The 72089-nt window shown below is 36.4% G+C and overlaps 1 pseudogene; it reads left to right on the forward strand.

Moving 5' to 3' along the window:
- The first annotated feature begins 17799 nt into the window (after positions 1-17799).
- On the forward strand, positions 17800-36539 carry LOC118969101 (guanine nucleotide-binding protein G(I)/G(S)/G(O) subunit gamma-5 pseudogene; annotated as a pseudogene).
- Positions 36540-72089: the final 35550 nt, after the last annotated feature.

Consider the following 72089-nt stretch of genomic DNA (forward strand, 5'->3'; position numbering starts at 1 on the left):
AAGACTTGATAACCTTGAAGGATTCATCACCTCAGTAGACCATTCATGGGCCAGATTTCTCCCTGGACAATCTGCTTTTTTTGTTTTCAAGGAAGTTTGATAAAATGCTCAGGTCATCCATGCTGTTAAGGAGATAAAACTGTACAACATTACCAGGAATACTGATATCTTATTAGCCTCAAGAAACTCAGTAAGCAGTGCTATATGACTGAAAGATTTTTATCCATTATATTCTTGGGATTACTGGACTGGATACCTTCCAGGATTAAATTCTAGCTTTTTTGCTTTAATACAACCTTTTACATTAATCTTTCTCTTTTCATTTTAGATATACCTCTTTTAAGATACCTGAAACTAACATAACTGACCTTTGCCACCACCTCTAAACAGATGGTTTAACTAATTTTGCAGAAACAATGACAATAAGTGCCCTTAGGGACCCATTTCTTAGAACCTGCTTTGTCCTGCTCTGGTTTATGATCACTGACTTCTTCAACAATGAATGATATTCAGCTGGCTTAAGCAAAAGGGGGAAATGACAATGTTGAACTCTGCCTGAGCTTTGTCCTCCTAGAAAACAGGGACAGGTAAGAAAGTCTCCCTGATCCTTTTCTGTTCAATAAAGCAACTTACTGCAAAGAATCATCTTTCATCCACCTAAGTCATATGATCATATGCCTGGGTAAGAGCCAATGATGGCTCCCACCTTGTTTACCTATGACAAATCTAGACACGGACCAAATTCCTATTCTTTGTCTCAACCTTGATTAACTATCTGTATTCACTGACCAATGTCAACAATAACTATAACTGCTAACTTTATTTGGGTAAACTAGTTAAATTTTCTCCTCCCTTCAGAGCACACTGAACTGAGTTTTGACTCATGCTTAGCTTAAGGCTTTATAGGAATGTGGACTTATTCCTTCTTAACAGCCCCTCTGGAGCATCAAGAATCATCTTGATCTCAAGGAAAGACATTTTTCAATCAACGGTTTGATCACACCACCCACTCATCCCCCTCCTCCTCACTTGGTTCTTTCTAGCCTTGTCATACATTCCTATAAAAAGAAAATTCCTTTCTTCTTGACATTGGAGACTCTTGCAGATATTATGATCAGAGCATCCTCCCTATTGTAAAAATATCTGTCATCCTGTTACAGCTATCCTTTTGAATAAAACTCTTTACCTAAGCTTAGATTTTTTTTATTTGCACTACCAATCTGCAAAATTTGGAAAATATTATCTTTTCTTGAAAAAGTATTCAATGAAGAAAGTTTCATTATCTGTAAATTAGAAGTGAAAATAAATAATATAAATGTCACTTCCTTATTTATGCTCTGCACTATTAAACTGTAAGTTAACAATCAGGTTTAATTAAACACAAAATGATGTGGAAATAACAAAGCATATTATGACAAATTTTCTCTATTTATATATCTTTTTGAGCTATACTTTGCAAACTAACTTGAAAACACCACATATTCTACTGTGATCCTAATACACATAAGCATATCATCTTACATATTTCACCAAAATTGGTTTGTTAAAAGAAGTGAATCCACTGATCACATGATTGTATGAGGTAGGTTTTCAAATTACTATAAAAAATTTAAATTCTTCTTCTCAATTTCTATATCTTTTTATGTATCAGTAACACAAACTTTTCAGGTCAGCTCTTAAAGCCATAGATTTAATAATACTCATGATTCATAGACCTCAATGTTTCATCTTAAGGCAATTTCTGGTGCTAGCGATAATTTTGTCACCTATTTCAACAATGGCTGAATTCTGGACTGATTTCCTAGAGAAACAGTCCATTTAAAGGATCCTAAATCATGGTTAAATGGAGTTTATTCCAGAGATGCAAGGATGATTCAACATCTGCAAATCAGTCAATGTGATATACCATATTAGCAAAATGAAGGGCAAAAGTAATGATCATCTCAATAAAAGCAGAAAGATCATCTGAGAAAATTAATATCCATTTATGATAAAAATTTTCAGTAAAGGAGACAGTACCTCATCATAATAAAAGCCATATATGACAAGTCCACGACTAACATCATATTCAGTGATGAAAAGCTAAAAGCTTTTCCTCTAAGATCATGAACAAGAGAAGGATTCTGACTCCTGCCACTTTTAATTAACATAGTATTGGAAGTCCTGGCCATAGCAACCAGACAAGAAAGATAAAAAGTATCCAAATTGGAAAGGAAGAAGTAAAACCATAATTATTTGCCAATTGCATTTTATATATAGGAAACTTTTAGAATTAACTAAATTCAGTAAATTTGCAGGATACAAAATCAATGTACAAAAAAATCTGTTCTGCTCCTATACACTGATAAGAAAATACCAGAAAAAAGGAATTAAGAAAGCAATGCATTTATAATTGCATCAAAAAGAATAAAACCCCTTAGGATAAATTTAACCAAGGAGGCAAAAGACCTGTGTATTGAAAAACAAAGACATTACTGTAAGAAATAGAAGAAGAGATAATTGAGTAGAAAGATATTTTGTGTTTATAGATTGGAAGACTGTTGTTAAAATCTCCATGCTAGCCAAAAAGCAATATACAGATTCAATGCAATTCCTATCAAAATTACAGTTGTGTTTTACACAGAAAAAAAACAGTCAATCCTTAAATTTATATGGAAGCACAAAAGACCCCAAATAGCCAAAGCAATCTTGAGAAAGAAAAGCAAAGGGAGGCATTATGATCCCTGATTTCAAACTATACTACAAAGCTATAGTAATTCAAACAGCATGATATTGGTATTAAAAACAGACACATGGATCAATGGAACAGAATAGAGATCCCAGAAATAAACTCACATTTATATGATCATTAATTTATCACACAGGAACCAAGAATACACAATGGGGAGAGAATGTCTTCAATAAATGGTGTTGGGAAAACTGGACAGCCACGTGGTAATGAATGAAGCTGGATCACTATTTTACATGATCAATAAAATTAATTCAAAATAGATTAATGACTTTAAAGTAAGACTTGAAATCATAAAACTCCTAGAAGAAAACATGCAGTGTAAGCTCCTTGACATCAGTCTTGGTGATGACTTTTTAAATCTGACACCAGAAGCAAAACGAACAAAAGCAAAAATAAACAAGTGGGACTACATTAACTAAAAAGCCTTTGCACATGAAAGGAGACTGTCAACCAAAAGGCAACATAATGAATAAAAAGAATGCATTTTCAAATCATGTATCTCATAAGGGGCTAATATCTGAAATATATAAAGAACTCAGAACTCAACAACAAAAATAGAATCCAATTAAAAATGGGCAGAAGACATGGATAGGCCATTCTTTTTCAAGAACACAAACAGATGACCAACAGGAATGTGTAAACATGCTTAACATCATTAATCATGGGGGAAATGCAAATCAAAATCACAATGAGATATTACCTCATACCTTTAAAATATTTGCAGGCACCTACCACACAGTAATTATTGTTCTTCTTTTAATACATAATAATATAACATATCATCTTAAAGTATTATTCAATAAAAGATTTTTGACAATAACTTCTCTTTTCTCTTTGTGTGTAATATTTGTCATCAATATTGCTGTTGGCTATATAGTTTTCTAAGCTATTTTTGCTATAAAGAGTGAAAACTTAAATGCTTCCCCTACTTTGGGTTGTTTTTATACTTATAGTAAGAAAATCAATCACTTCTACTGGATGGAAATTATGCACATTTAAAAAAAGTTCACCCTTAGTTTACTGGATCAAAAATAAAAGAATCAAGGGATTTAAAATAAATACCACAGGTCAAATGACAATTTACAACTTAATCTTTCCAGCTACCCATCCCTACAGTTAGAGAGTTTCACCACCAACATCACTACCATCCCACCAGACAACTGGTATCTAAGTTCCCCTCTGTTAGGAGGCATAGAAAGTATCTCAAAGTTTAGGATGGTGGGTCAGTCACGGATAATGAGACATCTGGGAGTGCACAAAAGTAAGGCAAAAAGTCTTTAGATTATAGGACAGCTTGAGTGCAGTTAGGTATTTAAATAAAAATAGCTGTAGTTTATCCATTGGTGGAACTTTCCATGGGAAATAAAAAAAATAGTTACATAGTTAGCCCAGGATCTATGCAGTCTTCTTGTAAAGTGAAGGTATCTTCTGCCTGCTCCTCAGACAAGATCAGGAGCTTTTAAGCCTGCCCTTTCCTATTCTCTTTTCTCTTTCCCTTCTCTGCCCTCTTCTTTTTTCTCATATCCCTTCTCCATTTGTTCCTTTCCTTCTCTTATCTTTGCTTCCCTTCTTGTATGGTCTTAAACTTTTTGTTGATGACTCTGACATGGGTGATTTCCTTTACTCATGTGGTCCAAGAAAGTGAATTATTTCTCAGGATATAACCTGGATACTTCACAACGACACAGAGGAAAATGTCAACTAATCATTCAAAAGATAGTCTTGCCAGACATTTATGTGCCTGTTTGAAAAAGCTTTATAATGGCAAATGAACGGGGGAATAGTGGTAAATTAATCTCCAGTCCAGTATAATTCAAATTTTTTAGATATTCATAAATGTATTGCCGATTTGCACTTTTCCCGCTGCATGTGTGAAATAATGACACATGCAGATTTGTGTGTCACAGCATATACAGATTTGTATTCCATATTCACCACTGGGGACCACTTCACTCTTTGTTTATGATGTTATTTGGATCTGAACTATTTATGTCACTCTTTTCATCACTTTTTATGCTTCAGCGAACCACATTTTAGTCATGGGTCTATTTTTGAGGATATAATGCAACACAAGCCTAAAAAAAATTACAAATTTAATAATGTTAACAGTAGCATGAAAATATATTAGGTGAGACAAACTGTACCCAATTAACTAGATATTTGCAGACAGACAAATCAATGTAGTCCTTAAAAGGATATGTGTAACTTTTGATGACATAATTATTATTAATTGTATGAGTAATGGGATTTCTATGCAAATAAAAATTCATCTTACATTTCAGATTTAAGGTTATGAACAACGTAGCCTCATGGATTTTAGATTTTTCCTTTTCAAATTGCCTTGAACATGACCACAAACCATTCTTCAATCCTGCTCTGGTGTGAAAGCATCATGTGCCCTTTCACATTTCTTGTCTCTAAATCATTACATATATATATATATGTGTGTGTGTGTGTGTATGTATGTATGTGTATATATGGACATATATTTGTCTTTTGCCTCTGGATACTGTATGTGTACACAGTATCCTAATTATTATATGTGTAATAATAGTTAGGAAATAAATATAATTATTAGGAAATAAATTAGAAGGACCCCTGTGTTTTGGCCTCTTATCATTATTTAAAGGAATTAGTAAAGAGCAAAGGAGCATAAAAACTTATCCTGACCTTAGTGTGCTTATCTCTAAGAAACCAGATGAAACACAGCATAGGCTTTCATTTGTCCAAGGCTTACATCCTCTCCACAGAATATGCAATGACAGCATCCTTACTCAAGAGGGATCCTGTGTCATCTCAACAGCACACAGAATCTAAAGGAAGAAAACTGATACCCCAGAAGAAGAAAATTATTGCTGATTACAACAATAAAGATAGTGCATACCCATTTCGAAAAGCGCCTACTGGGAAGATCCAGACTTCATCTCTCTGATACACATTCCATGCTATAGTGACTAAACATATGTGTTTACCTATAAAAAATACTTTGATGAATTTTCTAAATCTAAATATTTGACAAATTTTGTTGCAAAAATAGCTATTTACTACTTTAACACCAATAAACTGACTAGTTCAAACTAACTTCAATCTTCTTCTCACTAATACTTGCCTTTTCTTTCTGCAAATATATTATAAAGGTCACATTGGAAAATGTTTGTGAAATTAATTTGAAACCTGAAAGCATACATAAATGAAGTTTTGACATAAATAGACCTCCATTCAAACAAATGAATACAAAATCATAGTTGAAAATAAAAGTGACTACCCTAATTAATCCACAATTTCTTTCTTAGAATAAGATTAAATAATGTTGAAGGAAATATATATACAGGTACTTTCAGTAGCATTAGTATATAATCATATATAGATCTTCACATAACCAAATGTATGAATAAAGTGATAACTATACCTAGATTGATTCAGCCAGCCTGTGTTGAGCTCATCCCTTGAGCAAGACCTATTCTAGAGAAGCAATGCTTAATTCTGACTCTGCCCTCACAGAGAACTGGGGCACTGATATTTGTAGTACTGAAAAACTCTGCACCAAAGTTTAAAGAAGGCGGAGGAAAGGAGAGCATTTACTGCATTCTCCGCCTTTCAGTTTACATTTTATCATTAATCTTAAGTCATATTGAGATGTCTTTATGTAGTGGAGTTTATGGGAGAATCAATTCTATACCTTGAAAGTGCGCGGAAGAAAAAAGTAAGCTTCAGAAGGAGCTCCAACCCATTGCCGGTGTATTTCTACAAGGTATGATCATCAACAAGTTGTCAAAGATATCATTTCAAGACATCCTAGGATCAGTTGTAAACTTTTTCACTGTGTTTGGTTTTATCCATTTTGGGCCTGCTATAAAAAATGAACCTTCTGGCACCATAGCCAAGAATTTTCAATTCTATTATGATGTTAAAATGATGTTATCTGCAATGCAAGTGAGCCATTATAACAACTGTATTTCCCATATCTGGGAAGAGGGCCATGTGTAAAATTTCTTGGCTGTTATTTTGAAGAACTAGAGGATCAAGGCAGTCAGGCCAAAGAGGGGAAGATCTGAAAAGGTGGATAATTTTTGTGAATTCCAGAAAACAGCACTGAAGGAAAAAAAGGTTGGCATAAACTCTCCCTAAGATCTCTCCAAGAATGGAAGGCAGCATGATAAGGAAGAGTACAAATTTTAAGGTCATTATTGCCTGTATTTTAATCTAAAATTCATTGTATATTGACTGGGTGAGCAATCACAAATTAATTAATTAGCCTCCATAAATCTAAATTTACTCTCAAAATAAGTATCTACCTTTCAGATTGTGATGGGGATTATAGTAATGGAAATTAAGTGCTTGGCACAGAACCTGGCATATAGTAGGCACCAAAATGTATTAGTTCTTTTCCTTCTATCCCATTTATTAATCTAAAATTCTATGGACTATAAGAGCCAGTTTACTCATGTTATAATCTAAAGATGATTGTCTCTGGTCCTTTTTTAGCTAAATGAACTTGGATTAGTAACTATGTTTCTTCATGCATAATATTACAGTCCGATTACATGCTTTGTGTCCTCTCTGCTTGTTGTTATAATAAAAAGAAATGTGAAAACACAGTCACAAAAAGAGCTATACTCACGGACAGGAGAGAACACTTCTATGGGTTTACACAGTTTGAGATGATTTGTTTCCAGTATCATTCATCTTTATTACAATACTGTTCAGTATTTCTCGATTTCACAAGTGAGAAAATTCAAAAAGGGTAAGTTCTTCAGCCAAGGTCATCTAACTGTTAGGTCACAAAACAGAAAAGTCAGAAAAGGTATGCTTACCTACCCCCTCTACACATGGCTTCTGAAGTACTATGGTTGTTAATAAGAGGAAAGGACTACTTGATCTTCAGACAAGAAATATGAAGGGAAGTGTGAAGGATAGGCAAATAGATGCTATGAACAACTGTCTGCTCATTTAGCAGAAAATAAAACACACAAAGCTGATGAGAAGGAGCAATAAATAATAAGTAAACAAAATAGGAAAGGGATAATTATTAAATGCAACATGACTATTTAATGTATGTCTAATAGTTCCTATTTTTATAAAACTGACAGTGAGAAAAGGAAGTCCATATTAATTCATCATATATTCCAATACACTTCAGCTACAGTTTAAAGAAATCATGCCAGTTGCTGTGACTGCAGACAGAGAGCAAAGAAATCCTCTTCCAGCCCCATCGGTTTATAGAAGTCTATCAATCACTCTGTAAGTCTTCCGGATCATTATTCAAGTTGCTATCCCCAATTTTGCTGGATATATCAGATCAACTCCAGCTCCATGGGTAATTTTTCTCCCTAATGGGTTCAGAATTTGTTCTTTTTTTATTATCTTTGAGCCAATGTGCTGCTCAAAATCTTTGAAAATAGGAGTAAAAATGTCAGTCATTAGCTCTGTGTGTGTTTAGTGGAGTGTATTAAAAAACTATTACCTTATTATTACTGCACAGGTAATTTAAAAATGTAGACAATTATTTAATGCTGGTTTTATTAACTGTGAAAATAATGGTTTCTTAAGTTTCTATTAATGTAATTATTTTATGCATTTCTTTGTTTATTTTGAGGATCTTCAAGTACAAGGAAAAACACATCCACATGGTTCCAAGTTGGTGTAGAAATTTAGTGGATATCTAGTCATTTGATCACACTAGAAAATTTAGCTAAACATTTCCCAAAATTCAATCCACAAAATTGATTATACACACACACACAGATTAAAAAAACAAGGATAGCCCTTGGACATATTTGCAAATGAAGTTTATACTTTCCTTCCACAATCTGGCATGGCAGAAGTCTGTAAGATATTGGGTTTTGCATAGGTAATACATATGCAAAGATGACCAATGCCCTGCCTTCCCTTAAAAAAAACAAAAACTGATATTGATGAAGAAATATGTTAAAGCTAATATTAGCAGCATATAAGAGAATGGCACAATGGGAAAAGGCAAAATGGGAATATTATCCAGATTGCAATATTCAGAAAGGCTTCCTGAAAGATGTGAAAACTAAGTATGATATTAAAGATTAGTAAACATTACAAGGTGAAGAGGAAGGGAAGAATATTGCAGGTAGAGGGATCATGGCTAAAAATGAAAATGGCTTATGAGAAACCTATAAGCTTAATACTTCCGACTGCAATTTAAACTTCCCAGGAACAGAACATTTCATCTCTCTTGCTCACAGATGCATTCCCAGTGTCTAGAACAGTGTCTGTTATGTTTTAACTATTGGATGAATGAATGATTGAATAATTCAATTATAAAATGCAAGTCAGGGAACAGAGAAACATGAATTTAGAATAGAGGCTGAACACAAGGTATCCTGAGAGTTCTATAGTGACTCTCTTTGTACTACTTTTTCTCATCTTGTCCTTCCCAGCTCTGACATATCTGGTGAGAACATAGTGTTCCTTCTCAAGAAGGAACTATTTATAGTCTTATTTACACTTGCCCACTAGACCTTGTCCTTGTAATGTGGAATTTTCTTAATGCAATTTTCCACCATCACCTCCCTATGCCATTTACCTTGGGGTATATCTCTTTGCTGATAGGTGCTAATATAATTTGCCTTACATTTTTCATGGGAGAAAACCTTCCCTAGTATTTTCAGTCCGACATGCAGTGTCGAAGAGACCACTGCTCAGGTCCATCATAGCTGAAAGAATTGAGTTCATATCCCAGGTCTCACATACCAAGCCTTTGACTTTGCAATAATTATCTTTAAAATGCTTAAATCACAGGTTGGAGTAAATATTAAAGTAAATAATAAATGTGATACAGTCTTTAAAATTTTAAGACATGACACAAGTGTAGGGAATTATCAATTTATTAGGGCCTACAAGGTCCTGAAACCAAGAAACTAAATAATACTATGAAAATTTCACACATTATTACTGCTGTTGTGGGATAACATTTTGTAAAGCCGGGATAAACATTCTGGCAACTGTCAAATCGTCATGTAGGCAACTTCTTTTCCCATCTATATTAAAAGTGGCATTAAACTAAAACCACAGAAATATTGGAGATTGTGATTTATTCTTAATCTCTTTATCTCTTAATAACTCTTAATCTTTTTGTTCCTTAATCTCAAATTTGAGAGAAACAGCATCCTCTGTTCAATATTTAAACACTTTTCTAATTAATGCTTATAAAAACTAATGTTATAAGGTAACAGCCATAGTTTCATATATACAATGTATATATGCAATTATGAAACCTGCAAAAAGTCAAATGCACTATGCCTGGTTCTATAAACTTTGGGCTTTTTAGAATATACTAGTTCCTCTTTCCTTGAATTTGGTTAGGCGATAAATCTGAGACAAGGTTATTGAAAGGAGATACTCTTCATTATAATATAAATAAGCATCTAATAGCCACTCATGTTTTTTACTTCCCTGAAATAAGACAATATCTGCCCTATGTGGATTGTTTTTCATTAATCTCATACTATTACTTTGTATACATATTATTTTGTGTGTATGTGCATATATATAGTACATTTATATGTATGTATATAGAAACATATACACATATGCATTTTTCTTTTTTTTTTTTTTTTTAGGAGAGCAAGGCCAAGGAGTTTAGAGAGAAAGTGAGAGGACAGGTGCCCAGCCTGTGCTTTCTGGCTTGGTACACACCTGGGTGCCAGGGCATTCCATGAGGTCTGGACCTGGGGTTCTGGGTCTAGGCCTCAGTGACAGCACTGCCTCCCTGTCCCCCACAGCTTGCCAAAGGTGGCCCTTGGGCAGGAGGCAGAGATGCATACACCCCTGCTTCCTCAACACATATGCATTTTATATATATATTTACACATACTCACACTTAAACATTCATTCTCTTTCCTTACTATCCCTGTGGACACTTGTGGGGTTTTTTCTTTGTAAAAATCAATCTCTTACATATACTCAATTAACTTCTTCCTGATCTCATATAAAATGAGAAGTAGTCTTTCAAATCAGACACCTAGCAAATTATATACAACAAATACATTAACATTACTTAATGTAATTTTTGATAGAAGCATCCTTCTGAAGAGAACAGCAGCTATACTGATCAAGCACAATTAGTGAGGCAGGAAGGATACTTTAAGATCTACAGATAATCTGAGGTTTGTGAGATTGTCAAAAAAGAAGTCCAGTACCTAGGTTTCCATGGTTTCTTATAGAAATAGAATCATAAAACCTCAAAATCATCACGTTGAGTGGTTAAGACAAATGAGATGTGACGAATTTTCCCATGAGTTCTCAGACTAGTGACATTACACTATAAAATACATCTCTACTATTTTTGGACATGATGACACCCAATAAAAATGAATGCATGTTATTTTAAATTATATTTAATGCTATCTTTATTATTATTTTTTCTTTCCAAATGGACAGTGGATTTTCCTCCTATTTTTAAAGACAGCAAAGTGGAAAACTGGTGAATATTATAAGGATACACTGAAAAGTGCATTGTTACTATGGCAATAGAAAAAGAGAACAAATGTTCAAACTTTTTGGTAAAATTCCATTTCTCTGGGTGAAATTTTGTGGTTCCCTGCATTAAGTATAAGAAAACACTATGTAACATTTTTGATTGAATAAAATCTTCCTATTTAATTTACATATATTAAGCACCTATGTTCCTGGTAATTCAGCATACAAACATCACTAAAATACCTTCACTAACCTCCTTGCAACCTGTTTGGGAATGTTGGTAAGTGGATAAGCTCAACACAAAGCGCCAGTGGTGTAACAGAGGTTTTTGCACAGAAAGCAAAGCAGCTAACACCCCCAACTCCTTTCGCTTCTTCTCTCTCCTCTCCCTCCTTTCCCACCACCCCCTCCTCCTCTTTCTTTTTCATTCTTCTTCCTCTTTTTTTTTTTTTGACAGATGTTGAGGGAAATACATTAGAGAAAGAAACTAGAGAAGGAATTCAGAATTTTAAGGCTCCCAAGAATATAAGTTAGAGATACAGATAAATATAACTAGAATTATATAAAAGGAAGTAAATATGTCATAATTCCAAAGTAGTATAATCTTTCTTATATATGCTGTGTTTAAAATGTTATTTTATTAGTTACTTGTTGCTGTATAGGAGTGTATCACAAACTTAGCAACAACACACATTTAGCGTCTGGCAGTTTCTGTGAGTTGCGAGTGCAGACGTACTCTAACCAGGTCTTCTACCATGCTACAAATTTCCAGCTAAAACTAGACTCTCCCCTGAGAAAAGATCTAAAACTAGACTCTCAACTGGGAAAAGATCTGCTTTCACCCCATCATGTGGTTGTTAGCAGCATTCAATTCCTTACAGTTTTAAGACTGAGAGCTTCAGTTCTTTTTCTGGCTGTTCATTTGTGCAACCCTCACCTCCTAGAGGCTACCTGAAGTTCTTTGTCATGTGGGATTCCCCAACATGGCTGTTTGCTTCCTCACAGACAGCAAGGGACAGAGGATCTGGTAGACAGGCACTACAATTTACGTAACATAATCAAATGGTCATAAAAATACACATCCTCTCACCTTTTCCCTATTTGGTTGGTTAGAAGTAAATCATAGGGCCAACCCTTATTCAAGGGGAGAATATCACATAAGAGTATAAATAATAGGACTTAGGGATCATGGAGCCACCCTTAGAGTTTTTGCCACAGTTATTATCAATAGAAAAAATATGAGATAAGTACCGTCAAAATAGCTTGCGCAATAGTCCAAACTAGAGAGAGAGAGAGAGACTGAGAGGGAGAGAGATTAATTTTAAGGAATTGGTTCACATGATGATCAGGGCTGGCAAGTTCAAAATTTGCAGGGTTGGCCAACAAGCTAGAGTCCCAGGGAAGAGCTAATGTTGCAGCTGAAGTTTAAAAGCAGTCTGCTGTCCAAATTCCCACTTGCTAGGAGGAGTTTAGTCTCTTGTTCTATTCAGGTCTTCAACTCATGGACAAAAGCCAATCCACATATGGAGGGCAATCTGCTTTACTCAGAGTACACCGATTTTTATTTTGTAAATCTTATCCAAAATAACTTCAGAGAAATTTAGTCAAATATCTGGGCATTGTGGTCCAACTAAGTTAGCACATAAAATTAACCATCACAACAGTTTTAAGGTTTATAACAAATATTATCTTTAACATATTATATATATATACGCACATATATGCTAGCATCAAATTTTCTGTAAATGTTAACTCATAATGCCCTGTGTAATTGATTTATTTATTGCTAACCCTATTTTATAGATGAGAACATTGAAGCACCCAGAATTTAAGTAATTTGCCTGATGTCACATATCACCTGTGAATGGTGAAAACAGGATTTGGACACAGGCTGCTCAGTTCCGGAGTTCTATAAGCCATTGATGAAAGAAATTGAAGAAGACCAAATAAATGGAAAAAAATTCTGTGTTCATGGATTGGAAGAATATTGCTAAGATTTCTATACTCTTGAACTGATCCAGAGGTTCAATATAATCCTTGTTAAAATTCCAGTGGCATTTTTAACAGAAATAGAAGTCTTAAAATTCATATAGAACCACAAAAGAGCACAATTAGTCAAAGCAATCCTGAGGAAAAAGCAAAGCTGGGAACATCATATTTTCTTATTTCAAACTATATTACAGAACTATAGTAATCAAAACAGTATGATATTTGCATAAAAACAGACACATAGACTAATAGAACAAAAATATATGGTCAGTTTTCAATAAAGCCAAGAATATACAATGGGCAAAGGATGGTCTCTTCACTAAATGGTTTGGAGAATACTGGATATCTGGATCTATACCTTATACTATACACAAAGATCAAGTCAAAGTGGGTTAAAACTTGAATGTACAACTGAACCCATAAAACTCCTAGAAAGAAACATAGGGAGTGAGCTCCTTAACATTGGTCTTGGAAGTTTCTTTATTTATTTTTCTGCTTGATAGTAAAGCAAAGGCATTCAGCATAAAAACAAACAATCCAATTTAAAAAATGGGCAAGGGACTTGAATAGGTATTTTTCCAAAGACATAGAAATGGCCAACAGGTATATGAAAAGGTGCTGAACATCCCTAATCATTAAAGAAATGCAAATCAAAATCACAATGAGATCTCACCTCTTAGGATAACAATTATCAAAAAGACAAGCAATAACAAATGCCAATGAGGATGTGCAGAAATGAAAACCCTTGGATACTACTGGTGTAAGGGAATGTAAACTAGTACAGTCAGTATGGAGAAACAATATTAAGGTTACTCAGGAAATTAAAAATAGAACTAAGATGTGATCCAGCAATCCTACATCTTGAAATATTTTCAAATTAGCAGAAAAAATAATAATAATAAATGAGTAGTTGTAAGCAAGTAAGAATGGAGATATAATGGCACATAGAAAGATAGAAAGAAAATATTAGGAAAGTAGATTTAAACTCAACATATCATTAAACACATTAAATGGAAAAATGCTCAATTAAAGACAGATTGTCCCATTGAATTAAAAAAAGTGTGCAGTTTATAAAAAATATTGATGATGAAAACATAATGATACAGAAAAGATGAAAATAAAAGATGGAGGAAAACACAACATGCCATTACTAAAGGCAATGCATATAAATATATTAAAGTAATGGAGAAAATACACTTGAGACCAGAAGCATTGCAAGGATATTTTGAGAATCTTTAATCACAGAGCTGAACTGTTTAAAATACCAAAAATATTTAATAGATAAATTTGCAACTAATTATGGCCTCAAATACAAAACCAAGCACTGGCAGAGCTATAAGGAGAAATAGACAAGTCTATAGTAACAATGAGACATCTTTTTTTAAAAACAATATTCACAGAAAAAGTAATGATTTAGAAGATTTGGATAAAAGGTGGAGCAAATATAGAACCAATGTTGCAGAATACACATTATATTCTAACATACAAGGATATCTTGCAAACTCAACAGTATACCAGTGCAAATGTCAAAACAGCTTTATAGAATTAAAATAATACAGTTGATATATTTTACAGGACAGCTAGAAGTTAACAAACCTCATTTATTGGGAATTAAGGAAAGCATTCCTAAATAACCCACATGCCAAAGAAGAAATTAGAGTAGAAATTACTTAACATTACTTAGATGGACATTTTTAGTTTAAGTATGACAAAAAGGAAATGACAGAAATACAGTAATCTTAAGATCAATCTAAAAATAATGAAGGAACTACAAAATAATAAAAACAGAAGGAAGAAATAAAAAATGAAAATTGTTGTAAGAGAATATAAGCATAAAATAGACCAAATGCTTTGAAAAATCAATAAACTATTGGCACAAAGATTACTGAAAGGAGAAAAGTAAGAAATAAAATTAATATCTGGAATAAATCAAAGTTAATATGACTACAAAGCCTACAGAAATCTGTGGAATATGAGAAGAAAGCAAAAACTGAAGGAACAAAACAGCAGCAGACACACAGACCCCAAGAAAGGACTAACAGTTACCAAAGGGAAAGGGAGTGGGGAGGATAGGTGGGAAGGGAGGGATAAGGGGAATAAGGGGCATTACGATTAGCACACATAATGTAGGGTGGGAGCATGGGAAGGCAGTATAACACAGAGAAGACAAGTAGAGATTCTATAGCATCTTACTATGCTGATGGACAGTGACTACAATGGGGTATGTGGTGGGGACTTGATAATGGGGGAAATCTAGTAATCACAATGTTGCTCATATAAGTGTACATTAATGACATCAAAATTTTTAAAAAGAAAATTTTAATAAAATGAAAAATCTAAGAAATCATAATTTGTCAAAACTGGTTGAAAAATGCATCAGTTCTGAAAATTAAACTATTATAGAAATGTTATAGAAATTATAGAAATGTTAAATGCAATAACATAGATAAACCACACAATACACTTTTGATCAAAACAAGCAAAAAACAAAATGATACCTACAGCAAGATTCTAATTATGTGGATAAAAATGTAAGTCAAAGTAATAAAATAATTATCATAAAATCAGAATATTTGTTAAATGCCAAAATTATTTGTGCAATTAAATGCAATTGTCAATAAAAAGGGTTAAGCAAGGATTGCTGATGTGCTGATAATGTAATTTTTGGCCTCACCAGTGGTTAAATGGGCAATCAATTAATAATAATTTTTTGATCAGTATAATCACCTTATGTACTTTTCTTTATGCCTGATATACTTCACAAAAATAAAAATTAACAGAAATGTATTAGACACAAAATGGTTAAAATAATAGTTCAGGTAGTACTGAAAAAATGGGTAGGAAAATAAAAATTCTAGTGGTAAGAGTAGCTCACACAATAATATTCCCTCATAGATTAATATAGTTACTAGAATTGGATTTGAAATACAGATCTAAGCTTCCTAATGGCAAAGTCAAAAGGAGAAATGCAACCTGTAATAGTATATACAATATTTCTGAGAAAAAGACTAACCAGTTATTTAGTAGAAGCAGGTAAGATTATGATACAAATGTTGCATATATATTCTCAAAGGCAATGCATGGGATGAAGTATTTATGTAATAGTGAATTTAATGTGGCTAACTTTTAATGCAAGCTGATAGTCTAATGTGGCTGAAAACTCATGAACACTTATTCTAAGGTTTATGATACATTGAAAAAATGCCCAATAGCACAATGAGATGGGTAAAGATAAAATGAAATCAACATAATGAAATCCTAATGAGTTTAGACTTTAGCATATCATCTGGTGATTCTCAATTGTGTGTGTTTGTGTATAAGAGAGACAGAGCAGAGAGAGAGGGAGAGAGAAGCTGAGGTGTTGTGTATACATGTGGAAGATGAGTGGTGGGGATAACAGAAGGAGAGGTAATAATCATAGTTCTGACTTGGGAGTTTTCAAATTATTGAAAAGCACACTTAATATACATATTCTAAAATTGTCCCCAAAATAAAAACTGTGGGAAGCAAATCTTGACAAAATCTTGTTAATGAATAGGGATATATATATATATATATATTTTTCAGACTAAGGAACTATCAAATATTTTAAAAAGAAAAATGTCATTATCACCATGATCCCTTTAGTGCTTGGGTATCATCATGATAATTCATTGTTTAAACCTCCAGTTACCAGTGAAAAATGACAACATGGCTTAAAAGCCCTTTTGAGATCTAGCTAGAGACCCATTTCATGACATTCTCCCTTCTCCATAATCACTTTGACCTTTTTTCAGTGCCTGGAATATTTTCCTTTCCCCAAAGTCCCTGTACATGCTATTCCCTCTGCTTGCAACATCTCCCAAACTTCAAGTACCACTCTAATATCCTGGCAAAAGTCAAAGCTTTCCTTAACTCACTGTCATTATTCTACCACTTCTCCTGCCCCCACCATAGCTCAGATCCACTATATAATTTTATCTAATGTTATTTCTATTAAATCTACTCCATATTACAATTAAATATTTTTTGTGATCTGTAAACTTTATCAAGAAAGGTGTTTATTTTGCTTACATTATTAATCCTAGTGCCTATCACAGAACTTGACATTTAATAAGGGCACAGTAAATATTTGTTGAATGAGTATTTTCAAGATCTTACTGTAATGATAGAGAAGATAATTAAGAGGCTGTAATACTAAAGACAACAAAAAGAGTAAAGAGACTTTTTAGTGAGTCTAAACAAGTATAAATAATAAATCTCAGGGTGGGAGGAAGGTACACTCTATATAAAATAAGAGAGAAAGAGAAGGAAACAAATCCTATTAAATGGGTCAGGAAAATTTCATCACAGTTGAATTTAAAGGAATATGGGAAGTTTAAACAGCAAAGATGGAAGCAAGGATTGTTGAGGAACATGGATTACTACAGTAGACAGAAGAAAAACTTCCCAAAGATGCTTAGGTCCTAATCCACAGAAGCTGTAAGTATGTAACTTTACAAGTCAAAAAGGACTTTGTAGATGTGATTAAATTAGGAATCTTAAAATGGATAAATTAACCTGGATTATCTGGATGAGTCCAATGTAATCATAAGGGACCTTATTAAGAGAGAGTTAATAGGGTCAAATTCAACAAAAGAAGACACAACATGGAAGTAGAAGTTGGAGTGATGTACTTTAAAGATGGAGGTAAGCCAAGAAATGCAGGAGGCCTCCAAGAGCTGGAAAAGGCAAGGACATATATTCCCTGTGTAATTTCTAAAAATAGAAAGGAATTTCCTCAAATTGATAAAGAACATATACCAAAAAAACTCTACAGCTAACATCATGCTTAATGACGAGAAAGTAGATGTTTTTCCCATAAGATCCAGAACAAGCCAAGGATGTCCCTTTTTATATCTCCTACTGACCATCATACTGGATGGCCTATATCATGCAATTATAGAAAAGTAAAGGAAATAATGACACAAATACTAGAAAGAAAGAAATTAAACTGTCTTGGCTTGCAAATTACACAACTATCTATGTAGAAATGAAAAGAACTTCAAGAAGATAACAGGAGAAATTCACAGTGACCTTGGATTTGGCAATGAGTCTTTAGATACAATACCAAAAGCATTATCCATGAAGGAAAAAGTAGATGAGTTGTACTTCATTAAAATGTAAAGATTCTTCTCTGCAAAGAACACCTAAGAAAATGAAAAGACAGGTCATAGACTAGGAGAAAATATTTGAAAAATAGCTATTGATAAAGGACTTACATCCACAAGGTACACAGGAACTCTTGAAACTCAGTCATAAGAAAACAAACAACCTAACTAAAAAAAAGTAGGCAGAAGATTTGAACAGATACCTCATCAAAGTACATATACAGATGGCAACTGAACATGTGAAAAGATGTGCAATAATATATATCATTAGGAAATTGCAAACAATAAGATGGCACTATGTATCTGTTAGAATGGCTAAGACACAAAACATTGGTAGAACCACATGCTGGCAAGGAATGGACCACAGGAACTCTTGATCATTGCTGATGGGAATACAAAATGGTAAAGCCACTTTGGAAGTTTTTTTACAAAACTAAACATAGTTTTACCACACAATCTAGCAGTCACACTCATAGGTATTTTCCCAAATAAGCTGAACATTTACATCTACATAAAAATCACACAAATATTTATAGCGAGTTTAGTCATAATTGCTAAAAATTAAATGCAACCAAGATGTCCTTTAATTGATGAATGGTTAAATAAGCTGTGATACATCCATACAATGGAATACTATTCTGTGATAAAAATCATCTATCAAGCCATAAAAAGACATGGAGGAAACTTAAATGCATATTATTCAATGAAAGAAGCCAGTCTAAAAAGGCTCATACTATCTGATTCTATCTAGATGACATAGTGGAAAAGACAAAACTATAGAGACAGTTAAAAGATCAGGAGTTGCCGGGGGAAGAAAGAGCAGAACGGATGTATAACTGGAGCATGAGGCGTTTTTAGGACAGGGAAACTATTCTGTATGAAATTTGCTGGTGAATACCTGCCACTATGTATTTGTCAATATTTGTTGAACTGTACAACACAAAGAGTGAACCTAAATGAAAACTGGTTTTAGTTAATCGTACTGAATTACATTAGTTCATCACATTAGTCAATTACACTAATGCAAGATGCTGATAATAAAGAACAACTCTTGAGGGGAGGTGTCAAGTGGGAGGGAGGGGGGGATATATGAGAACTCTGCACTAGCATTCAATTTTTCTGTAAAGTTGAACCTGCTCTAAGAAATAAACTTTATGAATTAAAAAAAAAGGAATTTGGGAGAAGGTTGTTTAAAAGAAACAAATTTGCTGCCTATAGTCATATTGCTACTAAACAAAAATAAAAATAAAAAATGGCTTATGTTCTACATTTTGTTTTGTTTATATTTCTACTCTGGTTCATTTCTCAGTTCAAAAATGTTCTCCAAAAAGATGTATTTCGGAACAGTTGTCAACTTATTAATAAAGGTGGCATTTCTGACACCAAGTGAGAATCCGTTTGTATTTCTACAGCAGAACGCGAAAAGGCTTGCGTTCCTTAAGGATTCCACAAACTACTTATTAAATCTTTACAGGGCTACTTCAAAAAACAGAAACAGGATTCAGGTAAAAAAAAAACTTGAAGAAAAAAACCATAAAGAAGGACAACCCCTAACTTATTCTACACATAAGCACAGCTTCTACTAAAGATGTTTGTTTGTTTTTTTATTCGGTGGCAGATCCCAAGCATTCTATAGAGAAACAAATCTATTCCCAAAGCCTACATAACAAGTATTGCCAAACAGAAGGTTAGATCTAAAGGTGACGTTGACCTCTTTATCATGAGGAGAGCTGTGGAGAACCTAAACATTCTTTCAGCTAGATACTTACAGACAACAGCGCAGGACTTGTTTGGGTTATAACTGTAGATGACATTCAGATACTGATTTTAAATACAGCATCTGAGAGTGCAACATGAGCTTAGCCCAAAGAGCAAATATTATTATTTGTTTTTTGGAGAGGGCCTTCTACTAAGAGACTGAGAGCAATTGAAAACTTGAATCTTTCTATGTGGTTATGAAAATATATAATGTTTATTTTCCCCCAAAAGAAGATGTCTCCAGTAATCAAATTTCCCCAAGAGCCCAGTTTAGTCTAGAAAATGTATTCCCTATAATTATAATATGTAGAGTAAGAAGCAAAATTGCATGAAGATTTACATTACTAAACAAAAATATAGAAAGAGGCTTAATATATAATAGATTTAAATGTCAGTGTAATAGATTTAAATGTCAGTGTATACTTTTTCATCTACGTGAAATACTGCTGGTAATTTCATACAGGTACCAAAATAGAGGTGATATTCTTCATCATTATGATTTGCTTGAAACAGGAGGCTATTTCATAGTTGTAAACTTTCATAAAAATTATATGCTTCAAATGAGCAGAAGCTCCAAATACAGCCTAGGAGAAAGGGCTACGGTACTACGATTAAATTTATCCATGAACACCTTGCTCCAAAGGACTGCAGGAAATGCTCCCCTGGTAATAAATAATAAATTTTGAAAATTAAATTTAACATGAATTTTAAGAAAATGGATATAAGGAAGCTACTTTTAGGATTCTGTGGGCTTTTGTAGCCTGCCTTTGTCGGCACATTGAAGACAGTATCTCGTTACCACCGATGTCCGACACCACTTCCTCTTCCTCTTCTGCTGGAGCAGCTGAGAAGGTATCTCCTTCAAAAAGTCTTGGCTAAGTAACCCACTTGAAAACTCACTTTTATCCTACATTTTTACAATTTGTAGAGTTGTAATATGAATCACATTAGGTGTATCTGTAAATAATATGAAATCCGTCTTCCACATGAACTTTCTAATGAATTCTTGTATTTCATTGTATTTATACCCCATGAAACTTAGTTTTGAATCAGTTTGAGGTGTCATCAATTTCTGCATATACATGATTTAGATTGTAAGAAAATGTTTAAAATAATTATATGAATACATCAACAAAATTTATTAAAATGAAATGGTTCTAAACTTTGATCAGGCATTTAGAATTTTTGGAATCTAAACAAGCAAAACAAAACCCAAAATACACTGTTTATGTCCAACCATAAAAGAAATGATAGAATAAAGTATGCAAGCCATTAACACAGAAAAGTATATCATGATTAAAAAGAATGCCTTTGATCTAGCTAATTTTCCTAATTATATCACTTTCCAGGTGTGAGTCAATTAGCATCAAATAGCCTCATTCTCTTATCTGCAGAATAGAGACATTATTTGTCCTAAGAAAGCAAAATAGGAATAATAAGTGACTAAATCAGTACACATTAAACAAATGAATGCATAATTGTGTAATTTCATGCATTTTATACAATGTATATATCATTCTTAAATGAGTGTGCAATTTATACATTTAATGTATCCTCATTTTTAAGCATTTACTGTGTTCTTTGAAATACCCAGTTAGTAGTTCAATGCGAAAATCAACAACAGTAGAATATGTGTTATCACCTTGATCTCCTTTTCTTGACAGACTGCTTCTGTAGTATTGATACTGCATGAACCTACAGGAAGAGGTCATCAGTGCCTCACATTTCCTAGTGCTTAATGTGCATATAGAAGTTTGGTACAAGAGTTACTTGAACCCCAGCAGTTTAATTGGAATACTTTAAATTCCTGAGCAATGCTAATGTTTTTATGATTTTACACATACATATATATATATACACACACACACACACATACATGCATATATAAATATATAAACACACCAGTTAATATTAACAATAAATAAATATTCATAGGATGTGATCTGGACTAAGTTACAGATATAGGTATGGAAGCAAATACAGTTATACATATGTAGAGAGAGAATAGATAAACTGTAGATGTAAATTTGGGTATGTATGTGTGTGCAAGTGAACATGCCAAAATATCAAGATAACTTATCAGTAAATCAAAATTAAGTTTATTTTAGTTTATGTAGTATGAGAGAATACAACCTTGACAGATTCTTAGAAGAAATGGGCTACTATAGGATGTTATGATGCGGACTTAAGTGCTTTATGGATACTTTTCAAGGGAACAATCTGATTGGATTGGGGAATTCTAAGGATTGAGTTTAAAATAGCTCAAGGACTTAATAGTTTAGTTTACATAGTTTAAGATTGAGTGAAAAAACAAGGCAGGGGTCTTGAAGCAAGATTTATTAACTAAACTGTTGATATATTCGTCAGCTCTTTACCCAGCTATATTCTCAGATAAATGTTTAGGAATTTCCCAAAACAAAGTCATTTAATCGTTTATTGAGTTATCTCTCCTGGAAAAAAAATTTTCCTGTAACAAGTAAGTCATGTTGATGCAGTAGTCTCAGTTCTCAGTATGTATGTATATACATACACAGACTCCTTGAGTTACCCAAAAATTTCACAAATAGTAAGAGATAGAAATGAAATTTAGAGACAGCATTTTATAATACCCAATTGTCTGTTGCTAACATTAGGGAATCATATTTGCATTTCAAATTGTGTTCCTTTGGAATGGTGTGTTCTTTTCTTCACTTGCAAATAACTGTTATTATAGTCAATGTGTGAAGGATTAGAAACATAAAAAGGCCTATTATGCTGACAGAGGGACAAAAGTGCCAGGGCATTTATGACTGACTTTCACATCATTAAGTACGCAAAACAAAACATGGTTGTAGCAGGAGATTCCTGTAACAAATTCTTTGGTACACTGACAAAACCCTGCTGTCAAAAACCGAAGTGAGACTAGTTAAAAACAAGTTTAAAAAAAAAAGTTATATCTAATAAAGATTGGTCCTTATGTTTCTACAAGGGAAATCTACTTTCCAATGTGGCTTTCTATTGACCTGATGGCAGAAACCCAGGTGCAGCTGAATGTGAATCTCATCTTTCCTTTATGTAGTTATCCTTATTCATGAATACATATATGTCTGCATCTCACTATCATTTACCTTAAGCTTCAAAACAAACAGATCGTGCTTGTTGTTATTATTGTCTCTGATAAAACATGTTACATAAAAATTCTGACTTTTCTGTGCATATTTTCATTTTAACCCTATTAATTCTCATTTACAACAAGACTTTTAACTTTTTTTATGGTAAAGGAATTTTTACTTATAAGGAAATGGGACATAATTCAGCAAGCATAGGCCATGTAAGTCACGCAGTAGGTCATTTTAGAAAAGGACTAGTGGGTATGGCCATACAAAAGGCCAGCCCTGAGGAATGGCCCAGGTACATTTTCCTGAGTCCTGATTGAAGGAGCTGGAACCCTTTCATTCTGCATCGAGAGTCTAAATTGCACAGCTCTAGTATTGCCGGGCAGCTGCGTCTGAGGAGGTCTCTGCTCACTAAATGAAGCACGAAGAGAAACCTTAACCTGGACGGGGGATGGCTCCTGACTAAATGAGAAAGAATTCTTGAGCAGGTCATAGAGTTTAGGTAAGGAAGGAATTCATTAAAGCAAGAGCAGCAGGGAATGGCAGCTGCCATGCAGGTAGCAGAGAACAGGTAAGTGCCGAGGGAAACTTCTCAGCCTAGGGCAGATTCCCTCGCCAACTCCTGAAGCCAGGGTCACCTGGCATCCTGTGTCTGCTTGGATCAGCATGGCACGGGAACTAGCCCCTACCACTCCAGGATCTGGGGGAGCCACAGAGCTCAGGATGGAGTGGGATTATGTTCTGAGAACTTCCCAAAGAACGGAGATTTTCACGCAAACTTCTAAGAGCAGATCACATAGTTGCAGCTCTATCCAGGTCACCTAGGCAACGGAAACATGCAGGCCCAAATCTGCACTCTTAGCACCCTTTCCTACTTATTAGGAGTAAAGCGGAGACAGAATGAAGACTTGGAAATAAAATAAAATAGCAGAAACACAAACTGCAATAATTTGAACAGTGAGAAAGCTTTATTTGAAACTGCACACTTAAAGAAAGGAAAGTGCAGGCATCCTCAGAGAGGAGGTGCTGAAAGTTTGGGGATTCTGTCTTTTAAGTCTCTCAAGAATGGGGCAAAGGGCAGAGAGGGGTTTTTTTGGGCATAGTCTGACTTGCTGTCTCAAGATGCTTATCTCTGGTTAGAGACACCAAGTTTCCTTTCCTTTATTATCAGTCCTCCAGCTAATTCTGCTAAATAAACCCAACACAAGGAATTTATGTATCCTATTCTTCTCCGAGATAGTGGTTACCCTCAAGCCATGGGGACATATCAGTTAAGACTGCTTGCCCTGCCTTAATGTAGGCTGTTACATTATTGTCTGATTACCAGAGAATATGTTAGGAATCTTACTTATTAACTCTCTGCTTTTTAAAATGGAATCTTAGCCTTAAGTTGGGGTCCCTCCTGTTCTTACTACACTACTTATATCTTGGCATTTTTCATCATGGGCAGAAGTTAATCGTGATGCTTGCCCCATGTCCCTTCCCTCCAGCCTTCCTCTCTTTTTCTCTTAACTCAGCCATGAACCTTTAGGTATAAAGAAGACTAGATCTATAGATTACATTTTGGTTCATTTGATAACATTTTAAAAATGCAACAGTTTATAATATCATATGATTGTGTGTTTTCTATTTATAATTGTTTTGATGGTTTTAGTGAACAAATATGGCAGTAACAAACAGATAAGTAGTCTTTATTAATAATATCACCATTGTCTAATCTAAGCAATGCTGCATCTAATAATCATTTCAAAAATCAGTTACAACTTATTTGCGGGATGACTATTGTAATATAGGACAAAAGTAAGATTTCTATTTCATGCAGAAGTATCACTTTATACTTCATTCTTAGAGATGAGTCATTAAAAATAGATCAAATTATTGTTCTGTGTAAGTCATTACTGAAAAGTGATCACCTCAAGGAGATCAGCCTGACAACAATAAAATACAGGCCAAACGTGTATCACATAAACCCCTAATCACATTGGGGTCTGTGAAGTCAGAGTGTAATTCCTCAAAGTAATTATTTTCCAGTCCTAATCTGAGATGGGATAATTGATATAATATAGCCAATCAATACGTATTTATTTCTACTATTTTTGATCACGGATTTTTTTCAGACAATTCAGATTGCTGTTTAGCTCAGCAGTGTACATCTTTGCATATCAAATGTAAAGCCAAATATTTAGATAATTTGAAAGCTATAAACTTGAATTTTACCTTTTAAAAACTCAGAAATAATCTCTAAGTATATTCTCATAAATATCTCTTTCTGCTTCCTTTTGCTTCTTAATTTCAATTTTTCCCGTGTTCAGGCCATACCAGCTCCTAAGGCCTCAGCGCGAGCAAGCATCCCTTCTCAGTTCATTTCCGCCCCAACCCCACCGCCACCACCTCACACTTGCCAAACAGAATGCTAGAGTTTCTTGAGACATTAAGAAAATAGACAGTCTTAGTTGCCCTAATACCCTTCTTTCTTTCTTTACCAAGTTCAATAAATATTAGCCCCATGTTCATCACCTCCACTTATCTTACATTTCTCTCTCAAATCTCAGAAATCTATCTACAGAGATACATTACCCTGGAATTGTTCTTTCTAAGGTTCATCAGTTATTTCCTGGTGCCAAGTTCACTGAACCTTTTCCTTGGTTGACTTCTTTTTGACTTTAACAAATACCTTTTTGATAAAATTTAGACCACTCAGTCTCACCAAAGATAATCTCATCACGTGCATGAAATCTGTTTTACCTCTTCAAATATTTTTCATGAAATAAGAGACCTAAGAATTGATTATCAATCCTCCTTCCCTTGTTCAGTCAAAAATCTCTCTCAAGTCTGCATTCTTATCTCTCTTCATACTGTCTTATTGTCACCGTTCAAATTTCAGCCCATCAAAATGTCTAAATTTCCACCTTTTCCTATGGTCTCCAATGTCACCACTTTCTCCTTTCTTTAGTACCTGCAAATCCTTTACTCATACCTACACTTGATCCCTATTTTAACAGATCATTATTTCCCTGATTACCCTTAAGATAAAATCCAAATTGCTTAATACATGTATGTCAACGAACCTCTCCTCTCACTCCACAGTAGGTGGGCTATCTTCCAGGCACAGAAGGTCATTGCCTTTTCCCAAATGGATGTCAATTTGTCAGGGTTTTCTGCTTTTATACATTCTCCATTGGAAATCCTTCCCCTTTTGACTAACTATTCTTTATTATTAGGACACAGGAGGAAAAAAAAAAGGAATTGCCGTATGTAAAAACCCATCTCTGATCTACAGTGCTATATTGGTACTCATAGCTCCCAGAGCACAAACACAACCAATATTATAGCACTTATGCAATGTTGTGACTTTTAGTATTATCATCTCTGTTGTAGAATTTTTGAGGGACATGGAATGCATCTTATTCTTTGTGCTCACTCTGCCTAGTACCTTTAATCTTTAACATTTATGGAAAAAAATATATTTTACTGTGTAGTAAAGAAAAAATTATCAAATTAATCACAGATTGATGCATGAATAATAAAACCATACTATAATTATCACACAGTATGGTAAAAGTGATTTATTATTGATAAATGTTTAATCTTTGGGGAGGAATTTTGAGACCCCAAACATTGATGATAGGACATGGTTCAACTTTTAAAGAGGGCATATTCTTCAGTAAATTCCTTAGATAAGGCCAAGGGGGATAATAGAAAAGGAAGGAATTCCCAGAGGGAGAAGCCAAGAGCAAATGGAGAATAATGGCCTGGAGAGCTAGAACAGATGCAGAATTACATCCTAAACAAGGAACATTTCCTGTGTCCGGGGCAGAGGCACAACACAACATTTATCCAGCAGGAATTGGAAATTATTACTGTGGATCTCCCATTCTTCCACTTCTAAGTGGTAGTATCTTGTTCAAACTCTGCTAGACTGTAGATGTGGTTCAATACGTAGTGACTAATAAGTGCTATAATACATTGTGACTAAAGATTTTGCAACATATTTTAATTTGTATTATATTTATATGCATATATATATTGGATTATAGATACACATGTGTGTCTGTGTGTGTATATATATATATGTATATATATGACCCAATTCTGATTCTTCTGTTACATTTTTGGGCAAAATATTGGGAAAATAATTATATAAAAATTGTCCCGCCTCGCTGCATTTGTACTTAGAGTGACCCTCTGCTTGCCATGTCCTTCTGGCAAATATCCACCTTATTGATTCCCTTAGTGCCTTCTAATTTGTGCTCAAATGCCACATAATCAGAGAAGTTTTCCTCACCACTTGTATAAATTAGCAAGACACACCAGCCCCACTCCACTTTCTATCCTGTCATCCTACTTTGTTTGGAATGAAACCCTTACCACCATCTGATATTTGTGTTATTTTTCTATTCCTGCCTTCACTGTCTTATAGTCACTATTTCCTCTGTACCTAGAAGAGTGCTTGGCTCATGGTAGGGACTTGATATTGAATAAATAATTGAATGATTCATAAAACATTAATCTCTCAATAAACTTCCCCTTCCATTCCTTACATAGTAATCAAACTGATCTTTGAAAAATATAAAACATCATACTATATCACTTAAAACTACATTTAGAATAAATCTAAACTACCTAATATGAATTACATGATTTGGTCAGAGTTCTATGATCTGACCTCTGTCTACAGCTCCCCATGCAGACAGCAAGGGGAGGACTTTAAGATCCCTGTATTCTCTGCCTGCCTTCTCAAAGATGTCCCAAATAAATTTGAAGTCAAACTAAAAACAGTGTGCTTGTAAGGCTCAAGATAATCCCCCAACCCCTTCTCCCAAACAGATTTATTTTCTGGCCCTTTAAATGTGGAAAGTTTTACGTCCTCTATTCATTATCTCTTAACAATAATGGCCTCAATTTTATTTATTTAAACTTTAAACTTTGATATCTCAGGGCTTTTGCATTTCTGAAACATGCTCATGCCAGATTTTCACATAGTATGTTTGTTATCATTTGAGTCTCAAATACTACCTTCTCAGAGAGGTCTCAGCTTACATGTCACATCCTCTGGGTGGGTCTCTCCTAAAGTATCCCACACACACCTTCACATAGACACACACACATTCCTCCATCTCCAGGCACTTTGCTCACCATTGTACTTGTCAAAATCTGAAATTCATTTTCATCTGTTTTCTGGGTTTTGTTTTCTCCTCCACTCCAAGGAATAAGCTCCATCAGAGCAGGGAACTGTTCTATTTGATTCACCACTGGGTTTTCAGGGCCTGAAACAATATCTGACACATGCAAGGCATTTAATGATCACTAAAAGAACAAAGGAACCTTACATTCAGCCTGAATTTGAACGCATTAAGACATTTATCTCAATCCTCTAGGTGGATACCGTTTAGGTGTGCAAGACCTCTATTCTAGTACTAGTATTCTGCAAAGCCTCTGGACCTCAATCTTGAATTTGAACTAATTTATGGTAACCCTTTGGCTTCAAAATTTCTACAATTCTGTAGCAAATGGAATATCAAGTGTCATTCCCATTATATATATTTAAAGTCTTAGCTATGCTGTAGTGTGCAATTCGATTTTCTACAGACTTACTCTTTAAAGGAGAATGTAGTAATACCAATGTGTCTTATATAGCTATGGCTAGAAAATTTGTTGTTGCTGAGCAAAGCATTTAAGCTCTATTATTGTCAGCAGTATCCTGAGAAAAGAAAGCCCGAGTCAGTTGAATATTTTTGTACCAACAGTATAGAACAGATTAAGCAGTATTAAGTTTTTCCCAGTTAAACTTTCCAAATGCAGGTAACCTACCTCAGGCTTATAAGTCTATACATATACCTGAGTTGAGACAACCTCAACTGAAGTTGATGACTGCATTTCTAGAAAAATAGGGAAAGCAGGAGTCAAAACTATATTCAGCTCATGTTTTTGTGACTTTGGGCAAATTACATAACCTCTTTAACTCTCATCTTATAATATTACATGAAGATACTATTTGTGTTGTAAAGATTAGCAATTATATGTCTACTATGCATAGCATAGCATTTGCAATGTAGTAGGTGTTAAAATCTACTGTCATTAAGTTAATGATTAATCATGAAAATGGGGAAATTCCCTCTTTTTATCTTTCTTGATAATCAGAATTTTCCTTTTAAAAATATAAAATTATGAAGATGAAGGTATCTTTTGACAAAAATAAAGCTATGTAGAATTTTCTTTAAAATATAGTAAAAGCTACGTCATACCATTTGCTAGTGATGTATGTATATAAGTGAACTGCACATGTGAGTGAGTCCCAAAGCTTGTGCAATAAGTAATAGTGGATAAATAACACATTTTTTAAAAGAGATATTTTCAGATTAGAAATGCTATAAATAAAATCATACATAAATCCAACAACAATATAATGGTACCATTCACTAAGACCCTAAAATTCTACCAAGAAATCTAAGGACAGTATTTGTCAGATTGATTTAACAGATGAAGAACCTGAGAGTCACATTCATTTGGAAAACATATGCTTTCCAAAAATAATCATAAAACTAATATAAAAGATAATCAAATCAAATAGCTTGTATGAATTTTTCTCTGATAAATATAAAAAGTGAATAAATACACATATATATAATTATATACGGAATTTCATAGCTTATTCTAATCTTTGCACAGATTCAATGTGGTACCTAAAGTGGTTTTTCTAAGTGAATTTCAGGTGATTTTTTTAATGGTATAATGCTTGTATTGAAAAGTAATTGGCAACATTTAATATGCATGTTTTGCTTCTATCTCTACCATTTTGGGTTAATTTCAAGATGGTAATTTGTGGGGTTCATTGGCTTCCTCCCTGATCCTCAGTCATTCTATTCTAAATCTCTGATTATAGCCTATAAATTCTAACTATTCAAGGGCAAGAAGATTAGATGCTTGCTTGACTTAGAAATACAAGATTCCAAGGAATTAACTTAAGCTTGTAGCACCTACAGTTAGGAGGTTTCAAAGTTTATCACATTCATTAAAAATATCAAGAAAATATATGTGTCAGGAGTTAGGCAAAGAGAAAAACAGATATTCTCATTCCTTCTGAGATTAAAGGGTCTTCTGATTAGAATACATTAAACTTGAAAAAGACGAACATCACTAAAATAACCAAATTAAATGCAATAAACTTGTAATTAAATGTAAGTGTGAAAAATATATACATTTACCTGAGAAAACATTTTAGGCCCTAGAATATAAAATCACATACTTCTTATTTATAAGCGTATGGATATCCACTATAACCAAAGCTATTTTAGTAAAAAACATTCTCACTAAATGTATCTTAATGATTTTCATATCATAGATTTCTGAAAGTAAATATTATGAACTATAGAGTAAATCCCTCTATATTTCTCCTTGAAGCAAAAAATATAGCAAAGGGGCTTTTTGCCAGGACATTAGTTGATATCATTTTACTTAAATTCCATAAGTAATGAAACAGATGCAGTATTCCTCAAGGCAGAAGGCTATCATAGGTTTTATCATTTCTATGACATCATATGTGGTATGAACTGTAAATAGAGGTGAACCAAATGTTTCCCATTTAAAAGCTGGCCCCAGCAAAGATTTCAGCTGATCCATGTCATATAAACATGTTATGGGCAAGAGCTCACAAAAAAGCTTATAAAAGAGGCACCTGTGGTTTTTAAATTAAGCCCATTTGCTGTAATTAGCCAGCTTTATTTTTCATAAGTCAACTTTTTTCACTGTTTTTTTAAACCATCCCTGTGGTGGTCATAAACACCATGCAGCTTTAATAGGGGAGGATTTGGTTTCTTAAAACCCCAGGTGACATGAAATCAAATCAGTCAGGCCACTACTAAAGAGAAAAAATAAAAATTGAGGGCTCTGGTTAACTCAGCTCTAGTTGTAGGCAATTCAATCCAAATAAAATGGACTGGCACTAGTGCAGCTCTGTGTTGTACAGTCTCAGTAGATTTACCTTTTCCTTAGAGGTTAATTCCCAGCATGGATTTTTTAATTCACAACTTAACTTTTCTGCATGGTTAACCCTTTTAAAATTACTATGTATCCCAAAGGAATGTATTTTGAAATAAAATCTCAGTGAGTTTCATAGAAAATCTTTGGCTATAAAAAACTTTTTAAATATATTTAAGAATAGCCAATGCTATTTTAGATCAATATAAAACAATTTCAGATTTGATATATATTCAAGGATGTATTAAGAATTATTTAGAATTATTTAAGCTTTCATTTTTTTCTAGGTACACATCAATATTGGCAGCCCTAAAAATTCACCTAGAACTGTTGTGATTATTTATATAAACACATTTTACAAATATTTCTTTGCTTAGTTCTAGCTATAAAACCAGAAACACTTGATTCTTCTGTGCATCAAAACAGGATTCTGAGTTTTAACATAAGCCTTTTTTCTTGAACAAAAGATATTCCCAGAAATCATGTACACTAAGAAAAAAAAGAAGGCTTGTTCAGACTAACATAATTTCAATGTCCTAATTTCAATGTCTGAGTAGAAAAAGCATTTCTACTATTCTGGGAAACTGGGAAACACTGTTTAAAAGAAATAGCTAATATATAAAAGAAAAAATACATTAATAGTATTCTTGATTTTACCATATCAATTTCTTCTTTGACATTATTGTACAATTAACTTTCAATAACAGCACTACACTTCACAAGGGGGCTAAGGAATACAGATATATGCAAACCGTAACAAAAAAGAGTGCATTTAAGCAAAAAACTTTGAGCAGGAATCACAAAAATGAACAAGCTTATTCAAAATTATTTAAAAATCTAAGAGTTGGATATAAGGAAAGAAACAGAAACTATAAGACAAAGTATAAAGTACACAAAGAAACTCATTGTAGCATTTTATGTAATCATAAAGAGGGTATAACAACCTAAATTCCCAGCTAAAGAAATAGATACACAAAGCACAGAGTATCTATTTAAGCAAAAAACTTTCAAGGACTACCAAGCACAAATTGGCTGGTCTAGTCTATTTGGCAAATAGCTTAGCATTCCTAATAAAATGGAAAATATGCATACCCTGTGATATAGAACTTCCACCCACATTAAATAACCAGAGAAATTCATACCATTATGCATAGGGTATATACAAATGATCAGAGCAGTTTGGTTTGTGACAGCAAAGTACTGAGAATAACCCATGTTTTATCCAAAAGGAAATGAATAAAACATTTATGATATGTTCATATATTTTCCTATGCACCTATAATTTTATTCATAATTACATATAATTTCATCACATAAAGAACAAAAGAAGCAAAGTGTACTCTATTGTTAGGGGTACACACATATATATATATATATATAGGTGATAAAGTATGCACAATGAGAGAATAATTTTTATAAAGGCATGTTAGTAATATATGGATTCAAAGCAATCCCTATCAAAATACCAATATCATTTCTTACAGCATTAGTCAAATAAACCTAAAATTTGTATGGAACAACAAAAGACCCCAAATAGTCAAAGCCATCTTGAGAAGGAAGAACAAAGCTGGCAGTATCACACTCCCTATATAATATTCAAATGATACTACAAAACTATAATAATCAAAACAGTACTCATACAAGAATAAATAGATTAATGAAACAGAATAAACAACCCCCAAAATAAATCCATGCCTATATGGTGAGTTAATATATGACAAAGAAGGCAAGAATATACAATGGGAAAAATACAGTATCTTCAATAAATGGTGTTGGAAAACTGGACAGCTACAGGTAAAGAATGATACTGGATTACTGTCTTGTACCACACACACACACACACACACACACAACCCTCAGAAGGTATCAAAGACCTAAATGTAAGACCTGAAATGATAAAACTCCTGAGCCCACACATACACACACACACAACCCTCAAAAGGTATCAAAGACCTAAATGTAAGACCTGAAATGATAAAACTCCTGAAAGAAAACAGGCAGTAAATTATGGGACATCAGCCTTAGCAATTTCTTTCCGGATACATCTCCCCAGGCAAGGGAATCAAAAGCAAAAATAAGTAGGACTACATCAAACACAGTGAGGGAAACCATCAACAGAACAAAAAGGCAATTTGTGAATGGGAGATATGTGGGTGATATCTGACAAATGACCAATATCCAAAATATATAAAGAACTCATAAAACAACAAAAATAAAAACTCTGATTAAAAATTTGGCAGAGGACCTGAGTAGATATTTTTCAAAAGAAGACATACAGATGTCCAGCACACATGAAAAGATGCTCAATATCACTAATTATCAGGGAAATGCAAATCAAAAACATAATGAATAACACCTTATACCAATCAGAGTGGTTAATATAAAATAGGCAAGAAATAACAAGTGTGGGTGGGGATGTCGAGAAAAGGGAACCCTCCTACACTGTTGGTGGGAATGTAAACTGGTGCATCCAATATGGAAAACAGTATGGAGGTCCCTGAGAAAATTGAAAATAGAACTACCCTATGATCAAGAAATTCCACTTCTGAGTATATATCCAAAGAAAATAAAAACACTAACTCAAAAAGATATGTGCATCTCCTCGTTCACTGCAGCACTTTTTATAAAACCCCAGACATGGAAACAACCTAAGTGTCCATTGTCAGAAGAATGAATAAAGAAACTGTGGCACACGTATATGTGTGTGTGTGTGTATGTGTATATATGTGTGTGTGTGAGTATGTGTATATGTGTGTGTATGTGTGTGTGTGTGTGTGTGTGTGTGTGTGTGTGTGTGTGTGTGTGTATAACGGAAATATTTGTCACAAAAAAGAATGAAATCTTGCCATTTGCAACACATGGATGGACATAGAGGGTATTATGCTGAGTTAAATAAGTCAGACAAAAAGAGACAAATACTACATGGTTTCACTTATATATGGAATCTAAAAAAACAAAAAAACCAATACACAATCCAGAAACAGACACATAAATACCAAGAACAAACTTGTGGTTCTCAGAGGGTTTGATTGTGTGGGATTAGGGGAAATAGGTGAAGGGGATTAAGAGGTATAAACTTCCAATTATAAGGTAAAGACATCATGGGGATGAAAGGCACAGTATAGAGAATATAGTCAATCATATTGTAATAACTTGGTAAGGTGACAGAAAGTAACTACAATTATCATGATGAGTATTGGGTATATAAATGTCAAATCATGTTATACACCTGAAAGTATTATGATATTATGTCAACTATAACTCAATTTAAAAAATAAAGGCATGTTAGTAAGTACTTCTTTTAATAGAGAGAGGATTATAAAAAGGAGTATATAGTAGGTTCCTAAAGTGTGATTATTTCAAAAATGTATGCTTCATAATTATGTTATATTTCACAACACAAACATAATGCTTTCAAACATATAATTTCAGACTTAATTCTTTATAGGAGGAAATAACTATTCATAATATTAGAATAGCAGGGTTTCCTTTGTATGCATGTGTATGTGTGTATATTCACATTTATATAATAATTATATTTATATATATATTATTGTACATATTTTAAGCTTTACTATGTAATGGGCTTAAAATTTATTTACATTAAAATTTGGATGGTATAAATCTTTAATAACCAATGTGGCCTTCCTCCCAAGTCCCTACACTTTAATAGCAGGGAAAACTACATGTATTTAACTCTGACTTAATCCTTGGTCGTCCCATTTAAAAAATGTAATGAATCAGCCTTTTTGGATAATGATTCAGCTCCCTTTTATTTCTGTTCCCCATAAAATTGTCTTGCTCCTCTTTAAGATGATGTCCATATGAATGTGGGCAAAAATCTCATGTGACCTTATCACATTAGAAGAAACAGGCCATTGCATCAGCAAGGCAGCCGGTGGCTACTCTGTGCTCAACAGCAACACCCGTCATCTGCCTGGCTCTTGTGTTAGCATTTGAGGTTGATGTCAACAGGTGACACAACTTGATTATTTTACCACTTCAGTCTTTTCTTGGTAGCTTTTCCTATTGACATGGCCTCCCCATAATGCTCACTGGTTAAAATAATTTTCGAAGCTTTACCATATTTTCCTTCTACCTCCTGACTGATCTGTAGCTTCTGTTATGAGTCCAGCCTGTCCCTACAATGGCCTGGCCCTGTTGGCATACAGGTACTTATTCCTGCACAGCACCGCACAGAAACCTTATGAGTGTTACATATGAACTACATACACTTCCTCTCTTTCTGCCTAAGCTCACAGCTTCATCTCCTTAAATGGCCACCCCTGTTTTAATCCAATTCCATTCTGCCCTCAGTCTTTTTCAACTTTCTATTATTTTTAAATCAATGCCCTATCCAACCCACTCCCCATTTCGGGTTCAGACCTTCACATAGATTAGAAACAGGGAAATGAGAGGATTCAATTAACCTAGATCCTGACCACTCCATTCTCTTTTTCCTTTTTCCTCTCATGTCCTTCTCATGTTTCCATATTTCCTAGGTCACATCCTCAATTTCTTCTCAACTCTAGCATCTTAAGTCTTAATGGAAGACAGGGTATCTTTTCTAATTTATTAAAAGCTCTATGATCTGCCCCTTGATTGGTTAAATATGAGCTGATATATATTTAGAAAAATCATTCTCTTTTATAAATACTGGCTTTGAAGAATTTTCTGGAAAATCTTATTTTGAATGTCCAAAGTTTGTTACCATTCTTTATTTTTCTATATATTTGCTGTAAAAATCCATATATTTCCCACAGGTAAACAAATACCTTGGGTCAACTAAACAGAAGATCTTGTGATAAGAAAGATATAAAAAATCACATTAATTTTATTTCAGAATGTTATTTCATTACATGATAAAAAAAAGTCTTAAACATCCCCCAAAATATTAACACTTTTGATGGTGTAGTCATAGGTGATTTTTATCACCTTCTTCATAAAATTTTTCACCAACTTTTTACAATTATTAAATATTATAACCAGTTTTAAAAACTTTTAAAAATACTTTATATAATCTAAGTACCTAAATCATAATTATTTACTATGTTTCTATTAGCCTGAACCAAAAAGTCACAGTAAGCACTGGCTCTTCTAAAAAACTGGCCCCGCGGGCCCACTGCCGATCTACGTACACCCCGGCGAATCTGCCTGGCTCCTGCGAGCGCCGTGTCTGGCTCCTCCAGCGTCGCCGCTATGAAGAAAGTGGTTCAGCAGCTCCGTCTGGAAGCCGGGCTCAACCGCGTCAAAGTTTCCCAGGCAGCTGCAAATTTGAAACAATTCTGTCTGCAGAATGCTCAACATGACCCCCTACTGACTGGAGTATCTTCAAGTACAAATCCCTTCAGACCCCAGAAAGTCTGTTCCTTTTTTTGTAGTAAAACAAATCTTTTCATGAACCAGTGAATATTCAAAGGAGAGCTAATTCGAAGCCTATACAAAGCGCTTATCCCTATAACATGTGCCATACTATACAAGCTTCTACTTTCATCAGTCCTTAACATCTACCTCTCTGAATTTTCATGAATTTCTATTTCACAAGGGTAATTATTTTATACACACGGGCAGCAGCGATTCTAAAAAATTGTCCGAATAGGATAAACAGAATAATAAATTACACATTTTTTCTTTAATTACTAAAATAATCAATGGTCTAGTTTCTGGAATCAACATGAAATAAAATGTACCTATTAAAACATGAAAACTAGAGAATCATAACCTAAATCTTTAGAATTCAGCTCAACCTAACAATCTCTGTAAATGTGTTTTTACTTAAGGTTAAGCATGTAGCACTTCAGATTCTATCTTCCTCTTAGTGTCAAATAACTTTAGAAGTTTAATCACCAAAAAAGACCCAACAATTCTATTGAATATAGCACCAGTTATTTGAATGTAACAACAAAAATAGCTAATCAACATAAAGCATCTAATTTAAATTTACTCAAAGAAAGAAAATGCAACTCCTGCCCTAAACTCAAGAGATTTTCTGGTTATTTTCCTAAATTTCTGAAGAAAGTTTGTATAGGATAGAATATTCCTTTCAAATATACTTTGTATCTTTGATGCTGAAAAGTATTTAAAAATTCAGTTTTGTTATGTTTTTAAATACAAAACTAATAAATTAATGGTAAGAAGAGAAAAGGTGAAGTAATTAAGTTGAGTTTTATCTTTAATTAAGCAGTTGTTTTTAATCTTCACAACAGATCCACATGAGAGCATTAGACAATGGTAAAGCCTGGAATATGAAAAGTAATGCAAAGATACACCAAGAGGAAACATATATTCACTTCTGGAATCCTCTCCCTTAGCAAAAGGCATAAACCTCATATATGAGAAGCCACAACTAACCTGAGTTACCAGTATCTTTCTCATGACTAATAAATCTTTTCTTTTTATAGTCTAGCATACCAAAAGGGAAAGTTGTTTTCTCTCTTTCCTCCATATAAAAATCCATAAAGGATCTGATCTCAAAGAACTCTCAAAGTAAGCAAAATCCTTGTTCCACTGTTTTCCTTTAAGTATTGACTAAGATAAAAATATCCCAGTTAAATGAAAACTCCTGCTGTGCAGAGAGGGGAAATTGAGTGGAGTATCTATTCAATTTACCACTTTTTTTAAAGCACTTTGAGGAATGATTACTCTTTTAGTTAAAAATCTAGACAGAAAAAAAGTAGAAGGGGACAATTTTTAATACCAGGCTCCAAGTAAGCTGAGAAAAAGATTTTGGGGATATTTATATATGTCTTCATTATTACCAGGATTTCAAATAGAGAATAAGGAAAAAATGATAGAAATTTAACCACTACTTGCCCTTGCCTCTGTAGGACCCCAACCTCCCTGAGAAATAAGTTAGCCTAAGAGTAGCCATCTTGAAGCCTGAAAACCATTCTGACATATGACTCAGAGGGAACAACTGAAACCAGGTAACTCCTCTGGAAAAACAAGTTAATCAATCATGACTGCTGGCAGCGCTAACCTTTCGGTTAGTTAAGCATAAAAGCTGACCCTACCTTGCTACACCCCCAGGACGTGGCACTAACCCAGAAATCGTAGGTTTGAAAAATTACTGCCTTTGTAGTATTGTTATCTTGCTATGTAGTATTGTTATCTTGTTACTACAACACAATCTGTAACCATGGTAATCCTCTAGGGCTGAATGCCTCAGAAAATCCTATATAACCACTTAGTTGTAAGTGCTCAGGGTCCTCGTTGAGACCTGCTGCGACGGGCTGACTTGGACCCCAACTAGTTGGCTTCCGAATAAATTCCTCTTGCTTGTTGCATCAAGAAACGTCTTTGGTGAGTGATTTGGGGCGGCGCCTTCCTCAGGTGATTTTGTCACCTTTGAGCCTGGAGGGGGCGCCAAACCAAGAAATGAATAAATAATATTCTCTTCTTTTGCAGAGAAGAAGGAGTCAAAATCCCCACAATACTGCTCTTCATTGAAGATCTGGGGAGGCAAAGGAATCCCATTTTGAGGTTTTTTCTCTCCAGGAACATTCTCTCTCATCCACTTCCTATTGTCTTCATCTCCAGCTATATCTAATTCCTTAAAGTCGATTTTATTAGCTTCCAAAAAGCCCACTACTTCTTGTTGTTTCTTCCTAATCAACCTCCCCCAAGGTCCAAATATAATCCTCTATACATCATCTGGATTCATTTTTGTGCTATAACAGATTACCATAAATCTGGTGGCTTACAACAATACACAGTGATTATCTCATAGATTTGTGGGTCAGAAACCAAAGATGGGTCTCACCAGGTAAAAACCAAAGTGTCAACAAGGCTGTGTTCTTACTGCAGGCTCTGGGGAAGAATCTGATCTAAGCTCATCCACAGTGCTCGTAGATTCAGTTCCATAAAGTTGTAGGATCAGTTTCCTTTCTTTGCTTGCTGTCAGCCAGGGACACCTTAACTCGTAGAAGCCTCTCTCCAGTCCTCACTAGGAACCCTTACATCTCAGAATCAGCAACAGCATATTGAGTCCCTCTCAAGCTTGGGGTCTCTGATGCCCCCTTCTGCTGCATTTTATCTGCCTTCAGCTGCTGTTGCATCTCTCTGATTCCAGCCAGAGACAGTTTTCTGCTTCTAAGGGCTCACATGATAAGACTAGGCCCACCCAGATAATCCAGGATAATCTGCCTATTTTGAAATTCACAGTCTAACCTACATCTGCAAAATCCTCTTTGCCACATGACATACTTTTATTCAAAAGTCCCAGGGATTAGGGTATGGCCGTCTTTGGAGAGTCATTATTAAGCCTGTTACATCATTTAATTGAGAGAGGCTCTGAAGGGAATAGAGATTTTACCACAGAGAAAAGGAATAAACAACAAAAAGATACAGAAATAATTTTTTGCGAGACTATTTTCGTCAATGCCTTTAACTTGCCATGTTGATGCCAGTCCATCCCTGTAGTGTACTGTATTTACTCATGCTCTTTGCTCTGCCCGAACCGACACGGTCGTTTATTCACTGCCTGCTCCAAGTGTCATTGATATTCTGGTTTCTAGGAAGATCCCTCCCCCTATAAGCAATCATCAATATTTATTGAAAGCACTATTGATTTTTTATTTCTCAGAATCCCTAAGTGTTTAAGAATTGAACCATTAGCCCATACTAATGATTTACTAATGTAAAGCTCACATCATCCAAGCAACGTATGTGATAATTAAGTGGAAGGAATCTACAGCACAGTGCCTCAATAATATCCCTGATTATATCTCAAATCTGCCACTTACTAGTTTTGTACCCTTAGTAAGCAAGTTAATAAACTTCTCTGTGCCTCAGTTTCCTCCTCTGTAAAATAGAATAATGGTAACATCATGGGTTTAAGTGAGTTAATACACATACAGTGCTTAAAACCGTGTAGCACATACTAGGTGCTTAATAAATGTTAATGTAGATTACTAATGCTAATAACTGTTTAAGTGATTTAAAATTTACTTTATTTTTAGTGTATGTTTAATAAGATTCAAATTCTTTAGCTGTTTATAAGTGTCCCCTACATGATTTTTTGTGTATATGCCAATAAAACATAGATGAAAATTGAGTTTTCTGCTTCTGAAAATTTTCTGCTTAAGAAAGATTATACTGATGTTATTATATACATATTATACAGATTATATTTTATATTAATAAAATTGACAGTTTCTTTAAAAAACTTATATCTGAGATAAAATTAACTAAAATAAAAGCATAGGAGTTATGAATATAGATAGAGGACCATGGTTACCTTGGTGGGGGGAGGAGGAGGAATGGACCCCAAGGGGCCCACATAGGAATGTGGGTATTAGATGGTGAGTGCCAAGTAGCAGCTGTCCCCTATACACAGCACAATCTATCCACTTCCCCATTAGCCCTACCACTCCCTGCTGCTACACCCAGCCTGCCTCATGCAGGTATGCACATACAAAAATTTCTATGTGCATTAATTAGAGTTTGCAGACAAGGTATGCTTGCCTGACTCTTTTAAAAAGAGGGAATTTTATTTAATTATCCTACACTGCTATTTTTAATCAAAAGAACTGAACCATTTTGGCCTAAATTGTTAAATCAAATGATATATAACTAGTGCTGCAATATCACACAGAGTAGAAAATCCACAAAACAATGAACAGAGCATAGATGGCATCCTCCCATGGGCTTCAGATTCATGAACATTTCAACAGAATATTTCTGTATCTCTTAGTTGTTTATTCTTTATTTAAATTTCTAATAATTGGTTTTTAAATGATGTTTCTAAACTAAATTTTGTTCCATTCTTTTTAGAGAACAAAACTTTAGGCAAACTATATCATTAGTGGTGTTGATGAGAAAATATATAATTTGCTCATTCATTCAACCATTATTTATGAAAGTTGGGGAGAGTGCCTAATAAATGATAACCTTGATCATCAATCTTTGGAGCAATACTAGAGGTAGGGATAACTATACCCTCATTTTTCGAGACTCTGAGAAAGTATTATCCTCAAGACTATAAAGCTTGCTATTGGCAGTGCCCAGATTAAAACTGTTCTGTTGAACATCCAAGCCTATGGGTTTTCCATACAAGGTGCTGTGCATTAATATTCCCAATTTGTTTAACATGCCCCACCCAGTACTTAATAAATGTTTCATTTTTAGAGCTTAATATGTGTTGAATGTTTAAATAAAATATGGCAATTATAAAATTTAATAAGCATTTGGGGATGTAATTCCTTTCTTTGTTCATTTGAGATCTCCCAAAGAAAACGTTTAATAGTATCATGAATTTTAACTATAGCAGCAGTCTTAAAATGTTTTTGGCTTCAAGTAATGGCACACATACTATCAGTGGCTTAAATATAAGGTTATGTTAAAGAATCCCAAATGACAAGTTCAGAGGTTAATTCAGCCGCTCAACGCAGGGCAGGCCTTGCTGTCCCTTATGAGCCTCCCTACTCTTCCGTCGTGATGGCCCGACGCCGCCGCAAGCCTCGGTCACATAAACTGTGTTCAAAGGCAATGGTGGGAAGAAACTGAAGGGCCCTCTTACCCTTATGCCCCTCTCTCTTTTAATTTGAAAACTTCCCCAAAGTCTTTCTGCAGAGTTACTCTTTTTAGCCAGAACTGGATCGCATGATTCATCCTAAACCAGGTAAGAAGGTATGATTAGTATAATTGACTAGATCAGTCACAAGTCACACCCTGTATAGAGCATATTGCTTCCCCAAAATATGAATAAAATATGAATTCTTATTGCCAAAATGAAAGGAGTGACTAACAGGCAGGCAACTAGCAGTGGCAGCACTGTTCCCTTACGACTGTCTACGCCGGGAGGAGGGGAGAGGGGAAGGAGAGGGGGAGAGCAGGCGGAGGGGAGGGGAGAGGAGGGGGAGGGGAGGGCGAGGGGAGAGGAGGGGGAGGGGAGGGGGAGGAGGCAGAGCACTGCACGCGATTCAAACAGCTTAATGATAGAACACATTTTTAATAATGTAGTTGCTTGTTTAGACATCATGAAACAAACATATGAAATAATAGTTCACACAAGCCAGAATGATAGGTATTCTTATTTTTCCTGTTAATAAGAAAAATAAGATTTAGAGAACGTGGTTACCTTGCCCAGTGTCAGACCATCTCAGCCATCTCAGTGAAGAGCAGAGAGTTGTTGGGACTCAAGCTCATGTATCTCTGGCTCCAAAGCATAGTTCTTAATGACTAAGAAACACTACCTAAATGCCGCTTGAGGACTGCCATTTAGGGTAATGGAGATGAATTCTTGTTGCATGCATTTCCCTTCATTATTTTGTAACAGTATTAATATCAACTTCTGCTCCTTTGGAATCAGATTGATATCTTTGAACAATACTGTGCAAATTATCACAGGAACAGTAAACACCAAAATGTAGTGTCTGCCTTTTTAGAGATAGCAGGCTTCTGTGAAAAACTAGCAGAGTGGTGTGAGTGGGGAGGAGGAATTTATATTTTCAAAGTCAAAGGGATGTTAGCAAAATTCTCTTGCACACACACACACATGGCTGGCCCTGACTGACAGACAGCCTTCATACAAACTGTTAATGTCTGGGCTATTATCTTGAAAATGAATAAACAACTGTTTCCAGGCTGCAACTATGAATATATGAGTATTATGAATGACTGCAAATGCCTAGAAAATGTCTAATAAAAAAAAGGAATCTCTCAATCAGTGATAAATTATTTGAATTTTAATATGGTAGGATTAGAAAAGGGTAACTAATTACCCTTACAGGATGTGAATGCCTCTTAGTGTGATATATAGTAGCACCCTTGAGTATTATAGTTAAGGGTCTTGTTATTAGATTACCTTGAAATATCAGTGTTGGAGGTTATAGAGCTCATTTACTGTTTATTTGTGTTCTAAGATAGAAGGTCACCTTTAAACATTTTGTTTTTATATTTTGCATGTGCCTGGGGTTATTGATATCAACCTGAAAACAATGCTATGATGTTACCCAATGGAACAATAGCAATCAAACCCTACAAATATCTGAAGATATTAAAAGTATGCTGCAGAATAGATTGATTGCCTGCCCTACACTTCATCATCCAATAGCTAGTAAGCTTAATTTAACTACATGATGAGCACTACCTATCATCTCTTTTCTGATTCCAAATTTAGCAGCCTCAGAGTAATTGTTCATTTGTTTGCAAAATGTCACTGACACATATACTAGCTCTTATAGTGGGCTAAAAAAATCCATTTGTGCTCTAAAATCTGCATTAATTTTTCACTGTCACTGTGTTAGTATTTATCATTTCTTCCCCTAAAATATTTCTAATATGGAAGGACAATGTGTCTGTTGCACATGTATGTGCACATCTGTAATCCTATGACAGTCCATTGTTGGGTCAATAGCAAGCAAGTTAATAAATATATTAGGGCTTCACAAATAGTTATTGTTTTCAGGAGTTTACACAAGAAGTCTAAAACAGATAGGTAGAAAGCATAACGAATACATTTCAAGTACTATCCTAGACTCTTTGACATAGTCTATCTCAGAGGTGAGACCATCTCATAGTAGCAGTAATGGGAATGGTAGCAATGGCTTCATGGTGTTAGAGGTAAATAAAATAATTACATTAAAAAAATACTATAACTACCGAATGCCTATTATGTGTCAAGCACAGGTATGCTATCATCTCAAAGGCTTACAAAAATAATACAAAGATAGTTGATATCTAAAGTTGTCTAGATTGGACTTTTCTATGCACTGAATGTAAGCCAGTTACACTGCAGGTTTTAAAACAAAATTTTGATTTGGTTTTGTGATTTCATTCTCAATTGTATTATCAATTAGAAGGAAATTAAATTCAAACAAAAAATAAAAAACATTTGGCTCAAACAAAATGAGGAAATTCACTTCCTCTTCAATTTCTAATGCACAATTACATTTGGAAGTATATTTTCCAACATAGTTCAGAGTTTTCGAGTTCTTTCCTTCCTTTTTAGCCATTTTCTTTCTGTATTTTTCCACTGAGGTACATACAATACGATGCATAAATCTTAGTGTACAACTTCATGAATTTTGATATGTGTATACACTCGTGGAATCATCATCCAGATCAAGATATCAAACATTCTGATTATTGACCCTCCCCTATTTCACTCATCCCCACTTCCTCCATCCCCTATGGCAACTACCAATCCATTCTCTGTGTCTCTAAGTCTATGTTTTGTTTGTTCATTTATTTTGTTTTTGGATTCCACATGTAAGTGAAATCATATGGTCTTCATCTTTGATTTACTCCATTTACTGTAAAACCCTTGTGGTCCAACCATGTTGTCACATATGGCAATACTTCATTTTTATTATGGTTAATATTCCATTGTATATGCACACCACATAATTTTTATCCATCTATTTATCAATGGACTCTTAGGGTGCTCCCATATTTTGGCTATTGTAAATAATGCTGCAATAAACATAGGAAAGCATATATATTTTTGAAATAGTGATTTTGTTCCCTTCAGGTAAATTCCCAGCAGTGTATTTGCTGGGTCATATGGTATTTCTATTTTTAGATTTTTGAGGAACATTCATACTGCTTTCCACAGTGGTTGCACCAATTCATATTCCACCAACAAAATAGGATCCCTTTTCACCATATCCTTGCCAACACTTGTTACTTATCTTTTTGTTATTAGCTACTCTGCTGTGAGGTGATATCTCACTGTAGTTTTGATTTGCATTTCCCTGATGACTAGTGATATTGAGCATCTTTTCATGTTCTGTCTTTTTGGGAAAAATGTCTATTCAGTTTCTCTGCCCATTTTTTAATGGGATTGTCTTTTGGTGTTGAGTTGTATGAGTTATTTATATATTTTCGATACTAGCCCCTACTTGGATATATTCTTTGCAAATATATTCCCCCATGTTAGTAGTTTGTCTTTTTGTTTTGCTCATTTTTCTTGCTGTGAAGAAGCTTTTTAGCTTGATGTAGTCCCACTTGTTTGTTTTTGCTGTTGTTTCCTTTGCCAGGGGAGACATACCAAAAAAAATTCACTAATGCCAATGTATAAGAATTTACTGCCTATGTTTTCTTCTAGGAATCTTATGGCTTCATGTCTATATTTAGGCCTATAATCCATTTTGAGCTTACTTTTATGTGTGTTGTAAGAAAGTGATTCAGTTTCATTCTTTTACACATAGCTGTCCATTTTTCCCAAAGTAATTTATTGAAGAGACTGTCTTTTCTCCATTGTACATGTTTGCCTCTTTTGTCTTTTATTAATGGACCACACTGGCATGGGTTTCCTTCTGGGCCCTCTATTCTGTTCCCCTGATCGGTGTGTCTGTACTTGCATCAATACCATATTGTTTTGATTACTATAGCATTGTAATATCGTTTGAAGTCAGGGAGCATGATGCCCCCTGGTTTGTTCTTTCTCAAGATTGCTTTGGCATTTTTTAGCAATTTTTAGTCATTTTTAATGGAGATATTTTAATATTGTATTCTATATACTTTGTGTTTTTCAAATGACTTATTAGAATTATATCTGTATTAATGAAAACATTCAGATAGGAAATGGCCATTACCTTGAACCCAATTGTTGCTCTGTGCAATAATGCTGTCTGCATTCAGAATCCAGTCAATATCATTATAGTGCTTGGTACATATTAATAAACTTTTTGGTCTCCTCTACCCTGAAACCCATAATTTTTACCCCACTGACACTGAAATGTGTAACTTTTAATTGGTATAGGGGTGGAAACCAAATATACCAAAATTCTACCACGCTCCCTTACCACCTCTCACCAAAAAAAGAGACACATGTTCTGAATGATAGCTTAAGACAAACTTTTAAGTCCACAAATTATTTTTGTAAAGGGCCAGAGAGTACATTAGGCTTTGTGGCTATTCCACAAAGTCTAATGTGGTCTTTGTCTTAACTATGTATTCTGCCATTGTAGATTGAAAGCAGCCAGTAATATATGAACAAATGGGTGTGGTTATGTTCCAAAAACTAGGTAGTAGGCCAGATTTTCTTATGGTATGTTTTCATTTTCATGAAGTTTGAGATACATTATAAATTCCAAATAACTCCTTCTTTGACCTTTGGATTATTTAGAATTCTGCTATTAATTTCTAAATGTTTTGATATTTCCAATATCAGACATATTGATTTTTTTCCAACAGTAAGTGTCTTATTGATTTCTATTTAATTTCCCTGTTATCAGAGGACACACTTTATATGGGAGATAATGCCAATGAAATGGGTTCCATGAGGATCATGGGATCAGGAATGAAGCCAAATAGTTACGCTTAACTGTCATGGCAAGGAAAATGCTGGTATCTTGACAGACAGCAAGGGCACAATAGTAATCAGAATTTTTTGACATGCCAGTATGCTTGGTGGTTCTCAATATCAATCTAGATAAAAAGCCCAGTAAGTTCCACTATTTCAGTGTATATGAAAAGTCCTGATGAATAAGGTCTGATCTGAGCAATTAACTAGAACCTCTAAGTCAGTTCAAAGACCCAGAGCTCCTTGAAGACTAGAATGGGTACCCTTGAGAAAGAAACAAGCAATAACATCACAGATCTTTGCTGTAAGTTTCTCTCACATAAGAACTTGCTGCTATTAATGAAAGTGACTGTGCATTAGGGAAAGAGAAATGTCTAGACTTTTCAGAATTTATTTGACACAAGCTCTGTATTCGTTTTCTATTGCTGCAACAAATTACACAAACTTACAGTTATGGAAGTTAGAAGTCTGAAATGGGTCTTATTAGGCTAAAATCAAGATGTCAAAAAGACTACATTCCTTTCTGGATGGTCTAAGGGAGAATCTGATTTTTTGCCTTTCTAGCTTCTAGAAGCTGCCCATGTTTCTTGGTTCCTAGCCCACATATATCTTCAAAGCCAGCAAAGATGGGTCAAGTCTTTCTCATTTTACATCACTCTGACACAACCACCTACTCCACCTTCCACTTATAAGGAACCATCACCTTAATCCTGTAACATATTCACAGGTTCTGAAGAGTAGGAGGTAGGTACCCTCAGAAGACCATTATTCTACTACTAGGCTCTAGACTAACATTTTGGGCCACATGGGATATATAGTGATCCAGCAATGGAAGTGAGAATTTCTGAAGGCCAAATAGAAAATGGAAATTGGTCTGAGATGCTCACACAGTGATCTTAGCAGGCAGGCAATGTCATGACATTAGTTCCTGAACCTATGAAGTAAAGATTATTTTAAAAGAAAAGAGCAAGTGAAAGCTTCTTATACCACACCTCTATGCCAAAGTAATAAAGCCAAAACAATACCCCATTTCTGGCAGAACTGCAAATAGTAGGGCCAACATCAAAGAGTTGAAAGGTGCATAGATGATAATACCTATTACATGTCCTTCACTTAATTTGCCTCCTTGGCCTAAGATAACAGGTGTCTTTCAGTTGTTCCAAATTTAGTCTCTTAACTGAAACAAAATAATGCATCTTTTAGTTCAATTAACACATAATACACTCACACACACTCATATTTGACATATATTTCAATTACATTTATATACATCATAACACAAATTACATAATATACTGAATATACACATATTTCTTTTCTCTCCCTTTCTTCTTTTTTGTTGTTGGTAAATATTACAGTTCTATACTAAGGTTATTAGATATCAAAACCAGATTATGAGGATGGGACTTCTTTTTTTTTTTTTCCTGTGGTTACTATGCATTTAAATTAGAGCTCTTAAATCCAAAGCAAAGAAATTCCTTAGAGTTCTGAGTATGTTGTATATATGGGTAGATTTAGACCTCTGTGCCAGCTACCAGATGAAGACAGGCCTTACTGAATTGCTTTCCTCTTGGGATGGTACTCTTGGGATGGGAGTCAGGGGAGAGTTTCCAAAATAGTGAAAATATAAATATGAACACTTGGTATGTATTTAACTCTCCTGCCACCTTACAGCTAATAGAAGAGAATCAACTGACTTCACAGCATGGGCTAACAAGATGAACACCTCATAATTAAATGGTGTGAGCATTTTTCTTGGAACATTTAATAAAACAATCCCAGCAATGAAATGGGGAACAATTTGACAATGGTTTCCTTGAGACTATTCTCTCTTGTATGCAATAAAAATGGAAACAATAGTAAAACTCTAGGGCAACCTATAGTTTGCTACGAGAAGTTTAATGTAATCACCTTTTTGGCAGTTCTTCATTTCACTGTTAGGGATCCTATAAGCAAAGACCTGATGCCATAGAAAGGCAGATTGTTACAGGAGTATTTAAATTTAATATCTTCTTGGGGCTAAAATAAACAATACAAGAAGGATTAGGTTTATTGTTCTTGAAAACATCAGCTACTAAAGGATGTTTACCAAAGAAGCTGTCCTTCCTCAAATCTTGAAGTTGTAGAGCAAATAAACCCTCAGGATGACAGAATAAAACTGTTTCAGGGATGTGGTCTTACAAAGATTCAGTCTTCAGAGATTTCTTTATAAAACTTCTGAATGTCTAAGGTAAATATTCCAGTGCTTTTCCTCTTAACATTGTTTTCTTTCTCCATAAAATTGATACAGATGATAGTGTGATTGAGATGTAACCTTTAAAATAAGTTTAATTTCATAGGGCAGAATCATGAAAACCATGACATAACTTACACAGTAGTTATGAACAGCTGAGAGGGGAATGTAGGGCATCATCACAGTACCCTCCCATCTTGAGACAATGAGAACAATGCACCCAGATGTCTTTTTTTCTTTTTTTTTAAATCTAAGTTTACAAAGTCAAGCTTAAACTTTGCAAACATTTTTGTGTCCTGAAGCATTATAATTACATTTCTTTAAATAAAATATATGAAACTAGTGACATTTTGCTTTTGTTTACCTCCTGGCCTGAAATCAACTTTCAGTAATACAAGTAGTATATAGCCTAGAGAAACACATATTATGCTGTCAAAGAGAATTAAGACAGATGAGAACTCATCCTGGTTCCTAAGGTCTACCTTTATCACTTAGAGTCAGAGGGGAAATAAGTAAAGTTATTACCCAGGACTATTCTGATTTTTTTATTGTTTTCTGGTACTGTTCCCCATACCCATTGCTGTTGCTGAGCCCCAAGCATTAGGCTGACTAACAGTAATTTTGAAGCTGCTGTGAACAAACTAGAAGTGACTGGTTATCTCTAGCTGGATGCAGGGCCAAGAAAAATCCAACCCTGATGTGACTGAAACATTATTAATGGTAACTTTGAAAAAGTGAGAAAATTCACAAAAATGGAACATATGGCCATGTATGAGCCGTAAGACTTGGCTTGGCAAAGGACAATATAGTTATGGACTGATCTTACCTGTATGTACTTCAGGTCTTTGTTAGCACCAACTGGCTGAGCTTGCTTTTCTCTTCCTTTTTCCTCCATTTCCCATCACTTCCAGGTAACAGTAAAATAGTACCTCCCTCACCACTGAAAAACTGAATTTTTAGCCTGAAATAATAGTAATGTTATCCCCAAAGGATTGCTTTGGCCAGGTTGAGAAGTGATAAACCCCCTTCTTAATTAGACCCAGACAAGTCACTTAAACTTTTTGAACCTCAGGTTCTTCATTTGAACAGATAATACTTAGGGATTAACATAATATGTACCATCTGCCTAGCACAGTGCCTGGCATATGAGTACTCCATACATTAACTCTTTTTATCACCACTATGCATACTTTTATGAAAACAATGATGCTCATGGTATTAAGGCGTATCTTTATCACAGGTCACTCTAGTCAAATCCACTGTGACTTCCGTCATCCGCATACTGATCTCTAGCATCCCATCCTTTGGCAAATATACCAAGCACTGAAGTTACACTACAAAAGAAAAGATTTATGAGAATTATCAATCTTCTAACTAAATGGCATCACACATACTCCATCTATTCAAAAAATTCATCTTTAAATGGTACAAAAATCCACCAGTTTACTGTCTTTCTCTTGAGGGTGTTATGCTTCTTAGATTCTAGTTACTTGGGTCTGTAAGATCATACTTCCCCAGAATGTGAATTATTTCTAAAGAAGGAAGGGAAGGAAGGAGGGAGGGAGGAAATGAGGCAAGCAGGAATGAGAGAAGGAAGGAAGGAAGGAAGGAAGGAAGGAAGGAAGGAAGGAAGGAAGGAAGGAAGGAAGGAAGGAAGGAAGGAAGGAAAGAGAAAGCATTCTCCTTGTGAATAAACAGAGAAGGAATGTAAAGCAAGAGAGACCAATTCACTAATGGATACCATTATAGCCTTAGGGGCATCAGATTCTAATTTTAACTCAGTGGTCTGCCTGATTAGTTTCACTGTCCTATGGAGGCATAAGTTGAGGACTTGAGTCCTTGTAAGGATACGAACTGCAACTAAGATCCTTAGATATAACTGGATCCATGTAATATCTGATCATTCTGCAAAAGGAAAAAGAATTCTAGAATAATTATACTTTCAGTAATAATGATCAAATGAATTTTGACCAAACTTCCCAATGAAAGCAACTTTAGAAGCTGGATAAAATAAAAACTAAAATTTTTAATTTTACTTGGTAAGAATACATCATAACAATGAGCAGGCTGAGTGAAACTGGATTTTTTTGAATCCAGAGAATTGATGTGAGCACCCTACACACAAGGCTGCTTTTGCTCTAGGATTATTTTCCTTTACAAAAGATGTGACTGGGAGGCTGAGCTACAAATTTCATAGCTTTACAGGCTTAGGAGAACAAAAGTCTTGATATACTTGGTCTCTAGGGTTCACTAAGATGAAGAACTACTAAATCACCTCCACCTCTTTGAGCTTATACTGAAATGGTTCTACTCTAGGAGTAAGAGTAAGTGGAACTAAACTATCATGGCTAGTCTTCAAATCATCTGGAGAGACCAGAAAATATTAATATCTTAAATCAGATTAAGGAGAAATGAAATAGCGTATATCCTCATTTGCCTAGCATAATCCTTGAAGAAAGAAAACAAAATCCTATCATCAACTAATTATTATAAATATTTTTTTCAAGTAAACATTGGGGTAAAAGGACAGAGACAGAAGGACTATAAACACTGGAATTACCAGTAACTAGATTCCAAAACAGCTGTGCTTGTTATGTTCAAAAATAAAAATGAATGCCAAGCTTGAATGTTTAAGCAGGCAATTAGAAATTGTATAGTGAATGGAAAGATCCGAGAAAAGAATCAAATGGAATTTCTAGAATAGTATAATAAATACTGTTATAAATAGACTGAAACAATGAGAAGGCAATTAACTTAAGGGGAAAAATAAGAAACTAAGTAAAATGAAGTGCAGAGGAACAAAACAAAGTAGGAAATATACAAAAAGAAACATATAGGATAAAGAGAGAAGCTATACAAGAATTTAATTGGAATCTCAGAAAAAGAGTAAAATATGGAATGCAGTTTTTGATGAGATTATGGATGAGAAGTCTATTACATCTCAAGCAGGCAAATAAAAGAAATCAATACCTACCATATCATAATAAAATTACAGAAACAAAAAGACAAAGAAAAAATGTTACAAATAATAAGAGAAAAAAAGAATACCTCCAAACAAAGAACTCTTACTCTTTTAGCCTACTATCAAAAGCAACAATGGAAAGCAAAGATAGTAAAATGGTTTCTTCAAAGGGCTGAAAGAAAACACCTACTAACCTAAACTTATATATCTGGTGAAGATGCCTCTCAAGGATGAAGGTAGAGAAAGACATTTTGAGATTAAAAAAAAAAGAAACCATGATGAATTTACCACCAGCAGACCCAAACATCACAAAATAATCAAAGGAAGTTTTTCAGGCAGGAAAACAATGTGTGTTTGTGTGTGTGTAGAAGGTGGGAAGAGGGAAAGTGAACATAGTACAATCATGTCTGGATGGGTTTCTGGAGCTTAAAAGTATCCTAAAGTCCTTATACTCTTTGGGATGAAAGTAAACAAATTTATCAGCCTAAGGTTTTGATAAGTAGGAGCATATGGTAGTATCTGTGATAACAAATAAAGAGAAATTGACTGTATAACTTTAATTCAGCAAAGGAAAAAATACGACGACTGAAACAACAATAAGAATGAAAATAAACACAAAACAGGTAGAACAAATGGAAACACATTTTAATAAACAGGAAAGTCTAATATCAAAAATTACATTTAATATAAAGACTAAATGTTCCAGTTAAGATTGTCAGTTGCATTATTTTTAAAATCTATAAATATTATTTGGAAAAGAAATGTTTAAATATTGACAACATAAAAATAAAGGGTATGGAAGGGGCAGAGCCAAGATGGCAGTGTGAGTAGAGCAGTGGAATTCTCCTCCCAAAACCATATATATTTTTGAAAATACAACTAATACAACTATCCCTAAAAGAGAGACCAGAAGACACAGGACATTAGACAGACTACATCCACACCTGCGAGAACCCAGTGCCTCACGAAGGGGGAAAGATACAAGCCACGGCCCGGCAGGACCTGAGCGCCCCTCCCCCCAGCTCCTGGTGGGAGGAGAGGAGTCAGAGCAGGGAGGGAGAGGGAGCCCAGGACTGCTAAACACCCAGCCCTAGCCATCCGCACTGGAGCACAGACACACAGTGCATGGTGTGCTGGATACTAGGGGAACAGGACAGCAAGACCTGGGAGCGGCTCCTTGCAGCCGGTGCCCCTGGGACAAAGAAAAGTGAGTGCTTTTTGAAAATCTTAAAGGGACAGGGGCCTAACACCTGGACGGAAGTGCCCCAGCACAATGAGCCCAGTAACTGGGAATCCCAGGGAACTCCAGGTGCCCCAACCCCCTGGGTGGCAGTGCAGCTTGGAGGCCCCTCATGGTAATAAACAGCCTCTCACCCATTCCTCTTCCAGTGCAACTCCGCCATAGGAGCAGTGGCCACACCCACAGCAACTGGGCAGAGCTTCTTCCACAGAGGCTGGGCAAGAATGAGACACCCCATTTGTGCACAGCTGCCCAGCACAAGCTGCTAGGGGTCACTATTCTCCCAGGAAAGGAAGGCCACAAACCAGCAAGAAGGGACATTCTCCCAGCCGACACATGTGCCAGCTCCTCACAACTACCTCTATCGCCATGAAAAGGCACAAGAATATGAACCAGACCAAAATCACAGAGTCACCCCTGAGAAGGAGATAGACCTAACCAATCTTTCTGAAAAAGAATTCAAAATAAAGGACATAACCATGTTGATGGATATTCAGAGAAATATGCAAGACCTAAGGGATGAAGTCCAGAAGGAGATTACAGAAATGAAACAATCTCTGGAAGGACTTAAGAGAAGACTGGATGAGGTGCAAGAGGCCATTAATGGAATAGAAATCAGAGAACAGAAATGCAGAGAAGCCAACGCAGAGAGAGATAAAAGGATCTCCAGGAATGAAACAATGACAAATCCAAAAGGAACAATATCTGCATTATAGGGGTACCAAAGAAGAAAAGAGAGAAAAAGGGATAGAAAGTGTCTTTTAAGAAATAATTACTGAAAACTTCCCCAAACTGGGGGAGGAAATAATCGATCAGACCACAGAAGTACGCAGAACTCCAAACAGAAGGGACCCTAGGAGGACAAGACCAAGACACATAATAATTAAAATGGCAAAGATCAAAGACAAGGACAGTGTTTTAAAGGCAGCTAGACAGAGGAAAAAGGTCACCTACAAAGGAAAACCCATCAGGCTATCATCAGACTTCTCAACAGAAACCTTACAGGCCAGAAGAGAATGGCATGATATATTTAATGCAATGAAACAGAATGGCCTTGAACAAAGAACACTGTATCCAGCACGATTATCATTTAAGTATGAAGGAGGCATTAAACAATTTCCAGACAAGCAAAAGTTCAGGGAATTTGTCTCCCACAAACCACCTCTACAGGAGACATTAGAGGGAGCTCTAGATGGGAGCACTCCTAAGGCTAAATACATGTCACCAGAGAAAATAAAATAACAGCAAAGAAAGCAGACCAATCAAATACAAACTAAAGGCAAAAAATAAAATCAACTACCCACAAAAGTAGTTAAAGGAAACACAAAAGAACAGAACAAAACAACCAACATTAAAAAAATGGAGGAGGAGGAATAAGAGGGAGAGAAAAAAAGAATCACCAGACAGTGTTTATAATAGCTCAATAAGTGAGTTAAGTTAGAAAGTAAGATACTAAAGAAGCTAACCTTGAACGTTTGTAAACCATGAATCTAAAGCCTGCAATGACAGTAAGTACATATCTTTCAATAATCACCCTAAATGTAAATTGACTGAGTGCACCAATCAAAAGACACAGAGTAATAGAATGGATAAAAAATCAAGACCCATCTATATGCTGCTTACAAGAGACTCACCTCAAACCCAAAGACATGCACAGACTAAAAGTCAAGAGATAGGAAAAGATATTTCATGCAAACAACAGGGAGAAAAAAGCAGGTACTGCAGTACTAATATCAGACAAAATAGACTTCAAAACAAAGAAAGTAACAAGAGATAAATAAGGACAAACATAATAATAAAGGGCTCAGTCCAACAAGAGGATATAACCATTATAAATATATATGCACCCAACACAGGAGCACCAGCATATCTGAAACAAATACTAACAAAAGCAAAGGAGGAAACAGAATGCAATGCATTCGTTTTAGGAGAATTCAACATGCCACTCACTCCAAAGGAGAGATTCACTGGACAGAAAATAAGTAAGGACACAGAGGCACTGAAAAACACATTAGGACAGATGGACCTAATAGACATCTATAGAACTCTACATCCAAAAGCAACAGGATACAGATTCTTCTCAAGTGCACATGGAACATTCTCCAGAATAGACCACATACTAGGCCACAAAAAGAGCCTCAGTAAATTCAAAAAGATTGAAATTCTACCAACCAACTTCTCAGACCACAGAGGTATAAAACTAGAACTAAATTGTATAAAGAAAGCAAAAAGGCCCACAAACACATGGAGGCTTAACAAAATGCTCCTAAGTAATCAATGGATCAATGTCCAAATTAATATAGAGATCAAACAATATATGGAAACAAATGACAACAACAACACAAAGCCCCAATTTCTGTGGGATGCAGCAAAAACAGTCTTAACAGGAAAGTATATAGCAATCCAGGCATACTTAAAGAAGGAAGAACAATCCCAAATGAATAGTTTAACATCACAATGATCGAAATTGGAAAAACAAGAACAAATGTGGCCTTAAAGTCAGCAGAGGGAGGGACATAATAAAGATCAGAAAAGAAATAAATAAAATTGAGAAGAATAAAACAATAGCAAAAATCAATGAAACCAAGAGCTGGTTCTTCGAGAAAATAAACAAAATAGACAAGCCTCTAGCCAGACTTATTAAGAGGAAAAGAGAGTCAACACACATCAACAGAATCAGAAACGAGAAAGGAAAAATCACGATGGACACCACAGAATTACATAGAATTATTAGAGACTACTATGAAAACCTATATGCTAACAAGCTGGAAAACCTAGAAGAAATGGACAACTTCCTACAAAAATACAACCTTCCAAGACTGACCTAGGAAGAATAACAAAATTTAAACAAACCAATTATAAGCAAAGAAATTGAAGTGGTAATCAAAAACTACCCAAGAACAAAACCCCCGGGCCAGATGGAATTACCTCGGAATTTTATCAGACATACAGAGAAGACATAATACCCATTCTCCTCTAAGTTTTCCAAAAAATAGAAGAGGAGGCAATACTCCCAAACTCATTCTATGAAACCAATGTTACTCTAATACCAAAACCAGACAAAGACCCCACCAAAAAAGAAAATTACAGACCAATATCCCTGACGAACATAGATGCAAAAATATTCAACAAAATATTAGCAAACCGAATTCAAAAATATATCAAAAGGATCATACATTATGACCAAGTGGAAGTCATCCCAGGGACACAAGGAGGCTACAACATTCAAAAATTCATCAACATAATCCACCACATAAACAAAAAGAAGGACAAAAACTACATGATCATCTTCATAGATGCTGAAAAAGCATTTGACAAAATTCAACATCCATTCATGATAAAAACTCTCAACAAAATGGGTATAGAGGGCAAGTACCTCAACATGATAAAGGCCATATATCATAAACTCACAGCTAACATCATACTGAAAAGGAAGAGGCTGAAAGCTTTTCCTCTTAGATCAGGAACAAGACAGGGATGCCCACTCTCCCTGCTGTTATTTAACATAGAACTGGAGGTCCTATCCATGGCAATTAGACAAAACAAAGAAATACAAGGAATCCAGATTGGAAAGAAGAAGTTAAACTGTCACTATTTGCAGATGACATGATATTGTACATAAAAAGCCCTAAAGAATCCACTCCAAAACTACTAGAACTGATATCAGAATACAGCAAAGTTGCCAGATACAAAATTAACAAAGAGAAATCTGTGGCTTTCCTATACACTAACAATGAACTAATAGAAAGAGAAATCAGGAAAACAATACCACTCACAACTGCATCAAAAAGAATAAAATACCTAGGAAAAAACCTAACCAAGGAAGTGAAAGACCTATACCCTGAAAACTATAAGACACTCATAAGAGAAATTAAAGAGGACACTAACAAATGGTAACTCATCCCATGCACTTGGCTAGGAAGAATTAATATCATCAAAATGGCTATCCTGCCCAAAGCAATACACAGATTTGATGCAATCCCTATCAAATTACCAACAGCATTCTTCAATGAAGTGGAACAAATAGTTCAAAAATTCATATGGAAACACCAAAGACCCCGAATAGCCAAAGCAATCCTGAGAAGGAAGAATAAAGTGGGGGGAATCTCGCTCCCCAACCTCAAGCTCTACTACAAAGCCACATCAATCAAGACAATTTGGTACTGGCACAAGAACTGAGCCACAGACCAGTAGAATAGAATAGAGACTCCAGACATGAATCCAAACATATATGGTCAATTAATATACGAAAAAGGAGCCATGGACATACAATGGGGAAATGACAGTCTCTTCAACAGATGGTGCTGGCAAAACCGGACAGCTACATGTAAGAGAATGAAACTGGATCACTCTCTAACCCCATACACAAAAGGAAATTTGAAATGGATCAAAGACCTGAATGTAAGTCATGAAACCATAAACGTCTTAGAAAAAATATAGGCAAAAATCTCTTGAACATAAACATTAGCAACTTCTTCATGAACATATCTCCCCAGGCAAGGGAAACAAAAGTAAAAAATGAACAAGTGGGACAACATCAAGCTAAAAGGCTTCACCATCAATAGAACAAAAAGTTACCCTTACAGTATGGGATAATATATTCATAAATGACAGATCTGATAAAGGCTTGACATCCAAAATATATAAAGAGCTCATGCACTTCAACAAATAAAAATCAAATAATCCAATTAAAAAATGGGCAGAGGAGCTGAACAGACAGTTCTCCAAAGAAGAAATTCGAATGGCCAACAGACACATGAAAAGATGCTCCACATTGCTAGTTATCAGAGAAATGCAAATTAAGACCACATGGGATATCACCTCACACCAGTAAGAATGGCTACCATCCAAAAGACAAACAAAAACAAATGTTGGTGAGGTTGTGGAGAAAGAGGTACCCTCCTACACTGCTGGTGGGAATATAAATTAGTTCAACCATTATGGAAATCAGTATGGAGGTTCCTCAAAAAGCTCAAAATAGAAATCCCACTTGACCCAGGAATTCCACTTTTAGGAATTTACCCTAAGAATGCAGCAGCCCAGTTTGAAAAAGACAGATGCGCCCCTATGTTTATCGTAGCACTATTTACAATAGCCAAGAAATGGAAGCAACCTAAGTGTCCATCCATAGATGAATGGATAAAGAAGATGTGGTACATATACACAATGGAATATTATTCAGCCATAAGAAGAAAACAAATCCTACAATTTGCAACAACATGGATGGAGCTAGAGGGTATTATGCTCAGTGAAATAATCCAGATGGAGAAAGACAATTACCAAACGATTTCACTCATATGTGGAGTATAAGACAAAGAAAAACTGAAGGAACAAAACAGCAGCAGAATCACAGAACCCAAGAATGGACTAACAGTTACCAAAGGGAAAGGGACTGGGGAAGATGGGAGGGAATGGAGGGACAAGGGTGGGGAAAAACAAAGGGAGTATTATGATTAGTATTATAATGTGGGGAGGGGGGCATGGCGAGGGCTGTGCAACACAGGGAAGACAAGTAGTGGTTCTACAGCATCTTACTACGCTGATGGACAGTGACTGTAATGAGGTTTGTAGGGGGGACTTTATAAGGGGTGGACCCTAGTAAACATAATGTTCTTTATGTAATTGTAGATTAATGATAACAAAATATATAAAAATAAAAATAAATCAAGTATATGGATTTGTAAGTTAAATACTAGAAAAAGACTGATTATACAAACAGCAACAAACAGAAAGCTGACATAGAAATGCTAATATCTATAAACATCAACTTTAAGACAAAGGTATTATTAGAAATAAGGAGGATTGCTTCACCAGGACCACATAAACAATTTTTCAAATCTAATAACTGGCCTTGAATATTTAAAAGCAAATATTGATATAACTACAAGGATAAATGGAAACATCCATCATCATAGTGAAAGCTTTAACTATTCCTCTTTAGGTACATAGCAGAAGAACTGGAGAAGAGCACAATGTTTGCACAGCATGACAATGGAACAACTACAGAATATATCTGCTGTGCAAGCACACATGAAAGCTTTTTTTAAAAAAAATGAGTATATACTGGGCTGCAAATCAAATATCAGGTCATTTCAATGGATTAAAATACATATTTTATTTTTTGACCATAATGAACTTTGGCTAGAAATAAATAACAAAAATAACAAAAAAGTATCCAAATTTTGGTAATCATAGTGCAAAACTTAAATCATTATTTGACATTGTTGAAAATGTAAATACTTGCATATCAAAATTGTAAGATGACTTAAAGCAGTTCATAGATGAAAACTCTTAACTTTAAATACATTTAATAGGGAGAGAAAGGCTGAGAAATAGTGAGTTAGTCAACCATTTCAAAATTAGAAAATGAAGAGTATAACAGACATAAACGAAGTAGAAAAAAATGAATGAATAATACAGCAAAAATTAAAACAACAGAAAACAAATATAGGATCTACAAAGCCAAAAGTAGCTTATCTGGAAAAAAAGAAAAAGAAAAATAGGAAAGTCACCAAACATAAATCAATCCATAAACCTCTAGTAAGTCTGAAGGACAAGGAAAAGAGGGAAGGTACAAATATGCAGTATACTGCTTAGAAAAGTCATTACTATAGATCCTACAGTCTTTAAAAAGATAATGAAGAAATTATAAACAACTTTATAATTCAACTGATTTCAACATAAATATATAGTAAGCACATTCACAGAAAATTATATTTTCTTGAACTGACATAAAAGGTGTAGAATATCTGAATTGTTATTTAACTATCAAAAATTGCACAGAGTAAATTCAAACCAAGAGACATTATCTAATAAACATGGTTCAACATTTAAGAAAGAAAAATACCAATACATATTCTATTTCAAAGATGAGAATAAAATTCATTCTATGAGTTTGGTGAATCTGAAGTTTTTTAAAAAAGGTGAGAAGACAAGCAAAATGAATAAAAGTAAAAGGCCAATCTCAATCCTAGTGCAAAAATCCTAAACAAAATATTAGCAAACTGAAAAGAGTAATATAAAAAATAATAATACATTATAACCAAGTTCATTTCATTCCAAGAATGTGAGGTTGGTTTAATAATTCATTTTTCATCATTCATAAAAAGAAAAACCATATGATAATCTTAAGACATACAGAAGTATTTCAAAAAATCCAAGTCTTAGCAAAATGAAATAAAAGGCACCTTTCTTTACTCTCATATAATGTCTGTAAAAATAAAATCCTGCAAAAAATACTATAGAAAATCACTTAAATAGTAGTACTATTCCTTTTCAGATCAGGAAAAAAGTATACATAATCCATAATACCACTCTATCTAACTTAGTTTTGCAGGTCCTAAACATAAAATGAAATAAGAAAAATAAATAAATAAAAGTTACTGAGCTTGAAAGAAGAGGAAAAAAAATCCTCACTATTCACAGATAAAAGGACTACATGCATTTGAAAATCCATAGAATCATTCTGATAAACTATTAGTATTAGTTTTAGCAAATTTAGCAGATTTGATTTAGCAAATGTACAGGACATATCAAATTACAGTATTAAAATCAACTGCAGTCCTATAAAGCAGCAAAAAATAGGAAATTGTTTATAAAGATTTAAATAGCATCCCAAAACCATGAAATTCCTTGAATAAATAGGTGGTATGCCAATTAACGCTAGTATTAGTGATGATTTTTTAGGATTTGACACTAAAAGCAATGGCAAGAAAACAAAAATCAAGTGGGACTATATGTAATTGAACAGCTTTTGCATAGGAAAGGAAACCATCAACAAAATGAAAAGGCAACCTAGGGAATAGGAGAAAATACATGCAAATCATATATATGATATACAAATCATGTATATTGAATCACAGTAACAACAAAAATAAAAAAATACATTTAAAAGTGGGTAGAGGTTCTGAGTAGATATTTTGCCAAAGAACACGTACAAATGGCCAAGGGGAACATGCAAAGGTACTCAACATCACTATTCAACAGAAAAATGCAAATCAAAATCACAATGAGATAACACCTCACACCTGTTAAAACACTATTATCAAGAAACTAGAAATACCAAGTACTGGCAAGAGTATTGAGGAAAGGGAGCACTAGTGCATTGTTGGTAGGAATGCAAATTAGTACAGTCACTATGGAATATAGTATGAAGGTTCCTGAAAAAATTAAAAATAGAACTATCATATGATCCCATGATTCTATCCTGGATATTTATCAGAAGAAAATGAGAACCGTAACTCAAAAAGTTTTCTTCACTCCCATGTTCATTGCAACATTATTGACAATAGCCAGGGCGAAAGGAAAGGAGTGACACACAGCAGCAATTCACTGGAGAATTCCGCTTTATTAAGGAAAGGTGCTGGGTTATATAGGAAGGGGCATGAGCTGATTGAGGTGTCACTTCTACGGGGCTGGTGGCTATTGGCTAGGTGCGGGGATTAGGGGGGCGAGGGGCGATTGGGCTTCAGGTGGCGCCAATGGGAACCAAGGACCCAGAAGAGAAGCAGGAAGTTCGCCATCTTATGGGTGGGGGCCCTTCATTCCCCCCTTTTCCTCTATGGGGTTGTGGATGTTGCTTTCTCTCTGACTGCTTCCTGCTGAACAGGGGCGGAGAAGGGAGTGAGGGCTTGAGGACTTGGAGGACAGGGTTGATAGGACTCCCCACAGTAAGGACGAGTAGATGTGGACTTCTTCAGGTTGGAAATCAATGAAGGTTCCCTGTAACCATAGGTCGAGGACTTGTTGATTCTAATGGTGCCAAGCGGATATGGGTGCTAGAACCCAGGCATCTGCAGCCATTGTTTCCAGGAACAGTTTCCAGCGGAGAGAGGGGTCCATCTCAGAGTGTGGTGAGGAGGTTACAGGAGGGTGAGGGATCTTCTGGGCTAAAAGCTGGTAGTTCCTGAGTAAAAGCTGGTTGAAAGTTTGATTAGAGATTTTTCAGACTTGGGATTTGATGAACTTTATTATACAGGGTAAGAAGAGACAGGTGAGAAGAATGATTATTATGGGGCCTGCAATGGGCCAGAGCCAGATAAGGAGGGGGTTTGTTAGTATTGAAGAGAATGGGTTGGAATTGGAAGCAGAGTGGAGGCTGGAGGCAAGGTCGGTGAGTTTGGTAATGTCAGTTTCCACAATGCCGGATTTGTTGATGTAATAGCAGCACTCTTCTCAAAGGAAGATGCAGGTGCCACCCTTTTTGGCTGTAAGCAGATCTAAGGCCTGCCGGTTTTGAAGGCTGACCTTAGCTAGCGAAATGACCTGTCTTTGGAGAGAGGCTAGGGAATCAGCAGTGGATGTCAGGGCTCCCTCAAGTTTGGTGTTGAGATCTTTAATTGCCCATAGAGAGTGACCCAAGGCTCCTCCCAAAACCCTGCCCCAGTAGCTGAGGTGATCAAAGAGATACCGACCATGATGGGAAGGAAAGTAGCCCTTTTTGTGTGTGAGGGCAAGGGAGGTTGGAACTCAAGAAATTGTGCCATGCTGTAAAGTGTAAGCTGTGGGATTAGGGTGATGAAAATGCAGGGTGTGCTGGAGTTGGGAGGCAGTGAGTTGAAAAGACTGCCATTACACCAAAAGAAGTGTCCCGGTTGCATAGAAGTCTTAGAGCTGGAGGTAGGGGTGTAGATAGAGAGGCAATGAAGTGCACTGGAGGGGGGTGGAGTTGGGCCTACACAGTGGTGGATGGTGAGATTATCTGCGTATTCTGGTTCCCATAGGGGTATGTGTGCCAGGGGGCGAAGGGGTTTTCCTTCTGCATGGAAGGAGTAGTTGGAAATATTAAGGGGCATGGCGGCCAGCAGTGAGCGCTGTAGTGAATGCGCACAAGAAACAATTGGTGGTGTTGAGGGTGTGGTTGAGAAAGATGGTGGTGTCTTGAATGAGCTGTAACCAAGAGTAGGAGGAATAAGAAGATGAAGAGGTGCCGTCAAGAGTTTGGATAATGACTTTTTCAGAATGTCCAATATCTGATGCAACTCGAGAGATCTGGGAGTGAGAGGGAACATACTCTCGAGAGATATGAAGGGTACTGTGGGGGGTCAAGGACACCCCATAGTAAACTGAGGCTGTGACCCCTGTGGCCCATCGAGAGTCCCAGGGATCTGGGATTGATAAGGAGAATGAGCTATTGGGATATTTTATGAAACGGTTGGAGGAGTAATACTGTGGGTACCGGGAGTTTCCCATGTAGTGAATGGCGCAAGATCAGTAGGGACATCCCCCATAGGTGTCTGGCCATCGCCTGCAATAGGCTTGTTTTTGGTCATAGAGGAAGTAGAGGCAGGGAGAATAAAGGTAGCTGCTAGTGAACACTTCAGTGGAGGGAGGAAAGTGGAGGTATAAAGGCTCAGAGCAGCCTTTCAGGGGGCAGTCTGATGTGGCAATGAGGGCAGTAACTTTTGTTTGATGCTGTGTGTAAGTCTGTCTGACTTTGAATCACCATACAAAGGAGGCTGGGGTGGCAGGGAAGACAATAAGAATGAGGAAAAAAAGGGAGAGAGCAGTAAAGGAGGAAAGAGTCATGATTTGGGTATGGATGGCAAAGAGGGTGAACAGGAGATGCAGAGTTTCAAGGGATCAGAGGGATGAGGCGTGGTAGAGTAGACAGTATCTTGGGCTATATCCGAAGGACTCTGGATTGTGACTGATGGGTCTTGGGTGTCCAGAGAAGGTGGGTCCTGGGTATTTGGTTTCAACCTGGAGATATGAATCCAGGGTGTGACAGAGTTATCAGGCAGTAAGAGCTTGGAGGCCGAGGGGGTGCAGAGAATAACTGGGTGTGGACCTTCCCATTTCGGGGTGAGAGAGGGCCAATCCTCTGGTGACTTATAAAACACTAGTTGGCTGGGCTGCATGACAGGAGGATTTTGGGAGGTGGATGGATCAGGAAGGAGCCAATCCTGATATTTCCACAATTTGGTGTGGAGGAGAGAGAGTAGCAGAAGGGCCATATTGGGAGGAATCAGTCCTTTGTGGGAAGGGAGCCCTGGGGATAGAATCGTGCGTCTGTACATGATCTCAAAGGGCGACAAGAAGGAAGGTTTCTTTGGGAGGGCCCGAATGCGGAGTAGAACTAAGGGAAGTAAGCGAACCCAGTCAAGGTGTAGTTCTAGAGATAGTTTGGTCAGTATGTCCTTTAGAGTCCTATTGGTTCTTTCTACTTTTCCCGAAGCCTGTGGTCGATAAGGACAATGTAAATGCCAGGCGAGTGAGAGTGACCTGGAGAGGTTCTGGATAATTTGGGCAGTGAACTCAGGGCCATTAGCTGATTGAAGGGAAGTGGGCATCCCGAACTTAGGAAAGATCTGGGTGAGGAGGATAGAGGCAACTGCGGACACTCGTTTGTTAGTGGTGGGGAAAGCTTCAACCCATCCTGAAAATGTATCTACTAACACGAGTAGGTATCTGGTACACCGTACTGGGGGGGTGTTAGTGAAGTCTATTTGCCAATCTGCAGCAGGGACATTACCCCTTGCTTGATGAGCCGGGAAGGGTCGGGCCTTGAGGGGAGTATTAGGGTTAGTGCGTTGGCAGATGGTGCACCTGCGGGTGATTTGGTTAAGTAGGGTTTTGTCTTCAGGAGAGAGAGAAAAAAAGGATTGTAAAAAATAGATCAAGGAATGGGGGCTGGGGAACAGATTGTGTAAGAAGCGGAAGAGAGACTCTTTGTCCTGGGAACAGAGGGTGTCTTATGATAAGGCTACAACTGCAAGAGCAGACAGATTGTTGTCTGTTGTGTCTTCTGATAGGGCAACTGATCGGGCTACTCTGTCGGCTTTGTTGTTACCTCTTGCAATGGGGGAGTCATCCTTTTGATGTGATTTGCAGTGGACTATGCCTAGTCGGTGTGGGAGTTGTGAAGCCTCTAGAAGTTTAGTAATTAAGGCTGAATTAGTGATGGAATTTCCTTTTGTGGTGAGGAGGCCTCGTTCTTTTCATACTGCTGCGTGAGACAAGAGAATGTGGAATATGTATTTGGAGTCAGTGTACAGTGTGAGAGACGTGTCCAGGGCCAGAGTGGAAGCTCTGGTGGCTGCAATGAGTTTGGCCTGTTGATTGGTTGTACCGGGGATAGGGCTCGTGCCTCAATGACGTCTTTGAGGGAGACTACTGTGTATCCTGCGTAGTGGGTGCACTCATGTTTAAATGAGGACCCATCAGTAAACCAGATGAGGTCGGAGTGTGAGAGGGCTCCTTCGGAGATTGTGGAGTGGCACAGAAGGAAGTTGTGAAGGGCTTCCAGGCAATCATGTGAGGGAGTATGAGGAGAGTAGGGTAGAGGAAGAAAAGTTGCTGGATTCAGGGGCTGGCAGGGGAGGAAAGAAATGTCTGGATTTTGGAGGAAAGAGGACAGTAAGGTAAGGAGTCTGGAGGGAGGGAGGGAGAGTCTGTAAACTTTTGTAGGTTAAGAGATCTTTTAGGTGATGTGGGGACAGAATGGTAAGGGGCACCCCGAATGTTAGTTTATGAGCTTCTTTCTGCAAGAGCTGCCCAGCAGCTAATGCCCGTAGGCAGGGGGCCTATCCCCAAACTGTGGGGTCTAATTGCTTGGAGAGACAAGCTACTGGGGCAAAGGATGGGCCATAATATTGGCCTAGGACTCCTAGAGCTTGACTGGACTGCTCATGAATGTATAATGAGAAGGGCTTTGACAAATCAGGAAGATGGAGAGCTGGGGCTACCACAAGGGCTTGACAGAGCTTAATGAAGGAGTGTTGGGGTGAGGAGGATAATGGCTCTTCAGTGGGGCCCTTGCTGAGGTCGTATAGGGGTCTTGCCAACAGGGAGAAATTAGGGATCCACACTCTAAAATAAAGGATTTCTGTCTTGGTTTTGGGAATGGGCAGGTCAGAGAGGAGCCATTTTCTGTCTAAGGTAATGCACTTTCTTTGTTGAGATAGAAGGAATCCGAGGTAAGTGACAGAAGGGGAAGAGATTTGAGCTTTGACAGGGGATACCCGGTAACCTCTGGAAGCTAGAAGGTTAAGTAGGGAGGCAGTGTCAAATTGAGACTGTTCCCACAAGGGACTGCAGAGTAGAAGATCGTCCACATATTGAAATAAGGTGGACTCAGAGTGATCATGATGAAACTGCTTGAGGTCCTGAGCTAGGACCTGTCCAAAAATATGGGGACTGTCTCGGAAGCCTAGTGGCAAAACTGTCCAAGTGAGTTGTTCAGAATGTCTTATGTATGGGTCCGTTCAGGTGAAGGTGAAAAAATCTTGGGAGGAGGGGTCCAGAGGGATAGAAAAAAATGCGTCCTTGAGATCTAGGACTGAGAAGTGGGATGCCGAGGCAGGGATCTGCGATAAAAGGGTGTATGGATTTGGAACTAAGGGATGGATAGGGACAACGGCCATGTTGATGAGGCAAAGGTGTTGGACAAGGCTGAAAGATCCATTGGTTTTTTTAACAGCTAATATGGGGGTATTAAATGGGGAGTGAGTGGGTCTGAGTTAATTTTTGTTTAAGAGATCTTGAATGATGGGTTGGAGGCCTATGAGGGCTGAAGTGGTTAGGGGGTATTGGGCCTGACAGATATACTGAGAGGGGTCACGTAATTTGATAGAGGCAGGAGGACATAGAGCCACCTAGGGGCTTGTAATGTCCCAAACTTTGGGATTTACAGGGTGTATAAGGGCAGAACCGGAACTTTCATTGGGTAGAGGGGGGTCATTGGCTATGAGGGCCATCAGAAAGGGAGTACTGGGGGCTGTGGGAGTGGATATAGTTATGGAAACGTGGAGGAGAGAAAGGATGTCCCGTCCTAGTAAAGGGATGGGACACTGGGGCATAACCAGGAAGGAGTGGGAGAAAGGTATGGGATTGTCTTGGATTGTGCATAAAAGTGGGGGGAGTTTAATGGGAAAATCTATTTACCTCCTACACTGACTATAGGAGTAATGGCAGGCATGGTAGGGCCCCGGTATTCTCGCAAGACTGAGAAGGTGGCTCCTGTATCTAGGAGGAAGGAGATGGGGCAACCGCCTACTATTAAAGTAACCCTGGGCTCCTGTTTGGTGATGGAAATGGTTGGGCGAGAAGCCCACAGGCCCCATCAATCTTCTTCTGCCAGCCCCACTACGGCAGGCTTAGGATGGGGGTTGTTCGTCCAGCCTCCCCTTTGGGTGGCTGGGCAATCAGACCCCCAGTGGCCCTTTTTGTGGCATCTGGGGCATGGGGTGGTAGGATATCTGGGGTAGGGGCACGCCCTTGACCAATGTTGTTCTTGTCCACACTTGAAACAAGCTCCTGGGTGGGGGGCTTGTTTGTAGAAGGTCGCCCAGGTTGTGGTTTTATCAGCTGGGCCAACATTTGGAAATTGGCCTGATCACCCTTTTGTTTATGGCGTTCTTTCTCTTCCCCCCAGTTATGGAAGACTTTAAAGGCCACTGTTAGGATCTCAGTCTGTGGGGTAGCAGGGCCGTGTTCTAACTTTTTGAGTTTAGCTTTAATGTCGGGGTAGCTTTGAGCTAGGAAGTATGTCATAAGGACATGTCTTCCATCAGGCGTTTCTGGGTCCAGGCTGGTATACTGTAATAGGGCTTGAGTGGGTCTGTCTAAGAACTTGGAAGGAGTTTCCTCCCTCCTTTGAATTATGTCTTGAAGCTTTTGAAAATTGACTACTTTACGAGCTGCCTTTTTCAGACCTGCTATTAGGCAGGAGGCAAAAACATCTCGAGAGCGGAGGCCCAGGGCGGTGTTATAATCCCAGTGTGGGTCTTGTTTGGGGACAGCCATGGGGCCAGGGGGGTAGGTGGAGTCAGTCCTGTGGGTTTTGGTAGCATGCATTTGGGCAAAGTCCCAAACTCGTCTACGCTCTTCAGGAAGGAGGGTATTGGCCAGGAGCATGAAAATGTCATCCTGTGTGAGGCTGTATGACTGGAGGGTCCATTGAAACTCCCTGATATATGTCATGGGATCAGTGGAAAAGGAACCTAGGCATTTCTCAAGTTGGGCTAAATCTCCTAAGGAGAAAGGAACGTGAACACGCACAATGCCTTCAGATCCTGCTACCTCCTGTAGGGGGGCAATAATTTTGGGAGGCCCTTGGGACCGAGTCTGAGGGGGACTGAAGGGTTCTGGCTCAGTCTGTGGGGGAGAAACAGGTGATGAGGGCAAAGACAAAGGAGGCCCCCGGGACCTAGTTAAAGCGGGGTTGAAAGGCTCAGGCTCAATCCGCTGGGGAGGAGCAGGTGAGGGGGACAAAGGGGTAGGAGGTAAGATGGGGGAGGAGATGGTTAGGGAGGAAGGGAGAAGGGCTGTTGTAGGAGAAGAAGGGGAAGAGAATGAAGGGGAGGCTTCTGCGGGGGTGGAGGCAGCAGCGATGGTGGGTGGTGGAGGAAGGGGGAGGGGCTGTTGTAAGAGAGGAGGAGGAAGGGGGTGGGCGGGAGTCTTCCGTGGGAGTGACAGCTTGCAGGCTAGGAGAACTTGAGGGGAGGCGGTGGTGAGTGGAGGAGGCGGCAGCAGCGAGGGAGGCGGGAGGAGGAGGCGGAAAGCTTTGATATAGGGAATCTGCTTCCATTTTTTCAGGTGCTGGCAGTAGTTAAAGAGATCGCGAGTGTTGTTAGGATCAAGAGTTCCCCCTGCGGGCCATTGGTTGTTATTGTCTAGGGGGTATGTCAGCCAATCTTGGGAGCAGTATTTATGGAGAAGTTTTGGTTTTATATCAGGTGTCAGGGAGAGGGTAGTTAGATGCTTGAGCAGGCATTCAAGAGGTGAACTTTCAGGGAGGGATGAGGAGGCTCCCATGGCTAAAGGACAGAGAAAGAGACAAACAGGGGAAGATGAACGGAGATCCTCGGACTGGGAGCAGACCGCAAGGAGACAAAGGGCATCCCTGATGATCCTTGATGGTCTGCAGAAACTTGCATATGAGTCAGAATTTCTTAGGAAGTGTGGGTCGTCACCCAGACTTCCCTAAGAAGGCAGAGTGCCGGAGTCATGAGGAACCTAGTACTAGGAATTTTCGGTGGAAGGAATTTTCGGCAGAAGGAACGGAAGGAAGAGGGGTGGGGGGGGAGGAAGCATTCTCATCCGCAAAGGAGTCACCTCATTTATGGCTGTTGGAGGAGGGGCCTGAGGGTCTGCCGCAGCCGTGAAGGCCTGAGGCGGGGAGAGTTCCCTCCTCATCCCCGAGCATCAGGGCCTTGCCGGATGATCACGGTCAATGGCACTGCGATAGCTCGGGGAAGAGTGGCCCACTCTGGGGGAAAACTTACCCTAAGGCCAAAGAGGAGTGGTGAGTGTGAGGAGCCAGCGCTGGAAAAAGAGGACGAGGGCAAGCTGCTGCTGGTGTCGGGGGAAGACGGGGCCCAGTTGGGGTGTCCCGTCTCCCGGGTTTTGGCACCAATGAAAGGAAAGGAGCGACACACAGCAGCAATTCACCGGAGAATTCCGCTTTATTAGGGAAAGGTGCTGCGTTATATAGGAAGGGGCATGAGCTGATTGAGGTGTCACTTCTACGGGGCTCGTGGCTATTGGCTAGGTGCTGGGATTAGGGGGGCGAGGGGTGATTGGGCTTCAGATGGCGCCGGCAGGAACCAAGGACCTGGAAGAGAAGCAGGAAGTTCACCATCTTATGGGTGGGGGCCCTTCACAGGGCATGGAAACAATCTAAGAGGCCACAGACTGATAGATGGATTAAGAAATGTGATATAAACACATGAATATTATTCAGCCATAAAAAGGAAATCTTATTATTTATGACAACATGGATGGATCTGGACAGCATTATCCTAAGTGAAGTAAGTGAAGCAGAGAGAGACAAATGTCATATGGTCTCATTTATATGTGGAATTTAAAAATAAAAAACCTCATAGACACAAAAAACAGGTTGGTGGTTTTCAGAGGTGTGGGGTGCAATTGGGCAAAATGGTAAAGGTGGTCAAAAATACAACCTTTCCATTGTAAAATAAATAATTTGCATCAGTATCATACTCAGTTGTACAGCTTTGTAAGTCTTAAAATCTAGGGATATAATTTACAACATGGTGACTATAGTTAATAATACTATATTATATATTTGAAAGTTGAAAATAATATATTTTAAAAGTTCCCAACACATGGGGAAAAAGTCATAACTATGTATGGTGAGGAGTAATAACTAGGCTTATTGTGATGATCATTTCACAATATATACACATATCAGATCATTATATTGTACACTTGAAACTAATGTTATATGTCAATTATATCTCAATTTTTAAAAAACTGGATTTGTATAATCTAAGAACAGTGAAAATTTCCTTCATCTCTCTGAAAAAGATTTAAATAGCATAAAAAATTAAGTATCTAGGAATAAATGTGACATAAGGTATACAAGACCTCTATTAAGGAAACAGTAAAACTTGATTGATAGAAATAAAAAGATGACCCTAAAATGGCAGGATACATTATGTACATTCACATCTTGGTAGACTAATTTTTGCAAGATTCTACATAGGTCCTACAGACTCAATGCAGTCCCAATAATCTCAGCAGAATCTGTGTGTGTGTGTGTGTGTGTGTGTGTGTTTCTGGAATATGATAAGCTGACCCCTGACATTTAAATAGAAAGTTTAAAGGTCAGTAACAGCCAAGAAACCCTTGAAGAAGACAAGTAGTAATTTTGCCTTACCAGATGTTAAGACTTACAAAGCTGTACAACTGAGTATGGTATTGGTACAAAGATTTTTAAAAAGTAGATTAATAGAATAGAGAAGCCAGAGGAAAGAGCCCTGTGCATATGTAAATGACACTTGATTTTTTTTTTATAAAAGTAACACTTAAGGGCAATGAAGTTAGGATAGTCTTTTCAATGTATATGCTGAGAAATTGATTATTCTTAAGTAGCAAAAAATATTGGATATTTGCCTCACAGCTTACAAAAAAATATATAAAATGATAAATTGACCTATGGCAATGTTAAAAATATTAGTTCAACAAATTAATTTATTAATAAAGGTAATGAAATGTCAAGCTTGATATTTTATTACCTTTATTAATTAAGGTAATATAACATATAATTTTAAAAGGGCTCACACCCAGAATATATAAAGAGTTCCTATCAATCAATTAGAAACACCCCCAAAATAAACAGTTACAAACCACAGAGGGACTGATCCAAATAAGGAAGAGTCAGATGACAGAACACAGAAAAATGTGCATTCTCAAAGGACTTAGTCCCTTCCTCGGAGATCCCTAGTTCCCCAGACAATCTGAGTCCAGGCTTTCTAGAGCCTGAATTCTTCAATTAAATCTCCAGTTCTGTGAATGCCATAGTGTGGCCAAGTGCTTAATAAGTATTTCATGTGTTTCTCTGCTTTTCCAGTCTTTTCTGTATTTAAAATGAAGCTCTCTAACCTGTTCTGGTCAATGGTCCATCAGCAGACATAATGAATAGCCCTTCCTGGCCAGGGCAGTATACAACTGTTTCTCTTTCTCTGTTGCATCATCGTGTTCCTCATGGTGTAGCCTAAGGTGAAGAAAGGCTGCGTGACTTGTATCTAACTTTATGTAAGAAAAAAGTAAGTCACTGGGTTTTTGCAAAGTTCAACTATTACCTTGGTGAGCCAGTCTGGGTTTCTTCCCCAATTTATACACTGAGAAAAGAAGTATACTTAATTTGTTAGGTCTAAATGTTAGTATATAATCTTTTACGTAGTCCATTAATGTTTTTTTTAACATACTGAAGGAAATAAAAGTATGGTCTATTCTAAAAGCAAAACAAAATATTAATTTACAAAGAGAATGTCTGTTAGAATCTCATTACTTTCATAGATTCACTTGCTGCACCACCTAACCTGAAAATGCAAGGGTTTTTAACTCCGTATTACACACTTATAAAAAATGAAAAATTCATGCCTAATTCTCAGATAATACAAATAATAAGTCTTTTGATTTAAGCTGTGATAAGCAGTGCAGTTTGTTGTCAACCACAATGCATATTTCAAAAGATAAACTGGAAATGTAAGAGCAAAGTCTGAATTATAATTTAAAAACCATTTGGGAGGCTTTGCCTTTCTTTTTTTTTAATGTTGAAGATTTCATCTTCAAATATAATGTATTCTAGGAACTAGGACTTTCATTGGAAAACTTAAGCTCCAAAATATTTCCTAACAGTATTATTACTACTCAGATTCTCAAAAAACAGCACAACTAAAAAGAACTGATCTGTGAAAGTAATGAGATCGTGCTAAATATTTTCATTGAAAATTAATATTTGTTTTGCTTTTTAGACTACATTTTTACTCCTTTCAACATTAAAAAAAAACCTCTCCTGTTCCTTA

Source organism: Manis javanica, chromosome 5 (assembly GCF_040802235.1).
Source record: "Manis javanica isolate MJ-LG chromosome 5, MJ_LKY, whole genome shotgun sequence".
Classification (NCBI taxonomy): domain Eukaryota; kingdom Metazoa; phylum Chordata; class Mammalia; order Pholidota; family Manidae; genus Manis; species Manis javanica.